This window comes from Pseudopipra pipra, chromosome 4 (genome assembly GCF_036250125.1).
Source record: "Pseudopipra pipra isolate bDixPip1 chromosome 4, bDixPip1.hap1, whole genome shotgun sequence".
NCBI classification, from domain to species: Eukaryota; Metazoa; Chordata; class Aves; order Passeriformes; family Pipridae; genus Pseudopipra; species Pseudopipra pipra.
Genome location: NC_087552.1, coordinates 6,265,220 through 6,337,308, shown reverse-complemented (window position 1 = coordinate 6,337,308; position 72,089 = coordinate 6,265,220). Strand labels below are relative to the sequence as shown.

At 39.3% G+C, this 72,089-nt stretch overlaps 1 protein-coding gene across 1 annotated transcript; it reads right to left on the bottom strand.

Annotated features, from left to right (window-relative positions):
- Positions 1 to 39,743: 39,743 nt before the first annotated feature.
- Positions 39,744 to 42,263, bottom strand: LOC135412705 (uncharacterized). Its single transcript, XM_064651484.1, has 2 exons — positions 40,796 to 42,263; positions 39,744 to 40,346 (listed from the first exon to the last, which is right to left on the bottom strand). Exons 1-2 carry the CDS (start codon positions 41,234 to 41,236, stop codon positions 39,765 to 39,767), a joined length of 1,023 nt encoding a protein of 340 aa, XP_064507554.1. The 5' UTR covers positions 41,237 to 42,263; the 3' UTR covers positions 39,744 to 39,764.
- Between the last annotated feature and the right edge of the window lie 29,826 nt (positions 42,264 to 72,089).

Below are 72,089 nucleotides of genomic sequence, written 5' to 3'. Positions count from 1 at the left end.
TAAAATCCCCTGTGCCTTCTCTCCTCCAGAACTCATCAGTTCCAGCTCTCCCAATCTCTCATGGGGAAAATGCTCCAGTCCCTTCATCAACTCTTTGGCCCTGTGCGGGATTTGTTTCCGTGTGTCCTTTTTCTCCTGGGGAGCCCAGCAGTGGACCCAGCACTCCTGATGTGTCTCACTAGGACTGAACAGAAGGGAAGGCTCAACATCCCAGTGAAGGTGATATAGGTCTGTCAAAATCTGGGGTCCTTTCAGAAACTGTGGTTGCTCCAGCATTGTGGTCTTAAGTTACACCTAAAACTCCAAAACACCCTGCTTGTTGCCTCTCCACTGTTCCCAAGAAACCAGCAGTGGGGGAGAGTCAAGATAAAAAATGCAAGTTCTTTGTATGAACAACTTTGCATCTAAGATTCAGAATTTGACGGTTTCATTGCCACTTACTCATTTAAAGCCACAATACAACATTTAAAGTGACACTGCAAATTTGCAAAACAAGTGTTCCTGCTGATGTAAACGAAAGGGGAGATAAAGCGGGAGATGATTTATGTCTGTGGGAAGGAGAAGTTACTACAGATACCTAGTAGGAAAGTCATGAAGCTTTATTAACTAAGACGTAAAAATATTGCATCGGGGATAAAGCTTCCTGATGTAATAATGGTGAAAAAGGAAAAGTTATTCCAGAGGTGAAACTAGTTTGATATCTGAACAATATTTCCCAACTGTAAAATATTCTCTCAGTAGTGATTCTTTCTCTCATTAGTCTCGTAATTCTTGCTATTACTTCTATAATCAGTGTCCCTATTCAGATGTGAGCATGTACCGATAATAATTCCTGCATCGGTAAGAACAGGATTTATGTGGAAAAGGGAGGAATTAGGAAAATCCTGTGGCAGGAAATGTCTTTTTTCTCTTAAAGAAAAAAAAAGAGAGAGTTGTGGAATTATACTGTCAAACAACAACCCCAAATCAGGGCAAAGATAGAGTATAATTTATTTTGTGACATGCTAATGAGTAATAAGCTAGGAAAAAAGAGATTAAGAATGTCTTTGAGAATATTAAATTATGTTATTATGTCTTGACTTGTCTTCTTTGAATTATTAACAACAGTACATCTTCAGTGTTGCTTAGGTTTTGGGTAAGACTTCCTGGAATATATTTACACCTTGGAAATATCATAGAATGTTCTAGCATAGTCCTATACATGAAATTTTTCTGTGGGTTTATTTCAGTAAGACAGCCATCCCAAACCTTAAAAATTACCTTCACTATAAAACTTTTTACAGTTAACAAGTTATATTGAGAAGAATATTTTTACTGCTATTTTATGAGTCCATAATATAGAGTTTTATAAGACAATTTTGAACTAAATCATCTTTAATAAAGGAGCAAAACTATATAAATAATAACTACTTCTGCAATGCCTGCGAACAGGTTTAACATATCAATATGTACATAGTTGTAATACAGATGAGTCAATAAAACAGGGAGCCTCTACATTTTTCATGCTCAGACAATGTTGTTTCTTCATAGCTTTTGACTCCTGCTTTTGTCCTTTCATTCCTGTTTAAGGGGATAGGAAGCAGAACTATTAATAATTGCTCTTAGAAAAGTAGTCATAAAATATTTTTAGGTTAAAAACAATACCACTTTTCAAGCAGAACATGTTTTACTCAAACCCTTTATGTGATGAGTTTAATACAAAAGATGGTGGAATGGTTTTGAAGATTAGATTGTTTGAAACTTACATATTTTTCTATATTTAATGCAACACTTTTGTTTCATAAAACTGCACCCTGAATAATATCCTTTGCAATTTTTGAAACAGAAACAGAGCACAACAAAAGATGCCTCATCCCTGAAAATGTTCAAGTCCAGGTTGGACAAGGCTTGGAGCAACCTTGTCTAGTGGAAAGTGTCCCAACCCAAACCATTCTGTGGTTCTATACTTCTCCTGTGTTTTAAAGAGAATCCTTTAAAAAGTAGATAAGTTTCACAGTGATGGAATTTATATCAGGCGTTTTAAAACCTGTTTTAAGGAGAAACCTGTTTTAAGTCTTGGCATCAGGGAAGTGATGTTGAAATCTGAAGTCACAGTTGGCTTGTGAATGCAGAAATTCGTATAGCTCTTCTCTTAACATTAATTTAATTAATAGCTAGCAATAGTGCAATTGTGGTATCTAAAACCTTAAAAGCAGAGGACCAGCAGTTCCAAAAGGAATTACAAAAATACCTGAAATGAAGTATGAGTTCAGTTGGAGCTGAAATGATCCATGTACATGAATGATTTGTCTGAAAAATAGTCACTTTCCAGAGTTCATGCAAACAAATTGAATTAGCATGGGTGATTACAAGTATGGCTGTCATAATGACTCACTCAAGGATCTATTGAAACAATAATTTGTGACTAATATATCCAATTATTTGCTCAACTATAGTCATGACAGTTCCAACCTCTCATGATGCTCAAAATTTATGACTTTAATAGTGCTACAGGCTATATTTAAATATCCATTTTAATACCAATTCTGTGTATGCTAGCAAAAAATATCATTATGTCATAGCAGAGGAGAATTAAAAAGAAAATATATATAAGAAAGTCCTACATATTTCTTAAAAGTATTTTAAAAATTTAAAAATAATTGTAAAAAATATTTTAAAAATGAACCATATGAAGAATAAATTACAAATATAGAATATATTACAAATAAATGACGAATAAATTACTTTTTTTCCTCTTCTTTTATTGACCCTCACGTGGAATGTAATAAGCTGCTGAATATCTATAGTAAGAATCTAAAGAATGATTAAAATAACCACAGAAAAATTATTCACCATTACTACTATTTGCACAGTTTATAAGGTTTCTATCTAATTCTACAGACTTTGTTCCCATTACATTCTATAAAAACTTCTTTAATAATGGATATATGCTTTATAAATATATTTATGCATGTATTTATATGTGTTTGTTTATAAATACGTTTATGTGTGTTTGTATGCATTACCTTGAGGATTTGTACTGGAACTTGTTTGTTTTAGGAGATTAGAGAAAATACACAAGCAATAGTCATGAAAGCCTTATTGTGGACTCACCAGCTGTTCATTGCAACTGACTTCTAGAAGAAAACAGAGGTAGTACAGGAAAGGTTTATTGTAAAAAATATTGATTTTCATTTATCGTATGAGCAGTATTCCTTTGTTTAAAGCTTTAAAGTAGCGTACAATGTAAAAGATTAGTTGAGTGTAGAACCTATTACTCTTAGACATAAGCTACAAGATGAAATAGCTGTTCTTCACATATTGTCCTCTGTAGACATTTGCACTTCATATTATTTCCTCAAAAAGGTGCATTTTCTTCTGGCATCCTGACATGTTAGAAACTTTTTTCAAGCTGGGGAATCTTGTTTCTCCATTTTATCTCTCTGTTGCATGAAAAAAAGGGCAATAGTTGGAGAGTTTGTCCTTGGAGAAGGAAGTTTTCTATTGAAACAAGCAATCTCATGATGCAAGAGATCTGTATGATAAACAGTACTTGGAATGAAAAGTTTAATGAGCACAGATATTATCAGAGTTGTTCTTTAGCCCCAAGTGAATATTAGTGGTCTGTGTTTTGTATTTCATTATACACTTTTGGAGAGCTCTTAATTAATGGAAAATACTTATATTCTCAGAAATACACAGTGCTTGCTATTAAGTAAGATTTTGTGTAAAACTAATGTGATTTGAATAATTATTGTTTGGCTGTCACTTTGAAGTTACTTAGATGACCTCAGCTAGATACTTAATACATTCAGTAGTTATTATTTTGAAGCCTTTACTACCTTCAGTCAGCCTTCTGAATCTAAGAACACACTGGTAACCAGAATTTCTTTCATGAACATGAAAGGGTGATGGTATTCCATATCATTCATAAATCGAGCAATAGCTTTCTGTAAATAATTATAATAGTTGCTGCCACGCTAGTGGAAGAAACTGAGATTTAGAGAGCAACAGAGGATTGAAATGCCTTTATTTTCACATTTTCAGAAGGAAAATTTGATGATCTCTAAATCCTCAGATCGAATGAAATTTGTGTTGAAAAACTGATGTTTTCTTGTTGTGGAAGAAGTTATCAGTTTCCTAACAATATTCTTATTAGACATTAAAAACTGAAAAAGGTCTCATTATGTCAACCTCCTCTAATCCGTGTGGCCATGCACTGCCCCTCAGCATGTGTACATCCTGTTGGTTGCTTTCCCTGTGGTACTTCCAGAAGAGCATTGCCTGGTCTCTGCCCCTGGGCTATCTACTGCCTTGGGCTTCACATGAGGGATGAATTGTGGTAAAACAGACTGTCTAGTGGGAGGTAGATCCCACCCGTGGAGCTGTCTTGGCTGTCAGTCACTGCAGTGTGACAGTAGGAGCAGACAAAGCTTGGAAAGCTGTGAACTGCTCCCCTGAGACTCAAAAACACCTTTGAAATAACCCGGGTCTTCTATCACCCTGCCTGCTGCACAGACTAATAGAGGTTGCTCAAACAAACAGAAATATTTTTATAGACTGTGAAGTTAGACTTCTTCTACGAGGAAGAGAAATAGGGAATATTTGAAAAAGAGGAAAGTTTTGTGAAGCTGCAGCTGATTATCTGTTCATTATCACGTTTTCCAGTGGTTTCGCTCAATAAGTGTGAAAAACATCTGAAGTGCTGTGGTTCTTCCAGCTCCTAGTCACTGAAGCTCATGATAAACTGCATAGTAACTCCCTCACTTTCCCAAACTTTCTCTGCACATTTACACTAGCCAGTTTGACAGCCATTCTTTGTTTGTAGCAAAGAGACTGAAGCTCCAGGTTATGTTTATGGAGCACAGCCAGGAATACAGGGGAAGGAAAGAAAACATTCATGCCTGGGTGTTTTTGGCATTAAAAGTTTTACTCATGCACACAAAGTAAAGTACTGATAAATATTTAATTTTTTTTTAAAGATGCTCTAACCATACCAGTGGCATTTTATAATCACAACACAAAGATGCCTAATTCTGCAGAGTGATAGAAAGATACTGACAGATGAAGAAAAAAGTAGAGAAATTCTTTACCATTTGAACTAATCCAAAAGTCATAACTTTTAAGTTTCTTTATGTTAGTACTTACAGTAGTTGAAATTCAATAGATTCGATCAGTCTGTGCTATGTGGCTTCTCTTGTACAATTTTAAAACTGATTATTTGGATATAACAAGGCTTGAAATGTCTGAGCAGTTGGAGTAGATAACACAGAGCATATGTAATCTTTGGTTGTATCACTGCAGCTTTATGCAGTCTGAGATGACAGAGAGAAAACACTCTGTAAAGCAAGTGTTGTTGCAAAGTCTACATTAGCATTACTTGAAACACACAAAAATTGTATTTTCAAAACTGATATGAAGGAGCAGCTAATGCATATTTTTTTCCCCAAGCACAACTCTGGAGGATGTCTTTGCTAATCAAAGTTCCTTCTCTCTCCTCTCACAGACTAAGTTCCACTCCTGTAATCCTTAATTTGGGTCTTTTGCCACAGATTGACATTAGATGAATGAAGAATTATTGCTTGAATTTACTGAGAGACAAAAGTATTTGCTGACAGATTGAATTATCTTTGTGCAGTCTCACACTTCTCCATGTCAGATACTGCTGTAAACTAGGAAATATTTCTCAGGGTATCATTTGTGCAAGATACTGTACTGAAGGAATAGAGGAATTTACACAAACAATGTGTGTTAGAAAGTGGTGTAGTTTGCGTGGTGCACATTTTTCAGACTTTCAGACTTTTCCCTGTAAGCCTCACTCCACATCACTTACATGCTCCTGCTGAGACAGACAGGCTCTGGGATTTTTTCCTCCTCCACCCCCTACCTGTCAAGATATTCTTTGTTGAGCTTTGTGTCATGTGGCATTAGGAAAGCTTTGTTCTCAGAGTTTAATTCTCTTTTTCCAAGTCTGCGGCAGTGTGACATTTACAAACTAATGCACTTGCCCTTTATGTAGCCCCTAACAGAAATCCCATGTCCAATAGGAATTACGGATTATTTTGCTTTGAGAAAGAGTTTCAGCTGTGCTCAAGGAAATTCAGAAATAAACATGTACCACAAGACTTAGTCCCTTTTTCAACAGCAGCTTTCTTCATGTTCACTGTTCACTCCTTCCTATTAATGAGTATATTCAACACTACATCTACACCTTAATTGAGGAGTAAAGGGTCTTTCTTCATGCTCTAATTCAAGATTATGTTAGAATTTTTTAAATAAAATTGATAATATATTTCTGTATGTCAAGACCAATATCAGACTCATCCAACCAACTGCTTGTCCCTTTTTTCAAATATGTTTTAATTCATCTAACAACAGCTACTTGCTTTCCCCATCTAAGTTCTTTTGCACTTCTCTGAACAATATGATTAAAATATGCTACTGCTATTTTCTTTATAGAAGTATTTTTAAATTATTGTTATTTAAAACAAGAGCCCATAACTAGCACTAATTCATTAAAAAATGTCTCACCCAAACTTTCAATTGACTATTCTGGCCATATTACTTACATGTATGACATAATGCTTGGGGTCCATTTGTGTCATTAGAAATTAGGAAATGAGAGGGTGAAGCATGTGCAGTATCACAATCAGAGATAAATTGTTAACACTGTTATCTTCTCCATAATGTCATTCCTATAACTAGGAAAAAGGAAAGAAAAGAAAAGAAAAAAAGTGTTTTATTTAAAAATATACAGAAATAGGATAGAGAAGTGAATCATTGTACAAACAAATGGAAATGCTTCTTTGCAAATGACACACTCTGGCTGTATTTGAAACCTGATTGTTTGAAAGAAGAACCAGACTGTATTTAACAAATGTTTTTCCATAAAACCACAGTAAGTCTCCTCAAACATGATACTAAATAGCAGGATAGTTATTAAAGATTAATAAATTGCTGTAAGTACATTTTTTTTATTTGAGAGTTTGGCTTTATTCCTCCTTGTAAATGTCTCCTAGGAAGATCACCGTAGAATAAGTAGTTTATATCTGATTCTTATAACCTACAATGCAGAATGAAGACTTGTGAGTCAACTTTTAAGTAACCTCTGTATAGAAATCTTCCTTTGATGTTTTCCACTGATTTTTGCTGAAAAAACAATTGGCCATTTTTTTTGTCTTTTCTGCTGTTACAGTAGAAAGCCAACAGAAGGTAACTACCAAGCTTTTTCTCCACTGTGGGAAATGCTTAGCTTCGAAAGAAAATAACAAAGGTCTTGTAAAAATTTTCTGTGTAAATAAACCACTTGAGCAACACCCCCTTCATAGCATTTCTAGGTCGTTTGTGAATAGCAATGTTAATCAAGCAATATTGGGAAAAAAAAAATATTCACCTTAAAGAGGGCTTTGCTAAAGCCATCAGCAAGGGTTGAAAATACTGGCTCAGGATGCTCTCCTGCCACAACTGTACTTCCCCATCCCATCCCATCCCATCCCATGCAGCCATGCTGCCAGCAGAAAATAGCAGCTACTTCCAGGGTTGTTATGACATTAAAATCCCCTTCCGTGATTTGTTGTAGCCACCTATGAGTAGAGTTAATGTGCTGAGGCAAAAAGCTGAACCTTCTCCTGTGACAGCTCATCAGTATAAAGAGGCTCTCTGGCCGCACAGGGATGTCTGGCAGCTCACAGCCAGTCTCAGGTTTCATGGCGCTGAAAGGGACAGCTCGGACAGAAGCAGGGCTACTGTGGGAGGAGAATGGTGTTCAACTGAGAAACTGGGCACAAGGAAGAGTTTAGGCACCTAAAAGTTAGATCAGCAGCTGTTTCAGGTGCCACATCAGCCTGAGTCTCCTCGAGGCTGCAGTTGCTGCAGCCATGCCTGGAAATGCAACTCTGCTTTCCTGAGACCAGGCTCCTGGGAGCAGGCAGAGAGGCAGAGAAGTGGGTATTGAGGCCTGGCTTTCCTGAGCCTCTCCTTGCATCTGTTGTCTAATTGAGTTCCTGCTGCCTGTTGCAGACATTCATCAGTGGGTCTAATGTGTCCCTACACTGTCAAAGACTAATTCAGGCATTGGAATAAGCTGCCCAGGGAAGTGGTAGAATTACCATCCCTTTGGAAGTGTCCAAAGATCCTGTGGATGTGGTACTTCAGGACAGGGATAGAGGTGAACAGAGCCATGCTGGGTAAACAGTTGGAGTCGATGATCTTAGTGGTTTTTCCGACCTTAATAATTCTATGATTCTATATTTGTGTGTGTCTGGTTTTATAGAGGTACATTTTTCAATGAAAGTAAGAACTTTTAATAATGAAGCAGAGAGTACTAAAAGTAGTGCTTGCTGCATTAAAAATCTGCTTAGTGTTTGCCTCCCGGTTCTGCTGTCTTCACTAAACTGATTAACATTTTTCTTTACTGCTGTGTCAAATCCTTTTTCAGCTAAAGTCCTGGTGACTCTAATGGGAAAGGGAACAAGGACAATGTGAGGACATTTCCCCCCCCCCCCCCCCCCAACACAGTCAGCTGATTTATGCTCTATGAAAATGAGTAAGGGACACAGAAGTCTCAAAGGGTGTTATAGTGTGACTCTGGGAGAAAGAGGAGACATCAGCTGTGGTACTGATGGAGGTATTACTTAGTGTTGCAAGTATGGGTTTGTGATCAGTTTCATCCATTTCTATAAAGCCAAAAGCCCGAATAACTTCTTAATAACTAACATTCACTAATTATTACTTCTATATTATATATAAATATGTATTACATAAATATAAATATGTTGTCTCCTTCAGAAAGGCTCTGCTCTCACGCTTCAGATGAAGACTATTTTCTGCTCTGATAACAGTCTCCATTCTCTCATTTATTCATGCACACATGCCATTTGGTATCAGTTTTCCATTTGATGGAACAATAAAAGTCACCTAATTAGGTAACAACAACTTAATGTATTAACTACATCCTTGTAAAACCACAAGAAATTTGTGAGACAGCTTTACTGCTGATGTTTTACTACCGTTTGCTTTCTTTTCCTTTAGTTGTGTTTTGACCCTGAGCAATATTAAAGGTGAAATTCTGATCCACTGTGGAAAGCAGTAGCAAACCTGAAATGACTTTAAGAGCCTTGGGATTTCTCATCTAGATCTCCATACAGCAATAAGAGGAGTTGTTCTCATGAGAAAGCCCGACTAAACCAGCCCTCCATGAGCAGTAATATTTTATACACAGGATGTGTGGATACACTAGTTTTTTAAACAAAGTTAGAAGAACAATAGCAGTCTAAGTCTAGTACTCGGAATATGGGAAATGCCAGAAGGCAGATTCTCCATACAACCTAATTTCAGCCCCTTGTGTGCTTTGGTAATCAGACCTGTTGGTTACTGAGACTTTTTTGTTTTCCCTCAGACCCTAGTGAATCACAGCAACTCTGATAGAATAGCGAGTTGTTCAGTATTTCACTGTGTGGACTTTAACTCCCATCCCTAATGCTATTTAAACACAGTTAAGAGAACTATTTATTTCCTCAGAATTTATATCATGGCACTAGTAATTTTTTAAGTGTATTTATTCTCACAGGACTCATTATTTTCAATTTGCTCTCAGCATTGGACGTTTAGAAGTAGGAACATCACGGGGGATAATTTAGGGTGTAGGCTCTGAAATACCTATTCCAAAATACCAAGACCATAGTTATTAGAGTTCAACACCATATGGCAAAAAAAATAACTCTCAGTTAAAAGGTTCAGTGACTTCAGACGTGAATAGGGTCCCTGATAGTGTACATTATGTGCAATATATCTGAGCTCAGCTGAAATAATTAATATCATACTAGAAGCCAGTTTGTCAGAGTAGGATAGAGTTCAGCAGCTTCTCTGTTATTCTTAATTAATATTACAATCTGTCCTCTGAGTGAAGTGGTAGAAATGTAAGTTTTGTGCAAACTGATCTATAGTATCAGACACCTTGTAAATATGTCGTTATAGAGACAGTAATTCTTTAGGAAGAATGAAGCACTAGTATTACAGAAAGAAACCTCAAGGTTCTCAGTAATTCTTATGACTCATTTTTTCCTCTTGTGGAAATGTTCTGGCTCTTTAGAGTGCCTCTCTAACAATTAAAATGTGTTTCACTTACCCATTCATTTGTCAAGATATTCTGCTTGATAAATACAAAACATGGCATTGGCTGGATATGTGATAGATATCTGAGCATTGGCAGTTCCTCCTCAAGCAAACTGGGATATGGAGATGGCAACAAAAACGTTCCATTTGCCTTGGGAGAGGTCAGAGAGGTCAGCTAGAATGCTAATGGGGAAGGACAGTTCTGTGTAAGCACAGCGTCCTGAGGGTGTTCCAATGTTTAAATACACCATTTGTGAATATGTAGCATCCCAGACACCTGAAAAGGATGTTCTCAGGTTCTAAGGTAGGACCAGAGAGAAAAGATGGATTTGTAAAGGGGTATTGCCCCTATGGTATTTCACATATAATGTGATACATTTAACATTTAAATACAAAGTTGTGGGGTTTTTAAAATTTTCTATAAACATTTCACTGAAGTTTTGGAATGAAAGATCTACAGCAAGATCTGAAAATGAAACAAAATGAACTTTATTAAAGTACTTTACTGAGTACTAAAGCCAAGTGAATTACAGAAAATAAACATGTCATAAGTAGCATGAAGTAAATTAGATTATAATAGGATTACTGATATAGTTTATGAACAAGAAAGAATTTTTTTTATGTTTACCAGAAATACAAGGAAAACTAATGACAAAATGAAGACCAAAACCTGCAGTTGCTATACAAATACAGTTTGACCTGCATTTAGCTCTCACACAGCTGGATGGTCAGTTTGTTTTACATTTGGGCTTAGATCTTCAGGACATCTGAATGTTATTTAGTTGAATGCTGTGTACGGGTGAGAGGGAGGAGGATTTGAAGCCATTTTGGAATGAACGTGATCTTCATGTTAAATGAGTTCACTTAAGGTTAGGTTTAGTGGGAACCTGAGTCCATTCCCACAAAACTGTCAGCATATATCCCTTTGACATTAGTAGGAGCAGACAAGAGACCTGGTAGCCCCAGCATCTTGAAGAATCCAAATATAAAGCTTGGATCCTGTTTCTCATAAACAATTTTTCTCTTTGGTTACCAACTCTCCGTTTTCTCAGACTTGACACTCTCAGTATGAAAGATGGCATCATAAGACCTGAAGAGGCTGAAGATAGAGTAGCCTCCCTAAAATGTAACGTAGCACAGATGCTTGCCACATGTCACTCCTTCAATTCACCCATAAACACCTATTCAGTTTTCCCTGAACCTTGAACATAGTCTAGCCACTCATTTTAGGCATCTGGGTAAAATAAATCTCAAATTGAAAGTTGACCTCATCAGCAAATGTCATTTATTTATATTGGATTTCATCCTTTCGAGTGGCCTCTCTGTACGTATTAGAGGATGAACAATTAAAGCCTTTGGTTCAGAGAAAGGAAGGGCATTGGAGGTCACCAGCACTATGTATCAGATTTTATCCAAGAAAACTTCTTTAAGTATGTTATTAAATCACAAAAATTACAGATTAATGCTCCACTAAGAAGTCAAAAAAATGCTGAGCTTGCTTCTGGACTGTTCTCTCATGCACTGGAAGTAAGGCTGGAGACTGGAGACAATTAATCTTGGAACTGAAATTTAAGGGAAAATATTTATGTGAAGGACCCTTAAGACACATTTCTCTAGGTCTTTTTCTAACTTCTCCAGAAGTTCTTGTAATACTCAGAAAAGTCTTTCAAATCATATTTCTTCTCTCATACAGCTGTAAAATTATTTTGTTCCTCTTGGATGACATAGAGGGAAAGTGTCTTCTGCATCAATAAGAATTTGACTACACAGCTATTATATAAAATAGCCCTTCCCAAACTTTTTTGCACTCAGTAAACTTTCTAATCTTTGGGGAATAAATAATGCTGAAAATCTTACGATGTAGTACTTCTGCTCATTGGATGAGCTGGAGGATTGGGGTGATGAATGACCAATGCACTTTGCAAAAACACTGAACATTTTTTTAAACTGTCATAAGTTCAGTTTCAAAAATTTTAGATAAACCTTGAAGCCATTAGGAACTGGCTCCCAACTAAGCCTACAGGTACTCAAACCACTCAGTAGGAATAAATGTGTGCTTACAGCATTTGGATTTTTATTTACCATTGACCGCCGCTGTACAGACCACCTGTGGAGGCTTTTGGAGAAAACTGAGTGGCGGTCTGAAAAATAAAAGCTAGACACAATCCCAGTATGGGGAAACTGGAATAGTTTATTGAATACGAGAACACTACTTTAAAGGCATCTGGGGCTGTATGTTAATGAAGGGGACAACCTATGTTAATTGGGGAGTTACACAAATTTTTACTGCAATTTCCAAATAGTTAATTTTTCTTCTAGTAGGATTACATGGGGGATAGAGGGATTACAGGGGTTTAGACGTGGTTTGATACAATCATCTCAAAAGTCCTTTCTGATTTCTGTTGGAGCCAGGCTTGATCCATAAGGTAGAACTTTAACAGGTCTTGTGAGAAGGGTCCAGCTCCTTCAGATCACAAGGTTTTTGTCAGCCTTTGTTTTCCTTTGCTGAAAGCTGGGTTTGGGCTCCCACAAAACTGCTGTCGGAAGAATATGTTAACGAACACTGAGCATGATGATGAGCATGGTTTTAGAGTTCACTAACATTCTGGATTACAAAGCTGAAAGAAATTAGCATCACACACTTGGAAATCAAACTTCACAGAGAACAAGTGGTCATGCTGCCTCAGGACACAAGAGACTCTGCCATAAGACATATGTGATGTGTCTTCAGGACTGGAAAATGACCTTTTCATTTCAATGAGTTACACAGTGAAGACTTATCCCAAGGGTAGGCCTTGTTAGCAGAGCAAGGAATTGAACCCAAATCTGATTTGTCTTGCTCTTTGATGACTTGCTACCCTAAGAAGGCCAACAGATAAAATAGGCTGGAACATTTAGCTAAGTTCTTCAGCACTGGTAAATTTGTCCTCATATAAGTGGGTTAAAACAACTAAGTACTCAGCTCTGAGCTCCCATAAGCTGTTTTGTTTCTGAGCCTCTTTCTCCTTTCTCATGTGTGTGTCATAGATAAACTGAGATTGTGAGACTGCAGCAACTGGGGGCATACAGGTAAAATAGACATATTTGGGTAATCCTATCAAATAATGTTTATAACATTTATTTCTGAAGCTAATATCAGAAGGTCCTTCTTGTACTCCAATGCTCTTGAAAACCAGTTTTTAGTTTATTGCCTCTGTTAGCTCTTTTAGCCACTGTAGCTGTCACTACTCTCTGTGTATCACTAACTAGAGCTTTGATGGCTTACTTTCAAACTTGAAAAAGTGCCTTTAACAACCTTACACCAAATGGAAAGAGTCACTAGGAAACAGAGTGCAGAGGCTGTGCCCTCACTTTATATAAGTTACCAGCTACTAAACCTTTATTTCCCCTGTACAAATGTATAAGGTCTTCAATCAAGAATAAAAATTTGCCATTCAATTTTGTTGACAAGCTAAAAAGGTTAGGGAAAAAAATCTTCCAGTTGCTGGCAGAAATTCTGCCAGTTTCTTATACTGAACTCTGCTACAAGAACTAACCTTAAAATGGCAAAAAAAAAAAAAAGAGGAAAAAAAGATTTAAAGTTCACTTTATATCAACTACAAGCAAACAAACAAACAAATCCTCATAACTAACTTCTTGATGGACACATTGTAAAGGACTCGTGTGCACGTCATCATCATCATCATGGCTAGGCTTTGTGAACAAAGATTTGGGAAGGCTCTATCCACATTTGTTACAAGCACGCTGGTGGCTAATAAGGCCAATACGAGATAGACATGTCTGATTGCAAAAGGCACAACAGAAAGACTCCTTAGGTGGTATATTCTGCAAGACATGGTTCTTTCTGTGTTGTCTTTTCTCCTCGAGAGTGATCCTGTGTGTGTTCTCAAAGGAAGCAGCAGCGTTATAGTGTGTGTGTCAAATAGGGCACAAAATTACTGTCAGCACTTGAAAATCTCCTGTACTTCATACACAGTGATATGTACATGAAAGCCTCTTGAAAAACAAAGAGGAGTTCGGGAACAGCACAGTTTGCCCATATAAACATAATTGATGTGCATCTAGAGCTGAGAATGTACTTTTGGGCTAAATCTGTTTTCAGGCTTTCTAAGAAAGCAAAAAAGCAGTGAAGAGCTTCAAAGAATTACTGTAGCTGTTCAAGGGCTTGAAGCCAACTCATCTTTAAACTGGCCTAAAACCCATTCAGCCTCTCATGCGATAGTTTTCAGAACTCTTCTGCAGCTTTCTGGTGACACAAAGTCAATTTTTTCAACAGTTGAAGGAATTACCAGGAAGATATGCACATGAATTCTGCTAATTACATCTCTAATTACATTTCTAATTAGCACACAGCACATGCAGGTACAAGTCAGGATTTCTCTGTCCCAGCACAACCAATTCCACTCACTAAACAAGTCACAGTGTGTACCAAACCCAAAAGGAAGACTCAATTTAGAGGCTGAAGATTGTCTGTCCACAACATTTATGCAAGAACCAGAATTAAGCAGCAAGTTACTATGACATTATGTGCATGAAGCTGCTACAGGCCGATCTTGTTTCAGTTTAAGCACTGTTCACATCTGACACGAGCAGGTCTGAATGTTCTGGAGGCCTGGCCCCAAAGATGCACTGGGAAATTTGCCATTGCTTTAGTGGAGCCTTTGTCTCACCCCAGATCTTGAAAACATTTTCTAGAAACAGCACTTCCCAGTGTGTTCTCTGGGGCCAGATGGTACAGTAAACATTCCCTAGCTTTAGCATGAATAGCTCTTTTGAAGTAACTGCCCCTTTAGACACACTGAAACAGCCTGAAACTCCACCAAAAAGTAGCTAAAAACAGCTGTCACATCAATAACTGGTCTGGTAATGGGCATAAAAATCCATTTTTTTACCAGGTAGAGGATGAGCCATATTTCTCATCTTTTTATTGTTGTGAAGAGAACATTCATAATAATGATGCATCTGCACAGATGCAGCTCAAAAGGAGAATGAGTGAGGGATGTCACAGTTTCTCTTTCATAGAATCATAGAATGGTTTGGGTTGGAAGGGACTTTAAAGATCATCTAGTTCCAACCCCCTGCCATGGGCAGGGACATCTCATACCTCTCTATCAGGATAAAGAAGGGCACTCTTTTAGTTTTCCTTCTTTTACTCTAAAGGTATCAAATCATAATTCACAATTCTTTTCCTTCCCTCTTATAAATAAGATATAAATCACAGAATCATAGAACCAACCAGGTTGGAAAAGACGTCTGAGATCATCAAGTCCAACCCTTAGATATGAACAGATAAGTAAATAAAAAGGAGAACACAACCCTTATTTCCTCCTTGGCACTTTAGATTTTCAAAGTATTTTCAGTTAACTCTGTGGAGTTCCCTACTTTAACACTGACTGGCATACTTCATTCATCAGCTTAGAATTTTAGAGCAAACTGTTCCACAACACAGGTGTCCCTTGATATCTGTGGAAACTTGTGATCTATTTGTTACTTCAGTTCTCCAGCATGAGTGTAAATATATCAAACTACTTGAATGCTCATAGTAGTCAGTCTGGGAGCAGCTCTTAAACAGCACTTAATAAAAAAAAAAAATACTAACTCTACTCACCCCCCAGTTCCCCGTGCCCCTCTGCCTTCTTAGGAAACTTCAGTCAACAGGGCAATCAGACACATGGCAAAACAGCCATGCAAAAGCATCTGCAGAAGAAAATTTAAGTGTACCTAACCTGTCAGTCCTGCACAATCTAATGCTTGATTTATGCACTGATTCTCTGAGTATTATCCAAGCATCCACTAGAAAATCCTATTTTTACAGACACCTAGCCTTGATTTCATTTGATTGACAGAATATAAATTTCCAGGATATTCTTGGACACATAGAGGATGTGACACACAGGCTGCAGCATGTGCAGTGGGAGGGGGATATGTGAGATAATTAGAGACAGGGAAACCCACTCTCTCCTCTCTTGTGCATGTGATGGGATCAGTGAGCACAGCAGTGAGAAGTTTTTTATTTCTCCCAATGGTTTGACTTTCTCCTTTAGTGAGTGGGTGTACTCCAAGATTTATGTGTATCTGTAGGGCTCTGCTCTCCAGAGGAACATGAATTCACTATATTTCTATCTGCTCAGTGTGCACTTTTGGGAAGCTTTATTTTTCTGAGCTGGTAGTTAAGAATGGAAGCATAGACAAAGGAAATAATGTTAGGAATTGAGCGTGGAGTTAAGGAAACACAAACTTGATCTGCAGGGCTCCCAAGTACCCGTAGTGAAAGAGAGAAATGAGAATTATTTGTTGAAAGGAAGAGAGCAATTCTTAACTATAATTTATTCTTTTAATTCATCTAGTTTTCTAAGTCAAGACCCATACCTTGAGGAAAGCAGGCAAGTTCATACCTCTCACAAAGCAACTTTCCAAAGTGCCTCACAGTTCACTTCTGGGGATTTCTGCAAGATAAATGTGGAGAAGTTTGCTAATCCCTACCTGGAGACATTTTGTGTCAGAGCATCTCAAGACAAACTCATCTTTCTTAAGGTGTACACATGCTACTACTGAATCCACTGCTGAAAAAAAAGGTATTAACCCAAATCTCATAATAGGCTCCAAAGGGTTTGTCCAACACTTACTCAAGATAACATATGACTCTTCTGGGAAGGAATACCTATTACAGAACAAAACTCACAGTGTCATAATGCCAGATGTACCGATCAGTCCTTCTACTCAACTAAAGTGGAGAAAGCGTGTGTATAAGTCTGCCTATAGCCAAACTTGGGAAAGGTAAGAGATACCACAGGGTAAGTGCTTAATAATGAGATTCGTTCTCACTGAGATTGTAAATTCAATATATATTTTCCTAATCCATATTTCATTCCAAAAGAGGCAAGTGACTGTTCAGAATTAAAACAACAAGCTGGTAAAAAATATCTCATGATTTTTTGTTCAGCATGGCTTAAGCTTATTGTTTCAGTTAAATATTTCTGATTTGGGCTGGGTTTTCATTTCATAATTTGCAACAGAAAACTGAAAGCAACCTGCCCCCAGCATTATTCCTTTGACTATGGAGCAAACAAGGGATTTGAATTTCTCCATCGTGGTGCTAAAAAATGGGTATAAGCAGCGATGTTACTACAGGTGCCATTTTCAGTACTTGCAAAGTAACTGGGTCAAGATTTTAGTTGAAACTTGGGTCAATCTGACAAAAGACAGGTAATCTTTGTGGCTTTAATACGTAACTTTGGCCTACATTTCAAACAAATCTGAGGCAGCTCAAGCTTTGGGTTTAAGTGGTTTCATATGTCTCTCAAGTGCAGGTCATTTTCCTTAAATTTCAGTTGAGACTCTGAGTTTGCTCAATTCTGAAAGTCAGAGTTAAATTTAGGGGTATGAACCCATCTGGACTAAAACTGAAGGAAATATTGGCACAAACCTCAGCAAAATGAAACTGCCAAAACTTGAAACAGCTCTGATATATACATCTACTCAGAAAGAGAGTTTAATAAAAGTCAGTAGTTTGTCATCATCATAATCAATTTAATCTGTTTTACTCAAAGTTTGAGGGAAAGGAAGTAAATTTTAGGCACCTATGGCTTTATGAGCATTTTGACTAATTTAAAGAAAGCAGAAATTTAAAAATTTAAATCTTTGCTAAGCTCTTATACATACTAATAAACATAAATTAGGTCAACAAAATTAACAAGTATTCGCATCGACAATAGAAAGAGGGGGGAAGAGAGGAGAGGGGACAAAAAGGACAAAAGAGAGAGGAAAGGAGAAAAGAAGCCTAACATTAAACAGACTTTGAAATCCATTAAAATACAAGTCATGAATGTCTGAACTGGAAGAATTTTGATGGGTAATGTTAAGTTTGGAGAAGTTTTATGGCTTGCATAGGTTAATTTGCTCATTATTTGAAGGGTGAGCTCAACCCATGGTAAAACATGAGACTGAATTGGGTTATTAATGTCACAAATTCTTTCAAGGGGTTTTTTAAGGGTTAGAGACCATTACTCATATAATAATAATGCATAAAACAATACTATTTATCAAACATACAGAATTTCCCAAGTGCTCTAAATAACTGTTTAAAATTAAAATGGATTGCAGAAACTGAATAGACTGATAAAGTAGTGTATGTAACAAACAGCTCTAGCTGAGCTTTTATACCAAAAAAAAATCCCTGCTTGCAAAAATGTCTGTGCTATAATGTGACCATTGTTTCTCTGGCTAATTACTGCTGTCTATGCCGGTGGGAAGCCTTGCTGTAAAGCAGCAGGAGCATGCACCTCCCATCTGCATGGACTTTTTGGAGATCATGTAAGACAAAAAAAGAGCTAGGGAAAAAACATGCAAATGAAAACAAAGGTCTAGGTTTATTTTTGTAGGAATGAAATCAGTGGAGTATATAATACACTCTCTATATTTGTTGGAGTATGCACTCACACATGAGTTACTAATCACGGGTAAGAGTGTCAATGTGATAACCAGCCTTATGTGCCTGCTGCCACTCAAAATAGCCCCTCTGAACCTTGGACTATTTCCAAGCTGTTCAAAGAAAAATATGTTTTAACTTAAGCCATTTTCATTTTATATTTTAAAAGTATTGTTCCATTTCATAGTGGAGTTACTCACGTGGCCAAAAGCTGACAGATATCTTATGCTTATTTTGGGAAGTAGAGGAGAAAATGAGCAACACCTGAATGAAGTACAAGGAAAAGATACATATGGAGAAAAATTAAATTCCCATCATCGGAACCAGAAATATTTTAGAGATTAAAATGTGTTTATTAGAACTTGAAAAGATGTACCCATCTAGCAACAGAAAGAATCACACACTTGTTCTTGAAGCAGCAGCAGAGCGTTCCAATTTTACCTGTATATTTGTAGTGTTTGCTCTCTGCTGTTCTACAGTAGCGCTGGCAAAACAGACAAAATAACTCCTTGGAATGAGCATTTCCCTGAATAGTCCTCACTGCAGTTGGAATTTGAGAGAAACTTTCCATGGAAAAATAAAGGGCAAGGCTGAATCCTTTTAAAATGTAAATCACAGTAGTGAAATAAAGAAAAAGCTTTAAAGACTTCAGAATGAAAATTACAGAAAAGATGATCATTGAAATATAAGCCATGTTTTTATGTTACTTGTATTCATTAAATTACATGTGAAATATAATTTTGAGAAGAAAAACAGGAAGCTGGCGATATTACAAGCCCATAGATTTTAAAAGCTGCCAATTAAAGGAGACACAAATCATCAGCTTTGCAAATTTGTTTTGATTACTTCCTGCTGACATCAACAGAAATGTTGACAGAAACTCTCTTGGGAAAAGGAATAGGACATACATGGAAGTACAGAAATTTAGCAAAATTCCCGAAGACCACAGAACATGTTCGTTTTAGAACTTAGCACATTTTTCTTGTACATGCATTAAACTCATATTATATAGTTCATTATTAATTCAATCATCTCACTAATTATTTTTTTCTATGTGAACTCCTGTAGGAATTTTCTTTGTCATAAACCCTACAGTTTTGCTTCTTTTTGATCCATAAACAAAATCTTACATTTCAAATGTATTGCAGGTGAATAGTAAGTGAAAAGTCTCTTCAAAGTTTCAAAATGGTACTTTTAACCTGCTAAAACTTTAAGCAAATCAAGTTTAGCAACCCAGATGATGTGGATAAGAGAAGATAGTCTTCTGAGACAATTACATATTATAAAGTTTCATATGAACTTTGAAAGTCCACTGGAAATAATATTAGAAAAAATTACCCTATATTTTTCACAACAATCCTCTTGCTAAAGGTCTACCATAAATTTCAATGAAATGGTTTGAAAAGAAATTGTCCAATATACTTAGTAATTTGGGTCTTTGTCTATTTTTTTCCCAAATGTTGGCTATCCTTATTTTATCCCAAGCAAAAAGAGGGAACAACCCCCAACCCCCAATTTTCATGGTTATTACAGCTGTGCGGAGTTTTCATGAATATATCCTCTTATAAAAAGTTCACTTACTTCAAGATTAGCAGCATTTTATTGAGTTAAAATGCCCAGTCACCATGCACTAGCAGCCTTTTCCAAGGCTGATGTGTTTATCCTACAGTAAAGGATGGTATAAGCCATACAAGTTCCCTGAATGATAAATTCCCTGATAAAGGGATGAATATGCATATAATTGGCAAATACTACACCAGTGTCCTGAATACCTCTATGAGACTGGATTAACTGAAGAGTTAAATTTTGAAAAAGCAGTGGAAAGAGCTCTAGTACTTAGTGCAGGAAGGAGATTCTAAAGCATAACAGAAGAAATAAGAGAAAAAAGAGGTTGGAGAGGAGACGAAATGTGTACTCACACAAAGTAACAAATGAAAAATGAGATAATTACTAAAGGATAGAAGAATTGAAGAGCCTTGAGAGGCAAGAGCAACAACAGGGAACCTGAAAAATTGTGTGAAAGAAGAAAGTGAAACAATCAGAGACAGTTTTCACTTTTCATAGAAATGTACGGTGAGAATTGCAGTTGTCCATCTAAATAAATGTGGTATTAATTGTGATAACAATGAATAAGTACTACAATCAGAAGTGTAATTGCCATTCATACCACTGCTGCTCTGCTCCATCTAGGTTAAATGTCTCAGAGAACTGTTTAAAACAATGTTAATGTCTATTTGTAGTTAATATATATTGATAGATATGTTTTTTCTTGATATATATGTATTTTTCTTTTAAATTGACCAAAAATGCCCTTTAAAGCATCTTTTTAATCTCATTGCCTGATTGGCAATGGCACTGTTACAGCACATGGTGATGTTTGCTGGTTACTTTCTCTGCAGTGCCAGCAGAAATTACTTGAAGAGAAAGGGCTCTGATAGAGATCATATTGCAGTTTACAGCCCGTGACCACAAAACCCAGCATCTGATCTCCAACTGGGTTTCAGTGGGGTGCCTTGTATCAATCTGTGTGCAGAGAGACACAGCAGAGGCTGTGTGTCTGTGGAAGCAAACTGAAGCACAGCGTATCGTGCACAAAGGTGGCTGTGGAACACATTTACTGCAGTAGGGGTCCCCTGTGCTTTCCTGCCTTGGGATGGAAGGGTGAGAAGGCATCTTGCTGACTTGTCTGCTGAAGGTTGTTGGTCAAATGACATCACCTTGTGGCAATGAGAGACTGAGTGAAGAACTGATTTCTTCGGCTTCTGGCACCACAGGGAATAAACATGCAAAGGACCACGCTGAGGGCCAGCACAACACTTTCTCTTCTGGCATAACCTAGATTATATCTAAAAACTGCAATCCAAACACTCTGACCATGAAGCAAGAGTGGATTTCAGATCACACTCAAAGAATCTATGCATTTACTTCAGCAGGCTTTCAAACACTTTTGAGTATCCACCCAGGAATTTGGTACATAAGCCTTTGACCTAGGTTTTACATGGAGAACACTGGGGAGATTTGCTTTTCACAAAAAAAGGACTCAGGCTTGACTTTATGGGTTCCTGTGTCAGTTGATGCCTACTGAGCACACACAGCACAAGGTATGGAATCTTTAACAAGTCTGATACCCTTAAAAATGATATTTTTCTTCCTCTATGTTTTGTTTTCTACATTTCTTCACTGTGGGTAGAAATTATCTTGTCCCCAAAACTTTTATTTCTGTATGAAAATATTAGATATTTTAGGCCTGTTCCAGTAGTATCTCAGCATATAAAACTGTAAATAAAATCATGTATACTGTTTAAAGTTGATCAAAAGTGTGAACAATGTGCTTGATGATGTGCTGAAAACCTAAATCAACGTATTTTGCCCATCAGAAACATGCCACTCTGAGAACTTAGTCTGCTTGAGATTTGTATTTGGGGGTGAGCTCCCTGTGTGTTCACTGGTACCAAATACGTGGCTGCCCACATGGATTCTTACTTTTTGAGGAGACTTTCTCAACAAAGCATCCATGTCCTCTGTTCATCTGCCTGTGACTGAAATTCACAGAAAGAAAATACCTTGAGGGCACCATCCATCACATTTAACCACATTTGGTTAAAATTAAGCGATAGTGACAAGGCAGACAAACAGGATGCTCCAATGAGCTTCATTTCCCCATGAAACAAGGCTGAAATGAGGAGATCCTCCTACATATGTGTTCATTTTTAGTGGAAGCTAACAAACATTAAGGCTGCAGACTAAACAGAAACAGCAATATGGAATATATCTCATCAGGCTTTGGCATATCTCTTGTCATTATTTTTAACCATTTTGCCCATTTTCCAGACATGATTTTATGTTCTCTGTAGGCCATTAGCTCATATATTATCAATTATGGAATTAATGCAAAATCCACTGATGTGCTTGGCAAAAACACACTGATTTGAATTGATTTTAGAGGGCCTTAACAACTCCATAAGTGTGCAACTAGTATTTGTGTCAATATCTCTGGCTACTGTTAATATAAGTCTTGTCATCTTCATTGGTAGATGATGCTGCTTTGGACACAAAAGTAATGGAAAATAAAAGTTTTTCCCCAAGAAGCACAGGTAAATTCCTCTATTTCTGTGGTTTTTTTTTTCTTTTCAGGTGTTTCTTTAGAATCAAGAACTTCATTTTCTCATATCACAACAAAAAGAGAGGGGAAATACATATATATACATCTAAATAGGCATAACTGATTTCTAGGCAAGGTATCAAGTATTTATGGTTGACAAACATAGATTAAGGTAAAAAAACTCAGAAAACAATCAAAACCAACCCAAACCAGATTAAAATGTATTTCTTGGTATAGTATCTTATTTCATTGTGTTTTGTCTCATGTTTTTTAATGTTCCAATCATTCAGGGAAACTAACATTATGATTTTTAGTCATCATACTGTTGACATAATTAGGTGAAATTATGCTCAAAAAATATTAATGACCTTTCATTTTTGATAAAAAAAAAGATGATTTTAACAGTTGCTCAGAAAGGCTGAATAGCTAACTAATAATTGCTTGGAATGTAAATTGAAGAAATAAGAGGTTTCAGTTCTCCTGCTGAGCTCTCTCTGGGCATCACAGGGCAGCCACTGTAGTCACTCTTTTAACCATACTTTAATGATATGCAGGAATTTTGGCTGATTTAACTGAGGTATCTTATTCCATTTTATTTTTTCTTCTAATGTTGTTTTGGTATACCACATGTAATATGTATTTTTCTTCTCCTCTAGCGTTTGATATTCTAGTTAAATTAAAAAGACATTAATTCCCATTGTGCCTAATTTTCAAAATGAAGATGAAGAAAAGTGCCACTCCTTCCACACTCCCTTTATACTAATGGTGACTTTGGGGAATCACCACAGCAAAAATTGGGAAGTTTTCATGGAAAACAACAAATTCCCTCCCAAGTGTGTGAGATATGCAAAGAACCCTTGCAAGTGAGAAGAGCTTAGCAGAGATACAACCATTTTTCACTGGAGGGATTCTTTCTTCTGCTTCACCAGATGATGATCAGCTCAGGTATGGAAAAGCAGGTAATGGAAAAAAACCTTCATATGAAGCATTCAAAACTAGACACTACTTCTCAGTCTTTTCCGCAAGAGGATTTCCTACTTGATTATGAAAAACAGCTAATATCCAGAAAGTCAGCATCTTAATAGCATTCATTAATGTATAGACATCTATCAAAAAATTTTGAACATCACCTTACCAAAATTAAAACTATTTTGCTTGAAGGGAGAGATCTTTCAGTTAGTATTTGATACCATATCTATCAAAGCTCAGTTTTTCCCCCACAATTTCACTCCAAGTACATATATCCTGATTCCTACTTGCTCAAGCATCACAAAATAAAGGGAATTAAATGGAGCCACAGGCAGCTGACTCGTTCTGCCCTTTCCTCCCTTTTCTATCTGATGTGTGTAGAAATGGAACAAATGATGAAATATAACAGCTATTGGTAGTTGTACTCAAAGGCACAAAACAACTTTCTAGCAGATATCAAAGTCACTGAGATCAAAATAGTCTGAAGCATGAAACTATAAGAATTTTTTTCCCCTTCCTCCAGAGCAGATGAACATAGTTTTGCACAAGGGAGAGAATGTAACTTCTACAGCTCCTTCTCTCCCTCTTGTATTTGCTGATTACAATGGGCATACACTTTTGCCAACTATTTGTGCTGCAATGACCACATATAGAAATTGTATACCTTGGTTAAAATAGTTCTTCAGTTGGATCTGTTTGTCTAGACACTCAGGTAAATGGTATATGGCTTACAGATTTTCTTCCTAATTTGTAGGGTAGTTCCATTTTAAGAAGTTAAAAAGAAAAATTCAGTTCCCATCTACTTTACCAATAAAACAAAAGGGTTTCAGCTACAGCACTACAGAACTTTCTGGTTCCATCCATATCAGGAATTATTTAAGACAGGATATTCCCAAGTAATTTCATTAGTTCCTATATCTAGATACAGTTGAAGAGATATGGACAGATGAAAAGCATTCATTTTTCCCAATTTTAAACTGAATTTTCCAATTTTACTGTTGTGACTCTTACACAGTCACTAATCTGAGAGCTGCTGATAATCAGTCTGTCAATAAAGCACACAAAATTTGGATCCTGGCCTTAATCACAAAATCACAGAATGAGTCAGGTTGAAAGGGGCCACAGTGGGTCATCTGGTCCAACCTCCCTGCTCAGACAGGGTCATCCTAGAGCACATGGCACAGGATTGTGCCCAGATGGCTCTTTAATATTTCCAGTGAGGGAAACTCGACAACTTCTCTGGGCAATCTAGTGTACTGTGTTCTGGTACACAGGTACCTGCACAGTAAAGAAGTTCTTCACATAAGGGTGGAACTTCTTGTGCATCAGTTTCTGCTCATTGCCCCTTATACATACACCTCCCCTTCAGCTACTGACAGACACTGATGAGATCCCCTATCAGTCATCTCTTGTCAAGGCTGGAGAGTCCCAGCTCCCTCAGCCTGTCCTCGTAAGAGAGATGCTCGAGTCCCTTCATCGTCTTTGTCACCCTCCTCTGGAACTGCTCCAGGAGCTCCATGTCTCTCTTGCACTGAGGAGCCCAGAACTGGACACAGCACTCCAGATGTACCCCACTAGTGCTGAGTAGAGGGTCAGCTCCCTCGACCTGCTGGCTGAGCTCTTCCCAATGCACCCCAGGATACCACTAGTCTTTTTGGCCATAAAGGCACACTGCTGGCTCAAATCAGTTTACTTACACCTGCCACATATGTAAAAAAAGGTTGACTGTACAATATGTATTTGGAAAGCAGCAGCCCAATAGGAATGAAGTAATCTAGAGTATATAGTATTTTTTGGCTGGATTTAAGTTTTGAATCCAGATCAAGGAGCAATTCAATCTGAGTTTTGTTTCATTTGAACACAAGTTTCAAGAGCTGGAGACAGGATAAACAGCTTATGGTTTTTGCTCATCCCTACTGAGTAGTGAAAAAAAACCCCAAACAACAAGCCCAAACATAACAAAGCCCCAGATCCCCCCTTTTTTTGAGGCTGCATGTTCTGGAATTCTTGACCCTGTTTGGATTGGTTCAGTTGCTTTTTAAGGCAGCACATTCAAAGGAAAAGAAAGAAATACAAATTGCCTTGGTACAAATATAAAGTCTCAAAGACAGAGGCCATTTGTATCACTGTAATCTACTGAAGTGTATCTCATCAGATTTAAATTCTTCTTTTTTAATCTCTCCAGATCAGCTTCACAAGCTAATCTCTGCTTCTTTAGAATAGAAGAAGAAATAAAGAAAAAAATAGAGAATAGGGGAAAAAAAACCCAGCACTGAAGAATCTTAACAATTCATCAAATATGGCTCTTTGTCAAAGCTTTTGTATGCTGTAAACTTCTGTAAGAGTGGTACACAGCCATCAGTTCATGGTTCAAAAGCATAAAAAAATAAGAAAGCTTGGGAAGCTTTGGAAAACAACATAATTAACTTGGGGAAAAGAAAAAGAAATAACTCATGCTATGTTGAGGGCATTAAAAAACTATTACTTGATATCATAACTAAGTCATGTTATAATTACAATCAGTTAAAGCCTCAAATGACATTTTATTCTCCAAGGAGAAAACTGCTCTTTCATTTTATGCTCTCTTTTTGTTTTATCTCCAAACCATGATCAAAAGCTGCATATCTGTCAACTTCAAACTATATCTATGAATTACAGTAAGAGAATAGAAATCATCACCCCTGGGAGTTTTTCAATGAGAAAGAGCAGATCAGAGAAGTAAGAGGGAAATACATACACATACTTTTCAGGATTTCTGGCTTTAAATCTGCATAATAATTTAAGTTTTTAAATGCACAGAGAGTAGTAAGTCATTGTGGTTTACTTAGAAGTTATTTTAACTTTGAATACATGGGAATACAAGGCCTGCTACCTGTGTTTATCTGCAGATGCTGATAATTCCTGAGATGTGCGAGAAAAATGGAGTAATCATTTTATATCTATTACATAATATGTGACTGTATGGATTAGGTGGTTACTTTGAGCTGGCTATGAGACCCAAGTCAAGTCCTTATTAGTATAAGGATTTCAGAGAGGGTACAGGAAAAATGTTTGAAATATCTCTGAAAATGAAGAGCTAGGCAAGATCCTAGTCAGATGCCATGGATTTTAAATGTGTCTTTAGCAGTTCATTCTAGTAAATCACTTCTATGCAGTGAGAGAGAAAGGACAACACTTTACTTCCCTAAAATTCCATACCAACTTGCTATCACAGAAGAGAGGACATTTCAATGTTGCTTTGCAGATATAAGTTACTCACATTTTTCATATGTACATTTTTTGTGGTTAAAAACTTTCTTTCCTAAGTGCAGTTTCATTCCAGCCATAGGAATGGCTAGAAAACTCCATAAAGGATTTTCACGAGAAGGTAGACATTGCTAATATAGGTCTGTGGCTACAAAGAGGACAGAACTTTTCTCTCCACAAGTTGCCACATGTAGAAGAAAAGGGACAACAGGTACAAGTTTTTAGAGAGGTTTTATCTTAACATAAGACAGATTTTTTTTTTTTGCCATAAGAACAATCATTCAGTGGAAGAACACATCAGGGAACATGACCTGAGTCTCCATCACTGGAGGTTTTCAAGACACCTTTGGGTAGGGTGCTGGATAATCTCATCCAGAAAGGCTCCCTTTCCCACAAAAGATTGGAGCGGATGATCTTTTGAGGTCCTTTCCAACCTTGGCTATTCTATGATTTTATGATAGGTGATGTTTTGTGGAAAGGTGTGATTGATTTTGAATTTTCCTTTAAGACGTAGCATTGAGATTCAACACTCCAGGTTGATTCCATGGGTAAATTAATTTTTCTGGGGTAAAAACTCTCTCTAAAAAGGTTTCCCCCCCTCCTTCTCAAAAACAAGTCCTAATTACACATTAATTTTAGTATATCTCCCTGTTTATTACAAGTTAAATTTACAAGATAAAGGAAATAACAGAGAAGTTACTTTTTTCCTCCCACAATTACGCCGAATAGAAGCTAAGGCCTCCTGAATTTTAGCATCTTCTGAATAAGCTTGAGTCAATTGAGAGATTACTATAAAATTCTAGTAGCAGAAGCAACAGAAGTGATCTTTGAATTATTTTTGGTGGAAAATCTGAGAAGCTTAATCATAGATGCAGTAAAGCTGATGTAGGTTTTTGTCATGAAATGATAAAAAGTGAAATGCATAAATCTGGGAGAGTACTAAAATCCTCCAACAATAGGAAACACAGTAATATCATTTTGAAGAAACATCACACAAAAAGGGTTAATAAGCATGTGGCCAAGATTTGTGGATTTTATAAAACTTTTATAAAGAAATTAGGCTAAAATACTCCAGCATTTTTAAAAATTTAAACCGCTGTATCTTTATAGATGACTGAACCAAGCCATGCCTGCTTACTGTAAAATATAAAATATAGATTCATATTTCAGGAAATACATCTCTAAACTTCCATGTATTATCTGTAGCAGATGTTGCCTGTGTGATTGACCATGCTGTTTACATTTAGTTGGAGTGAACATTCACAAAAGCATCTTTGTATCACGTCAGAGGTGCCACGCACACACAGAGTTGCACATTTTGAGCTACTCAGACAAGTAGAGAGTGTGGGTAGAAAGCAGAACAAGAAACACCAGTAGTGACTGGGAGAGAAATGTAAGGAATTACATACATGGTTATTACTGCAGAGGCCCCTCAATTGAACCTGTCAAATGTGATTAGATGATGACTTAGATCTTGCACTGAGTTCGTGTTTGCCACCTTCAGTGGGCTGGTAGCTCATTCAGATCCCTACATCTCACAGTGAGTGCATAACTCCTCTTTTAATGATGTCTCAGTGACAACAGATGAGCCTGTGAACTTAATAAAAAGACAAGTGCTAACAGGAATCTCCTCAAAACAGTGTTAGGACAGAGCTAAACTCTGGGTGATATCTGAATGCTGGACCCAATATCACTGACTTCAAAAAGTAAAATACCAGACAAGAAACCAAGTGTGTCGTTCTGAAGCAAAGCAATTGCCTTTATAATAGTTACAAGTTTTTCATTATCATGCAGTCATCATCAAAATATGTGCCTTGACTTGGAAAAGCAGCCCACCAGCAAAATAAAAAAAAAAAAAAGAAGGAAAGAGGAGAAAAAAGCCCTTTCCATTCCTCAAATGCAGTGTCTTTGTGGTTGTGTCCCTGGCTGTCAACACTTTCCTTCCCTATTGAAAGATTATTAGAAAAACAGGGTTCTGCCAGTGCCAGTGGCCTCAAAAGCCTCATTATATCATAAGGATAACCCCAGAGTGAACACAAAACCTAAACACTGACCATACAGAGCTCTTTTTAGTCAGGGTACGCACCCGTGCTACAGCCAAGTCTACCAGCAGATGAAGCTCATATAGCAGCAAACAGACAGAATTAAGAAAAGAGTAAGAAGTTTGGCAGCTTTTACTAGTTTTTCTATGAAAATAAATCAAAGGGCAGTCAGGGGAAAGGATTTGGACCCAGACTCACTCCCTGCGTTCCCTTTTCTTTCTGTGCCTGAGCAGTTTTGTCTTCTGGAGGGAGAGAAACTGAGACTCATGGGAGGTGAAGAAAGGGATGAAGATGGACTCATTGGAAGCTTTCCTCATGAGATAATGAAAGGTCTTGTGGTCATATCTTAACCCCATCCCTTTAGAAAAAAGCTTAGAATGCTTTTATGGTTTTTTACTCTTGGACTAAAAGGCTACAGCTGTTTTGAAGCTTGACATAGTTCTAGCATATAATTAATACCATTTCCATTTAACTCACCAGTTAAATCTTAAACAGAATGCACAAGCTGTGACATATTACTGTAAAGAAGCAATGCATATTGGACAATTGACTTGGTGGTGGCCTTTAATGCTGTGCCCTGGTGGTGTGGTGTCTGTGGTTGCCATTTTTCATTGGAGAAATGTCAAACAGTTCATGGCCTGGCAAACATAACTATCACAGGCAGTCCTGCTTCTGCTGGCTTTCATCTTGTGACATGGTTGCATTTCCTTACAGATTATCTAGATTTATAGGCATATATGCAACTTACACTCTGCATAAATACATATCTATTTTTATAGAAATATATGTTCGGATATAGAGCAGGTCTGGTCACTGTCTGGTACAACATAGAATGGTTTGGGTTGGAAGGGACCTTAAACACATCTAGTCCAATCCCCCTGCCATGGGCAGGAACACTTTCCGCTAGACTAGGTGGAAGGTTGCTCAAAGCCCCATCCAGCCTGTTGCTGAACACTTCCAGGGATGTGTAGTTTACTAGATAGCCAAGAAACAGGTAAATCAGTGTGCTCCAAAACTAGCTAGTTGTAATCTATCTTGGCTATCTGCATTACTGGAAGTCAGTCCTGCCACTGCAGTGTGGGTATACTCTTCAAACGACAGATTCACAAATGTGCAACTTATGTCTTATATGAATTCAACAGTATTTGGCAAAATTGTTTCTGTGATCATTTCTGTCTCTAAATTCTTCCTTTAGCGTATTAATGGAAAACAGACATGTAAAGGAAAACAAGCATAAGTAAAATGTTAAATAAATATTACATTTTTTGTTCAGTATTTCCACAATTCTAGTCAACTAACCTATCTGTAAATTGCCCTATGTATTTGAATCACAATTAAGGTTTTTCCAGTGAAAGCTGTTCCCAGCAGAAGTCCTGGTTGGTACAGAATAGAAATACCACTTAATGTTGTTAAAGCAGTCAGTTCTCACTAACAGCAACCAAACAGCTGGCACAGGCTGTATCACTGGTAGGCAAATTTGTATCTTCTTAGCTAAAAGCAGCAACAAATCAGAACATCCCACTCAAAGCAAGAGGGATAAAATACACGTCAGCAGTAGCCACCACACAGGGAAATTTTAAGAAACATACTGAGGAAAGTTTGTTGAATCCTACTGTTTCTATTGGCTTTTTTATTGTGAATGTACTGTTTCAGAGAATTTTTCCTCTTTCCAAATCTTTGATGGAGGTATGAGAGTGATTGGGCCTTGCCCACAATGCAGTCAGTTTGTACAAGTACTGCTCCGAGCTGTTGTAACCACATCATGCTCCCCTTATGTTCTTTCCATCAACTGGCTATAATGCAGCTGGTTGGCTTTGAGTTGGGATTATTAGTTTTGAAAGCCTTGAAGGTGTTGGGCCTGGCTGAATTTTAGACATGTAGTCACACAGTACCTGCTCTTTCACGACTCTGCTATCACTTCTGAAATTGGCAGGTGACAGTATTTTTAACTGTGGGGGGCACTACAATCCCCCTAAAAACTGATTTTACTTATTCCCTCCTAACTTTTAAAGCCTACCTTTATATCTTTAATTTCCAAAGGTGTTTTCAGATTGACTACTGTTGCCTCTACATTATTACTTCCCTTTCCAGTAATTTTTATTATTTTTCTTACTGGTTTCCTTACACTGTTGTTCATGTTTATATCTTGAGAACCTGGCATTACATTTTCCTTTTACTGTTTATAAACTTATACAATGTTTGTTCTGTTGTACATTATCATGAAGACAGAGCAAATGTGGTATGCTGAAAATAATATTGGGATTAGGTAATTGGGGATTTTTCAATATTGCCTTCTCTCCTGGGTTCCAATATAAATCTGTGTTATTTCAAACATGAATTATTGAAAGTCTTCAAACATGAATATTTGTGTGAGGCTTGAGAAGAGAGCTCCTTTGCCTCTTTGCTGCCACAGTCAGGAAATGCCTTACTGAACAACACAGCCAACATAATTGTATTATTTTAAAGTATATTGGTCTTCAGTATGAGGCCGATACTGAAAGAATGACAAATGTCCTTCAAACTGTTTATGGATGCCTGTTGCACACAATGGCATTCCTGACTCCTGAGCTCCAAATGGATATTTTTGGTTGGTAGTGAGTGCAAGCTGGAGTAGAATTTGAAAGAAATGGTTTTCCACAAAGAAATGAGCTGTAAAGACAGTGTTTGTGATGGCAGTCCCAACATCTGGGAAAGAGCACACTGGTTAGCTAGTTTTACATGAAACAGAGAATATGTAGATTTTTTGGGTTTTGTTTTCTTTTTTTCTTCTGCGGCAGAAGGTCTGATTGAAATTTTTGTATTGAGAAGCTGTTTATTACTTGATACAAATTTACGAAACTTAGCACTATATTAATGAATGATAGGAATATTGATTGGAAGGGACTGCTGAGCATCCTCTACTCCAACCTCCTGTCCTAAACAGGACTAAAACCAACCCTAAACTGAGTCAGATGTGTCTTTGTCCAAGTAAGCCTTGTAAACCTCAGATGAAGGTGAGTCCGAACAGCCACCGGTGGGGACAGCAGCTATCATCCACAAGAGTTTAAAAAACCAGAGCAAATTTAAAACAAAACAAACTCATCCAACAACTTACAGAGCATTTTCAGGAAATGAGATGTTTGCTACAACATTGTTCTCTCCACCTCCTTAACCTCTGGGAAATGCTTTTTTTACTGGAGACCACAGCTTTTTTCTGGTGTGCCACCATTTTGTCACCAAGAAAAGAATGCAGCAGCAGCACAAGGCGGTTACTACTGTTTTATTAAATAGAGATCTTCATAAATTCCAGCTGCTGACCATGTGTTCCATTTTTTTATGTCCAAACTCATTCCCATTTTAAGAAATGCTGAGCACACATGTGAGTACATGCCCTTGCAAGTCCCCAGACTTTGCATTGTGAATAAACCCTTAATGCTGAAAGATCTGTTGAACGTGCCCCCCCTTTCACCTCATAATTGCTGTATCTTTTTTTTCTAAAAATGAATCTGACTTTAGAAAAAGATGATCATTAGAGTATTTTACTTACGCATTCTGTAGCGTAGATAATCTGTGGAGATAAATGAGGAGCTAGAGATTTCAGTCTGTAATCGTAGTAATTTGAAGGGGAAAGGATTTTGCCCTGGCATCTGTATGAATGCAGGATTGGAATTCAAAGGGAATGGTGAAGGGCAAGTAGGGCTTTGCTGAGAAAAGCAGCCAAGATTTTCACAGGGCATTTAGAGTAATGGTTAAAATCCAGCAGGCATGACATTAAATCTAATGTCTAGTTAGCATTGCTTCTGAATGCTGACAACTGCTATCCCCCAGGAGTCACATGGTAATTTTTTATCCTAGTTGACTTCAGTGGAATTTGGAGGAGACATTTTATAAGGGGATTTGATCCACTTCCTAGTTTAACTTTTCTAAATCCACCTAAAGTCACAAACCCCCTTATTTAGGTTGCCTCCCCAATGGGAATAGGGAGAACACTTTGGAAGTTATGTTGTTTTGACTTTTGTATTAATATTATGCTGTAGATAACTGATACATCTTAAAGGCAACCTCAAGGAAGTGGCAACAAACCACTGAGGTATGAGAACCTCCATCTGAGGACCTGAATTGCAATTCAACACACTGTCAGTCATAATCACAGAAATTGTTCATTTAATTCCTTAACCTATTGCTTAAATAGGAGAGCCTACTTAAATCTTATCCTTACATATACTCCATGAAGTCATGTATATTAAAGCACATCAAAGAAAGAAGTGAGACACTAAGATAGGGAGTCGTCTGCAGGCCTTGATGACTGGAGCAAACACAGTCCCAGGCAACTTCAATGCCAAAATAAATTGTTGCTTTTAGTACCCCAAAGAATACATAAGAAATATAAATACATACGTATAAATAAGGAAAGGAAAACATACAGTGCAACGCTTGTGTAATCCATTAAATTGTTGCTTGCCAGCTTTCCAATACAGTAACAAGCAACTAGTATGATCAGAGTATGACTAAACCAGGCACTCAGTACTAGCAGGGTTTCCAAAATAAGGGAGGTAAACGTCAATTTCTCTGGGGAATACACAAGAAATTGAGGAAGAAGGCTGCATTCATAAAAGTGACAACCGCACAAAAAGAATTTGCCATTTGTCTTATGAAAATTATTTAAAAGTAAGGACAATATTCTTCTTGCAAGTTGCAATACTAGCCTTGAGAAGGGTTGGTTAATAAAAAATTCTTCAGAAAGCTATTTAAATATCTGCTTCCATATTACTGATATCTTATTTATGTAACAAAGACTGAGGCATTATGGTTAAATTGACTACTTCAAAAGATATATTGAAATACCTCATACTGCATTATTTTCAACAGGATTTATTTAGGATAAAGTTGAGTGTTGGTTCTTACAAGGAAAATTTATTTTAAGAAGAAAAGAGAGGGAGAGACACCCCTTTGATTAACACTAGTAAGACTAAAACTAGGCCAAAATTCTGTCATTCTGTCTTAGTAGCAGGGTTGGAAAGGATTGCAATACAATATTTTCTGAGGAGAAAACCAAACATTCATACAAATGGCTGGGTTTGGTTTTCAGTCTTAGAGTGAGGTTTCAAGCAAGGGCACTGGGTTTTTGTTGCAGCATGATCCTGTTGCTGGAGCCTCTGGGGACAGCGGCAATGCTGTAGGACCCAGGATGTTTCTCAGCTCCTGAGTATCCACCAGACATTTTTCTGACTCCTAACTGTGGTGGGACAAGGTTGCAAGCACAGAACAACAAGGGATGACAGCCTGGAGGGAGTAAGGGCATGTAGGGACCAGCTGCACTGGGGACTCACCAATTCCTCTCAACATGGACTACAAGTCTAAGCAAACTTGGGTGTTAACACCTCTAGAGTATAAATTAATAATTGCAGGAATAGCTAAGATCCCTCAAACAAATGAGCCTTGGTGAGGTCAGCTTTGGATAAGGCGTAATGAAGACCAGCCACTTAAAACAGCTCCTTCAACTCCATGCTGAATTATTGCTATATGCTGGAAAGGGAAGTTATCTTCTTCTCTGTGTACTTCTGACCTCGTCACGCTGAGGAGCCAGAAGTAATATCTAAATTCAGTGTAAACTTTTGGCATATTAACCAGAACTGAAATAATTTAATGCGGATGCAATGTGAGGACTTTTTGTCTTCTCATTATTTGCCAGAGAGATTTGTATAGTACATGACCGTTTGTCTGCCAAAACCATATGCATCTCTGACAGAAATCACATTACATTTTGTGTCTTTTTTCACATGGACTGACAAATACATGATTCCTCTGTAGCAGAAAAAAAATTTAGTTGGTAAGTATTTTTTAGAAACCTGAGACTGCTCCATATCTGTTTTCATATTTAAAAATACTTTTTTTCAGCAACTTTCACATCTCTACTGACTTGCAAGCCTGGCTATTTCTGTACTTGAATTTAACTTACAAGCTGAGGTAAATATTTTTGTTTAAAAAGGTGGGAATCCTAGACAGTTCCTAACATTTAAAGTGCCGATTTCCTAGAGAAATCTACCTCTGAAAAATGTGTAGTTCAACCAAATTTAATACAAAACGGTAGTTTGGGGGGGAGGGGGCAGGGATTCCATTATCTTCTCCTTTCAAAAATGGTTGGACAAAAAAGCATCTCTGTCTTACTTGGCTCATGTTAAACCAAATCAGATTTCCGTCTTGTTATCTTTTTGCTTTTATTTCTCTTGAAGACTTAAAAGATTTTCACAACTTGCTTTTGGGACTGATATTTCTTCTGCATTAATCTTTCAGTCTTGAAGCATTGTGAGCATGTGTACCACTGGCATTTGTTCATCACACTGGACTCCCTTTGTACGTTTGTGCAAATTTGTTTGGTCTTATGATGGGACTGAGGAGTTCTGTTTTCCTGATGTGCTGTGAAGAAGGGCCTGATCAATGAGCAACTCTTTAAGTCTCTAGAAGGGAAATCCCTCTAAAACAAATCATATCAGAAAACACAGGGCTGCTGTTAACCCCCAGAAAGTTCTCAGAGATTTGGCTGACATCCTCACATTCCAAAAATCTTTAAGACATTTGTTCTCTCTTCCCCTGCAGAGTAATTGCATGTTTAGGAGACCCCTCACATGAACCAGATTAATGGACCAGAGCAATGGACAGATCTTTATTTATTTATTGGAGAAACTGAAAAACAGAGGAAAAGAGATACCAATAAAGGAAGTTTAGAAAATATGAAAAAATTAATTGAAAGAAATGTGTGTTCTGTTAACCCTCATTCTAGAATAACATCATTTCCCCCTGTAGGAATTTTGCTGAGAAAGAAATGGTCAATACAACACAGCTGGGCACTGCACAGGGATGTGAGGGCTTGGGACACAGCATTTTTCTAGCTGAACATAGCACAGGTAATTTCTAAACGGTGATTAACAAAAACATAACATGCATGTGTTTGTTGCTACCAGAACAGCTCATAAAATTTTGGGTAGTCGTAGAACAACAAACTTGTCTTTTTCTAGTATTCAGGGAACATATTCTGGTTACAAAAGCAAACCCATAGATCTTTTTGTAAAAAATGACATCTTCCTTGTACAGGGGTAGTTTTTCATCAAAGCTGCATTTGCATATTGCCATCAGTGGCCTCAGAATTTCAGGAAACTCTAAATTGAGGATTCCTATCTTGCTTCAGAATGCAGATCTCACTCCAATTACTATTGGTTTTGGGAAGAACTGCTGGACATCCAAAAGATGCAACAAAACGAGGCTTGACAAGAAAGAGGGAGGGTGCATAAACACATGCATATGTAATTTATATTGAGAGGAAACATTCCACATCAGACATCTGTTTGCATCTCTCAAATTTACTAGACCATCTTAATTTTCAAGCTCCTAGCTTGAAAAGAATGGGAGAGATATCATAATCTTTTTTATTTTTTACTTCTGTAATTGGGAACCACTTTTCTGTTCCTTTTGTAAGTGATTTAGTGCTCAAATGACAGCAAAGACTAAGTACAGTCTTGAAGAGAAAAGCACTGACAATCGGTTGTTGTTGGCATCATTCTTCCTGCTATACAGGAGTTTAACTAATGAATACAGTTCTCCTTCTCTTGGAATAACAAATTTAACATGAGAAAATTGCTTGGGGAACTTGCAAGCCAGAGTTACAATGTACAAGGCAAAAGACTAAGAGGAATCTAAATGAACATGGTAATCATTAAATGATCCCTTCTTTGAGGGTTTACATTGGAAAGCCTTAGCTGGCTTAGATATTTGAGCCAAGCGCCTTTAGCATAAAACTCTGGTGAGTGTGAGGAAGCTGCTGGTTTACTGTGGAGTCAGTCCCTTGAGAAAAGGTAGGATGTAAAGGAAAGTGTTTTTTTCAAATATTCCTGAAGTAAGTTTCATAACAGACCTGAAGATGTAGCAAAGTTATTGTTCCCACTTGGTAGATTTGGAACCTAAACCACTAAGCAATGAGATCATTTCTATGAGATCAGCCCTTGCCATCTTACCTTGGAGCCCTAGCAGACAACTTCATCCCCACAATTATTCTTCAAGGGAAGATGATATCATCCCCCCACTTTATAGCTGGAGAACCGATGCCCAAAAGATTTAGCAGCTTGTTGGATATAATACAAATATTCCTTGACAGTTTTAGAAACTGGAACCAGATCTACCCAGCCTCAGACTGATACTTTAAACACATGCCCATCCTGGTTCCTGTCCTTTTGTCTGTTACTTAAGCTAATTTTACTTGATTTGGCTTTAAAACATTTACATACGGAACATAATCTTGCATTAGTTTTGAGGTAAGGAGCAGTAACAAATATGGCTGGTTGGATAGCACCAGCAATGGCTGTGACAGTCCAGAGCACAAAGAAGCAGAATTTCAGCAGAATTTTGGAAGAGGCATGTCCTATACCATGTGATTCCATCAGAGCTGCACACCAAAGATACTATATACCAGTTGTCTGATTGCTGTTAGAAAGAAGAAAAGGACGTATGATGCCTAAGAGAATCTCTGTAACACACCTTATAGACAATCCAACAAACAAACAAAACACTCAAAAGGACAGAACCCAAAATCAAAAAACTTATCACAACAAAACCAGCATGCTGGAGGAAACGATCTCTGTCTCTCCCTCCTCATGAACTCAAAGGCTCTAGGGGAAGTTGCTTTCGTATCCCAGTCAACAAATGTAGAAAATCATAAAGATGTCTTAATTGAAAAAATAAATTACAGCAAGTCTGGGCTATCCCAATCCAAACAACAAAGCAGTTCAGTTTATTTAGGGAAGATGGATTAGTGGAGAAAATTGTTATCAAACCACAAAATGACTAACCAGGGACATCCCTACTAAGAGATTTACTTTCCCAACACAATGGCCCAGATTGTTTGTTCTGGTTTTTATGCTCCCAGACCAGTGCAAGGGAGGGTGTGCAAAGCTAGGATAGGGCACTTAAATTCCTCTCTCATTCTAGTGCCATCATATAGTCCTTTGTATATTGCCAGGGAACTCTCTATGTATTCATGGCCATTGCAGCCCCCAGGGTGACCAAAGAGTAGGAATTTTCTGGCCACACTACTTTCTTTCCTGGTCACATACTGTAGCAGTGATGAAAAACATCTGCTGAGGTTGTTTGCCTAAGACCAGAAAAGACCCACTGAAACGTGGTTGAGCTGGATGAATAAACACTGTTTGTGCAATTGTTTTATAAACTTTCAAAAGCACAGAAGGAATTTTTTGTCATCTTACGTAAAAACTGGGAAAAAAAAAAAAAACAACAAAAAGAATGAGAAGCTGGAGAAGCTGGTACAAGGGGATATTCATAAGTCTTTCAGACTTTTTGAAGTATACCTTCTCAAGTTTTCCAAGAGGAGTGAATAGCTATTCCTCTGGAAAAAAAAAAATACAGTTCCTGGAGGGATGATTTTGGAACTCTCTTTATTCTTATAAAGTTTGACAACTGGAATTTGGAGGCTAGCATCTCTTACCAATAAATGAAATGCCACTAATTTTATGAAATGCTGTGGAATTATCATTCCTATTTACTGATTAGTTTCAGTTAAATGCTGTGAACAACAAAATAAAATCTGGGAGAAATTATATAATGCTGCATCCAGTTGGTGGCCGGTCACTAGTGGTGTCCCCCAGGGATCAGTTGTTTGGCCCAGTTCTGTTAATACCTTTAGCAATGATTTAGATGAGGGCATTGAGTCCACCATCAGCAAATTTGCAGATGACACTAGATTGTAGGTGGGGAGTGTTGATATACTGGAAGGCAGGAGAGCTCTGCAGAGGGACGTGGACAGACTGGAGAGTTGGGCTGATTCCAGCGGGGTGAGGTTCAACAAGGCCAAGTGCCGAGTTCTGCACTTTGGCCACAACAACCCCCTGCAGCGCTACCGGCTGGGCACAGAGTGGCTGGAGAGCAGCCAGGCAGAAAGGGACTTGGGAGTTTAGATTGACAGCAAGCTGAACAGGAGCCTGCAGTGTGCCCAGGTGGCCAATGGTATCCTGGCCTGGATCAGGAACAGTGTGGCCAACAGGTGCAGGGAAGTGACTCTTGCCTTGGACTCGGCGCTGGTGAGGCCCCAGCTGGAGTAGTGTGTCCAGTTCTGGGCCCCTCAGTTCAGGAAGGATGTGGAGGTGCTGGAGCACGTCCAGAGAAGAGCAATGAGGCTGGTGAAGGGACTGGAGCACAAGTGCTATGAGGAGAGGCTGAGGGAGCTGGGGTTGTTTAGCCTGGAGAAGAGGAGGCTCAGGGGAGACCTCCTCACTCTTTACAACTGCCTGAAAGGAGGTTGTAGCCAGGTGGGGGTTGGTCTCTTCTCCCAGGCAGCTCTCAGTAAGACAAGAGGGCATGGTCTTAAGCTCTGCCAGGGGAGGTTTAGGTTAGATATTCGGAAGAAATTCTTTACAGAGAGAGTAATGAGGCATTGGAATGGGCTGGCCAGGTAAGTGGTGGATTCTCCGCCCCTGGAGGTTTTTCAGATGAGACTGGAGGTGGCACTCAATGCCATGGTCTAGTAACCAGGGCAGGAGTGGATCAAGGGTTGGACTTGATGATCTCAGAGGTCCCTTCAAACCCAAATGATTCTAAGATATTATGATTCTATGAAAAGGCCCTCTGGAATTTAAAACTGGACCTCATCTCAGCGCTTTGTATTTGAATCCCCTTGTTCGTATGCACGCAACTCAGGAATTTGCGGTGAAACCGAAGGTTTTATTGAAGAAAAGTTGTAATCTATTTCTATCTATCAATATAATCGAACCATCTATCTATCTTATTTCTCTATCAATCTATCCATCTATCTATCTATCTAATCTATCTATCAATCTATCTCTATCTATCAATCTAACTCTATCTTATATCTATCATCTACCTATCTTATAACCTATCTAATCTATCTATAGCCTACTGACTGTGGGCAAACTGTGCTCAAGCTGTGAAGCAGCGGAAGCCCTAAGGTGTCTTTCGGGGCCTCATAGGCTGGTCCCAGGAATGAGCGGGTGAGCCCAGTTGGGCAGGGTGCACCTGGGGCAGCCCAATGGCTGAGGCGCCGTCCCCGCAGCCACGGCCGGGGTGCCTCCCTGTGCCGCGCTCTCGGCCGCCGCTGAGGCTCAGCAGGGTCACCTCCAGGCACCTGCCTGGCACTGTGAGCCCGGTGCTGCTGCTCCCGCTCTGGTGGGACACGGCTGCCAAGGAACAGCCTGCGTGCAGCCCCGAGCAGCCTGGCCAACAGGGAGCGTGGCTGGCGTCGCGCCGGGCCGTGAGCAGCCGTGGCAGGAGGAGACGTGTGGCCAAGGGGCTGTTCGGGCAAGAGGCAAGCTCCTGCCTGCAGCGCCGGCGCCCAGGGCTCTTGCCAGGGCAGAGCAGGCAGTGCGTAGGTAGTGCTGGCGTCGAAATAGGCTTCGAGCCACTCCAGCACCTTCTGCTGGCTGGAGATGGCCTCCAGTCCCTCCAGGCCTGTCAGCTCTGGGTTTGCCTGGCAGATGAGAAAGGAGAGAGGGACATTTGTGGAGGAGATCTCCCTCAAGGTGAGGAGGAAGAACTTCTTGACACTGACACTGGCAGAGCACTGGCACAGGCTTCCCAGGAAGGTGCTGGAATCTCTGTCTCCGGAGGCATTGCAAAGCTCCCAGGATGCATTGCCGTGTGAGCTGCCTCAGGTGAGCCTGGCTTGGCAGGGAGGTTGGAGCGGATGATCTCCAGAGGGCCCTTGCAAGCCTAAGGATTCTGGGATTGGGTGCTTTGTCAAGGTCTCCCGCTTCCCCCCAGCAAATGCGTGCCGGGCAGCTGGCAGCAGGAGCCGCTGGGACAGGGCCGTGGGAGGTGATGGGGCTGCAGCGGTGCAGTGCAGCGGCTGGCCCCAGGAGAGGGAGGCTCATGCCCCTGTCCCGTCTGATGCCATCCCCTCCCATCCTTGGCATTTACCTGCCCGGCTCTGCCATCAAGCCATGGCAGGGAGGCCAGATGGTCGTGGCCCGTCTGCTCTGGGAGCTCCTCCTCCTCCAGGCAGTGCTGCTGCCTTGGCAGGGTGGCTTTGCTCCAGGAAGCCCTGAGCTTGGGGCGGGCCTGGCGGCTGGTCCCCAGCCCCTGCGCAGGCTCCGTCTTGCTTGGCACAATGGCTGGGTGGCTGCCGGTGCCCTTCAAGCTCTGTTGGCCGGGGAGCGCTGGCAGGCTGTCGCCGTGGAGGCCCGAGGCCCGGCCCAGGCTCTCCAGGGGCGCCGCATGGGGCTGGGTGTTGCCCGCCTGCGGGAAGGAAACGCAGGAGGTGGTATGGCATGGAGGCAGCTGCCTTGGCACGGTGTCCCCCAATGCCAGCAAGCCCTGTGCCAGCCCTGTCCCACCGGCAGCCTCTCCCTCCTGCCCCATCCCTCACTTGGCACCCTGCCTCCGAGTTCTCCTCGCGGAGCTGAGAATTTGCATTCTCGGCAAGGTTCTCCATCTCTGTCTTTGGCATTCTCTGGCAGAGATGTGCCAAAGCACCCAGGGGAGATGCTGCCTCCTGCGGGAGCTGCTCTCCTGGCACTGGGCACCCCAGGGCTCCCACCATCCCCCCACGGCCAGGGGGGCTGGCCGCCGTGTCACAGTGGTCTCCGGGCACAAGGCAGCCCTGAGTCACAAAGCCCCCACAGCTCACCCCACACCCTGCTGCCGGTGCAGGCCTTCCACGGCAGAGACGAGAAACTTTAGAAAAACCTTAGAGGCCTTCATCCTTAGAGCTTCACCAGATAGAAGAACTCAAAGAAAGAGAGGTCTTAGACCTGCAGTAGCTTTTGTCTGCTCAGAGGAAAGAAAAGCTATCCTCTGAAATTTCAAACTGGACTATGTCTCCCCTTTTTGTCTTTGAATCCCTTTCTTGTATGCACGCAAGCGTCCTGCTTCCTGCCGTGAAAGGCTTAGTTTTTTTTCCATTAGCCCTGCAGTGGTGCGGCTGGGGAGACATGGCCATAGCCTAACGTAATTTGGTACCCCCTGGCATCGTTGCCAGTGGTGGTGGCAAGCGACTCGCTGACTTCCGAGAAGAAGGACATGGCTTCTGGTCGAAAAGGCGGGGGAAGACATCCAGTAGTGTTCAGTGAACCCCTGGGTCGGCAGCGAGCATTTTTGCACGGGAATCACTCTCCCCTTTGTATGCTTTTGTCTAAATATTGTCACTCTCAGGGTTTGTTTTCTTCTCCCATTGCTGTTTCCAGGAAATTCTTCTTCTCCCAAACTGTGATCTTCACATTTTGTGCCCCAACTTTGAAATCGATCCCACGGCAGGGGGAAGGGGGAGGAGAAAAGAGAGCGCGAGAGCAGCGCTGTGCTTAAGGAGAGTCTCGATGAGGGCACTAAATTGGGGAGGACCATTTCTAAACCGCAGAAAACCAGTTAATGGGGCTAAACGGAAGCTTTGATTGAAATAGTCTGACAGCTGGATGCTCTTGGAGCCCTGGAAGCTGATCCCAGACCCTGCCCCCAGGGTAGGGTGTCCCCCGGCAGATGGAAGACACTGCAGAAAACCATTCTATTTGATGATTCTTATATCTTAAACAGATATAAGGACCAGAGGAAAGAGAGCTCTTATACCTGCAGTAGCTGTCACCTGCATTGAGGTAATAAAAATTATATGGGATTGCGTCCACCCTCAGCTAATTTCTAGATTACACTAAATTGGTTGGGACTTTCACTGTGTGGAAGGCAGGAGGACTCTGCAGAGCGACCTGGATAGTCAGGAGAATTGGTCTGATTCCAACGGGATCAAGGCCTAGTACTGGGTTCTGCACTTTGGCCACAACAATCCCCTGCAGCGCTACCGGCTGGGCACAGAGTGGCTGGAGAGCAGCCAGGCAGAAAGGGACTTGGGAGTTTAGATTGACAGCAAGCTGAACAGGAGCCTGCAGTGTGCCCAGGTGGCCAATGGTATCCTGGCCTGGATCAGGAACAGTGTGGCCAACAGGTGCAGGGAAGTGACTCTTGCCTTGGACTCGGCGCTGGTGAGGCCCCAGCTGGAGTAGTGTGTCCAGTTCTGGGCCCCTCAGTTCAGGAAGGATGTGGAGGTGCTGGAGCACGTCCAGAGAAGAGCAATGAGGCTGGTGAAGGGACTGGAGCACAAGTGATATGAGGAGAGGCTGAGGGAGCTGGGGTTGTTTAGCCTGGAGAAGAGGAGGCTCAGGGGAGACCTCACTCTTTACAACTCTCTGAAAGGAAATTGTAGCCAGGTGGGGGATGGTCTCTTCTCTCAGTAAGACAAGAGGGCATGGTCTTAAGCTCTGCCAGGGGAGGTTTAGGTTAGATATTCGGAAGAAATTCTTTACAGAGAGAGTAATGAGGCATTGGAATGGGCTGGCGAGGCAAGTGGTGGATTCTCCGCCCCTGGAGGTTTTTCAGATGAGATTGGAGGTGGCACTTATTGCAATCGTCTGGTTACCACAGCATTGTCGGATCAAAGGTTGAACTTGTTGATCTCAGAGGTCCTTTCCAACCTGACTGATTCTATGATTCTATGATAAATTCAATAGAGCCTACATTGCAATGTGGTAAATTCACATCAAGTCTTAATCTAACTTTGCATTACCACTTTATCATGTAAACAAAGAACTATACAAAAATATGCTGTCCTTTTACTGCACTTCACAAAATATGTGGTGAAAAGCCCAGGGTGAAAATATGTTTATGATACGACTCCACATAATCCACATGAGCGACTAATACAAGTATCCATAAAAATGAAGATCAGAAGAGAGTTGTTTCCCAGAGTAATTTGTCTGGCATTAACTGACCCAGTACAACAGATGACTATTCAGTGTGCTGCCTCATGTAAAACCCAACTATTTCCCAAAACCTAGGAGGAAAAAAATAAATAAAAACAATATGAGGAAGCAATTGATATTATCATTCCCCCATTGTTCTCTACCCTGTAAACCAAAATAACTCGAAGGACAGTACTAAATCCCCTGATAAAATATCAAGAAGTCATAAGCCTCTTGAAAGCTTTTTGTTAAAAGAGATAAAAAACTAGAAAATATCAAGAATACCACACAGTTTATTTTCCCAGAAACAATTTTGTCACTTAAGAAATTGTCTTTGGTGGCTTCATACACAGGCCATGTCAAAAACATACTGGCTGGAAGCAGTTCCACTAAGCCCAGCTGGGCTCTGAATCTAGATCAGGATGAGTTATGTGCACAAATATTTCTTCTTTGCCTATGCCTTTCTTTTCCCATGAAGAAAACCAAGGCACATAGGAGGGATCTGCAGAGCTGAGGCTGGACCTCCAGCAGCTGGCAGGACCTCAGGACAGCAAGGGACATGTACCACCATGTGCTCTGAGACAGACACCAGCCTCTCAAAGAGATTCACAGTTGGCAAAACCAGAGAAACAGAGGATTAGACCATCTTGCCATGGTATCTCCTTTAGCCCCCACTTTGCCCCTGGAAAAATTTAGCAGGGCACACTTTTTGGTCTCTAAAGATTAAACTAAACAGGTTCCAAGGCAGGTGGGAGAGAGCCAAACTCGAATCTGAAATGGGCATCTGCGGTGCCTGTAGTGTAGCGAAGTGCACAGATGTGCTATAGTCCAAACCACAGAACCTGCATCCTGCCAGGGCAAACAGGGTTTGTGACAAGACTTATCATTTCTCTGCTGTGATCTAGTCCTGCAGTCATTTCAGTTTAATACAAAGTAAGCACTTGTGATGATTAAAGGAAATGTTCAGTTGGATCACTTTGCTGTTCAGTGGCCAGTCATAACACAAAATCTGCTGGTTAGTGCAAAAACACAGCATTTCAGCCTATGTGTGGTTACTATCTGCTCCAGCATCTGGGTTGACGCAGTGAGCTCTTTGACATGGACCAAGAGCGCTGTTCTACACCTTCATTAGTGCTATTCTCACTGCTGCCAGCAGCATTGCATGTTTATCTCCATAGAAAGAGCTTATGTGCTTAAAGGAAACACAAGAGTTTATCAACAAAGTTTGCATAGGCCACTATGGTCTGTTATCATCCAGGCCCTGAGCACATCCCTGCCCCTGGGGATGGCCCTGACAAAACCCATGTAGGGATAGGGGGCAACCTCTTTGGGGCATAAGCCCCTTCAGCTGCTGCAGTGGGATTTCACATCCAGGCCCTCCCCAAAAATCCTTGCTCTGGCTGTCTCCCACTTCCTTTCCAATTCCAGCCCTTCCAAAGCTGATAGTGTACATTCACCCTGTGCTGTTTGTTTATTCCTCCCCCCGTAGAAGCAAGCTGTAGGACCTACAGTACAGACATCTGATTTAAATAAGATTCCAGAAAGGAGGCTGGAAAACTGGCATCAACATCCACACAAGAGCAAGCTCCTAGGCAGAAAACAGGCAGTGTCGCTGGGTTTCAGCCTGTGCTGCCTAATCAAAACCAGGAAACAGGGAATCTCAGCAAACACTGCTCTGCATACTGTCCTCTGCTCATTTCTGAGCCAATTCTAATGGCATGCCCAAACCCACTTACCCAGTAATGCTGCCCTAAGCAGTGCCATCACAGTGACTTTTTTAAAGAACAAGGCACTTGGCAGACTTATTTCACAACCTCATGGTGATACCTAAATGGTTACTCTGGCTGTTTCCACTTGTGATACAGCTGTCAAGAAAAGCCCGTGCAGCACTTGCGTGGAGAAACGGATGATGAAAGGAAACATTTCCCCTTAGCAAAGTAATTACTACTTAATTGTATTCAGAGTTATAATTTCTGTTTGTATATACATGCAAATAAATATGTATTTAGCAAATACTTCGGAGCATATAGGTAGAGAGTGGGGAAAGGAGAAATCTGAGATGTACTTAAAAAGTAACTTTTAACACTTTTGAGAATTCAAGCTGAAAAAACAATAGATAGGATATCTGCAGCTCACAGTTGACAAATAGATTTTTTAGACTGAATTAATGCTCTGCTTACCTATTCACTGTCTGTACAGCCTCCAGGAAAAACACAGAAGGGACAGAACTCCAGATTTAGCTATGATAATCCCAGTGTGATTCTTCTGCTTTCCTCCTGCTCTTCCTTTTACATTTTTTTAAGTGCTTTTTCATTACTATCACTCTGATGTTCTTGTTCTTGGTTTGGGCCCCACTCTGCAGTTCTTCCTCTTATTTCCCCTCCTGGTACCTTCAATGGAAACACACTCTTTTCTCTGCTGCCACTTTCAATTTGAAATCAGGAGAGCTGGATTTGGTGACCCTGAAATACAGGTGCTCCTGTAAGTACATAATGAATTCCACCTGAGATGTTTCAGTCCTCAGTTATGCTCCTGCCTCCTGTTATCTACTAGCAGGTATTTCTGGGTATTGCAAAAGACTCCTTCAATGCTTGGTAATAGTATAATACAAAAAAGACAACTTGTTGAGTCATGTATGCAGAATTCATTGAACCATAGAATCACAGAATGGTTTGGGTTTGAAGGGACCTTAAAGATCATCTGGTTCCAAGCCCCCTGCTGTGGACAGGGACACCTTCCACTAGACCAGGTTGCTCCAAGCCCCATCCAGTTGACCTTGAATACTTTCAGGGATGGGGCATCCACAGTTTCTCTGGGCAATACTTGTAATATATGGATAGGAACTGTACCCTGGAGCTTCAGCTCTGTGTCTCCCTGTCTGTGTTCCTGGGAATCATAGAATAACCTGATTTGGAAGGGATCCACAAGGATCATTCCTTGGCTGCTCTGTGGCTGTGCTACCCATGTGCAATAAATGAGAAGTAGTTTGGATAGATCACAAATACACCTATTGATTTTCCTCTTTGTGGCTGATGAAATGATTTAAGCCTCATGTAACACCTTGTTTCACTGAAACAGGAGCTAACACTTTGAGATGGTGATAGATGATAACCTTTTACAAGTAAATGTATACTTAACTCCCCCTTCCCCCAAATCGGTGTGTTTTTATACCACTTTCCCCATGGGAAGAGTTTTCTCTCAGTAAAAGCTTTTCTTATTGGGAAAAAGAAAAAAAAAAGATATTTGGAAAATATTGGGTAACTATTGGGCCAGTGTAGGTGTTGATGGTGCCCGGGAGTTGAGGCATGCATGTGTTAATATCACTGAAGTTGCTGCAAGTTATTTTTGCGAGTAGAAGAGGAATTCAGACTTAGGAAGGCAGAGAGACCCAGTGTGAATGTGTGGGCAGCACAATACTTTGCTGAGATTCATGACAACACGGCACTACCAAGGAACTTTCTTTTTTCTTTCTAAGTTGTGTTCAAATAAACAGTAGGGCTTCAGTTCTTCTCTGACACTGTTAGGAATAGATTTATCCTTCTTTCTCTTTCTTGGAAGCCAAGTTAACACAGACAGGCTGAATAGATTTCCAGGTTCACTAATGACCTCACAGGAATAGAATAATGAAATCATATCTGCATCTTTACTGAAGAGAGACAGCCCAAGCTTACACAGATCTAATTATTGCATTTCTTGAAGATAAATTGCAGCCTTTAAGGCGTCTCACAATCACTTATCAGGCAGAGCTCCATGGGCACCAACTTTCATTTTTCTTCAGTACAGTGATGTACTGCCAATATTTAACAAGGGGCTCTCACTAAAATTTCCCTATTAATCTGTTCTATACCCCTGTGTCCCTCAGGCACATATTCTTGCAGAGAAGGAAAATAGTAATGAAGAAAATCTATTCATTTATTTTTACATTACTCTTTAAAAATTTTCTGAGGGTCACAGCCAAAGAGGAAAATGAAACCACTTGGCAAGCTAACCTCTATTATATGTACTTTTTCAGGAAATGTTTATACTTCAATTCATTCCTATTAAAAAAAAGAGGGGGGAGGGGCAAAAAAAACCAGCTGAAGCACTTATAAAGTGGTGTTCGACTTGTGATACTGGCGTTAGTAACAGCAAGGATATGGAGTTACCTTTCTGTGAAAAAATGGAAAACTCGGGAAAGGCATCCTTTTAAAAAGTTTGAAAAGGAACAAAACTGGTATTCTCAAGTATGGCAAGAACAACAATTAGCTGAGGGGGAAGAGATTCTTCATGAAATGCAGTGATCACCACCTTACTGTACTGAGCAATTCCGTTCATTCCAGTGGAGTGTAGTAACATACAACTAAGAAACAATAAAATATACTGGACCACTCTGTATTTTTAAATAGAAATAATTCCACTTTTGACTGTGTACAAGGACTGGTCACTAGATAATATAGTTACAAGAGGATGAAAGGAAATCACTCGATTTAACAAGTACCTAGGGGATGCCACAGTTCCAGTAGTGTTAGGAAATCATCCCAATACTCCTTTCAATTTGGCTGCAAAACCTTAACGAGGCTCTCAAGGAACACCAGGGATTTGCTCCAATGATGTTCACTTTTCCTCTTTTTTTTTTTTTTTTTTAACTAAATCTGACAGTGTTTTCAAATTGGCTAAATCTTTTACTTGTATTTACCTTAAGAAGTGACCAGAGAAATTTTTTTAGGGGTCTATACATTGATTCCAAATGTAAAACAATTGCTACTTTTTTGTTGTTGTTGGTATAGCTGGTAGAAGTGTTAATGTCCTTCTATGATTTAAAAGGAAACAGAATTTTAGTTCTTTTAAAAAAAATTAAAAACTGTTCTTACTCTGAAGTGAAAAAAATCCTTATTACACTTGAAAGTTCAGAGCTTACATGAACTTTTCTGTTATTACTCATGTACTCATGTCTTACTTGACTTTTTCAAAGAACTGATGTGAAAAATATTGGGATGACGTGACTACTCATCCCAATAATGAGCCCTGCTTCCCCACCCCAATAATTAACAAGTAGCCACCCGTTATTAAGCAGACCAAATATTTCAATAAGAGGTCCTGCTGAGTTGTCTCTGTTCTGAAACAGATTTTACTTCAAAATTGAAATAATGAGGTTCCCCTAAACTGATAAGCAGCTCAATCAAGCCCACTGCACTGGATTCATAAATCTTAAGCAGGGTTTAATTACGAGCAGAGTTTTCCTGACAGAGCCAATAATGGGGCCTTTTCCTCTCGCCTGCTGACTAGTTGTGGTTCCCATGATTCCAGTAAATCTCTGTAGACCTGCCTGCAAGGAAAACAGTTTGAAGTTTAGACATCACTTAAAAGGGAATCTGAGGGAGTTGCAAAAACAATGCCCCGATGAAGGCAGCTGTTAAACACTGGGGACAGACAGCTGAAAACAAAACACCCAAGCAAGTAATTAGCAAGACCAAATCACTTCCAATTAGGCATCTCAACAGCAATCCTATGTGGTCTCAGAAGGCCATTCCCTTTGAAAGAAGAAGGTCACCTCTAAAAATATACCCTTCCCCTACCTAGAGGAAGCATTTGAGCAAGGGAAGAGTGTAGAAAGCAGACTATGACATGTAGGATCAAGTGCAGCCTTCTGCAGTGGCCCATGTACCTCTTCTAGTGCTATGGGAGCATTCACAAACACTGTAAACACATATATTGTTCAAAAAACATGTAGATGTGGCACTTGAGGATGGAGTTTAGCGGTGTTGTGTTATCAATTGGACTTGATGATCTCAGAGGTCTTTTCCAGCCTTAAACTTTCTGTGTTTCTGTGAAATCCTGATCCTGTCTGGGGATACTAATAGCAAGATTTAGTATGTGAGAGAGAAAAAGTCATGCTGAAATAAATGGGATTAGCCAGTATTTCTTCTTAGCAAAATCATAACTCTGACTGAGCTGGCACTTCCGTATGACTATTCAAACATAGCAGTAAACTGGCTTTAAAATTTTTTGGACTAGAGAGACTGGTAACTGCAGCACTTCTTGAATCAGAGAAAAGTTAGAACTAGAAATTCAAGTCAGTCAAACACTCAGTGCAGAGGTCTTTGTCTTCTCTGTTAAGTAGGAAATAATGTTGAACTGCTGAAATAACAATATTTAATTGAAAAATCCTACTATCACAGACAAGCCATCCAGTTATCCCATGCTCTTCAAAAGGAAAAGTAGCAAAAGGACAGGTTCTTCTAAAAGAACTCAGATTTAACAAACCCTTCAAATACAGCTTACAGCAAAATGATACAGCAGGGGTTTCCTTCTCTTCTATACCATCATCACTGCTTTAGAGCTACCAGAGTCTGGAAAACAAAGCTCAATGAAAGCAATAGAAATACAGCTTAAGATATCTGAAGACTTTTGTGAGTTTTACTCTATATTCAATTTAAGTCTCAAGACTAATATGGCACATTCCTTCTTTGCAGAGAGTGCATTAGATTTTAACTGATTTATTGTTGTGCTGTGTGGACTTGAGGGAAATCACTGTGCTGTGGTGTTTCACAGATTACACAGGGTACAAGCCAAAATATTTGTTATAAAAGCAACCATTTGTTATATTTGCAAACCTTTATAGGCCATGCTGGGGAAAAGCAAATTCAATACTACTGGAAACATTCCTGTCATACACTGAGGAGCTGGAACACAAAGATATACACAGAGTGATGAGTCTTGTATCACATACCTTCAGCACTCAAAACTGTTGCATGTCTAACACATACCAAACCCATTTAGGGAACTTTTTTTTTTTTTTGCTGGGTGGTATTCCAATGAGTTCAAATTAGCTGTGAAAAAAACCCCAAACATTATGGAATGGCTTCCAGTTTCACTAAGAATGTGAATTGTTTACATCTTCCCTTTCGGATCTCCCAACTAACCTATTTGTTTAATAACCAACCCCTGAATTTCAGCCTCTGTTTGTAGTCTCAAAATATTTTAGGCTCTTCTTGAAATTATTAGGACTCTTGTCAGTAATTTGCGTATGATTTAGAACAGAGTAAACCCTTATGTATAGTGAGGATGCTGGAAAGAGCTTCTTCATATCATGTGTGGGCTTGGTCCCTGCTTTATGAATTCACAATTCATTTTAGATTTCACGAACCATTTCTAGAAATTTGCTGTAGGTGAGGAAAATGTTTTTGTGTATTTTGTATGTCCATTTCAGACTCTCAAAATGTCCCTCAAGTGCTTACCCAGGTGTGGTATGTTCTTGTATAATCTTCCCACCTTTCATTTTCATTTTGAGAGAAGGTCTATACAGATTCCTAGACCCCCCCATAGAGTCTCTTTAGGATTTTCTTATGGAATAAACATGAAATAGAGAAGTCAGGGTTTTTCTTTAGTAGTTTTTCACAGTTGGGTACAGGGGAGATATATATGTCTTTGGCTCATCTCCAATGACCCAAACAGAAAATTTCCGAGCAACACTGTACTTTATTAAGATTTCTCCTAACCTTTTATTGATGACATAATTTAAAAGGTACATTAAAGTTTATTGACTCTCCTCACCAGTGGAAAAGTCCTGCTGTCTGTGAATTTTCTGCTAGGCTGTGAAACTGCAGGAATATCTTTCTGCTTCCCAGAGACTAAATGTAGCTTTGATTTGAGGACTGTGCTCAAACCTGAAACTATCTGACTTTTGGTGAAAGATGAACATGTAAAGAAATTGAACAGAGCATAGAGGACCTTGATTTTGCATAGAGGGGAAAAGGAAGTTGTGTTGGGTATGTGGAAAGAACATCTGCAGTCAAGCTCTCCCAACTTCATATTTAAATCCTGCCCTATGCATATGAATGGAAGCATTAACCCATCCACTTTGTGTAATGTTTCACAAGAAAATTAGGCACAAAAAAGGACCCAAACTTATTGGTGATTGCCATTTTATATCACAAGCAGCAGGATCATATTCCAGCACTCTGGAATGATACCTCTGACTTTGCCCTCTGCAAAAATAGATCATCACAGCTCCCCTCAGTTACACACCCTGACATTGCCAGCGTTTGCACACACATGCACTGCTGCCCCTCTGAGCATAATGGCAAAAGGCAGACTTGGCTGGTCAATGCCATAAGATAATTTAGCTGCATTCATTTTGATGTAGTGCTCCAAGCTGTGAAAAGCTCATGACCACTAACTACACCGGAAAGAAATTTATGAAGTCAAATGAACTTCAGCATTTGAGCCAAGAAATCAAAATATGAAAAATCTACAAAAAAAAAGCAAACCAGCTTTCCCCCCCCCCAAACAAAAGTATTTTCTAGTGTAGCTGTGGGTATTGCAAAAATAACTGAAAAGGACATGAAATAAAGCTGGTGTGTCAGTTTACAAAGTTTCATCTAGTTTTAACTTCACAGTTTAAAAATCTACTCTGTCACTTGCCACATGGCATTTGCATATCAGAGTCACCTTAAATAATACCTGAGTTAACACTTGAACTTCCCAGAAAGCATAACACTTGAGTATATGCATAAGATTTCCTCATCTTTACTTAATTCTGGCCAGGTAGTGATGTTTTGAATATGTTTAATGTGTCACAGAGTCATCCAGTTGCATTATAAATGTTTTCTTAAATGGCAGTTCTGTCTTTTTCTTTCTACTCTGCAGACCACAAATATTTGTAATGTGTTTCAGAAGCTTTATTTTTTAGTCAGGCTCTGCTACAGTCTTTAACCTTGCCTTTTGCTTTTCAAATGTTATGCCTTTAGCAGCAGATATTGGCATGTAAGGTCTCACTGCCATCCTGGTATTCATTCCAGATAAAGAATTGACAGTCTGATTAATCCAGTCTAAATCCTATGCAGGTGGCAGAAAACAGTGGTGCTGTACCTGGCACAAGTGGACATCAGTTTCAGAAGAGAATCTCCTCAGGAAGAAGTGCATCACATTACACAAGGGAATCTGGGACATAAATGGCAGGGAAAAGCTTATAGCAACCCTGTCTTAACACTCAAGCAAATTAAAAAAACCTTGAGACGTTCACAGCATTGCTTTAGTTCACCTTATAAAGCAAACTCCTTTGCAGCATCCAGGGACCGCAGGAATTGAGCCTGGAAATCGACACCAGCTTTCACAGGAGCTTTCCCAGAGCACAGAAATATGGTAATAAATTAAAGATGTAACATTGTTTTAATAGAGAGAGAGTTTGAGCTGACAAAGTGCAGCAATTTGACCATACACTTTGCCTACAGTTACTTGGCACATACCTTGAGTAGGGCAGCACAGCGTTTAATTTAAAGTAAATGATACAGTTGTTCAACACAGAGCTCACATTAAAAAAAAAAAAAAAAAAATGCAAGCAAGGAAGAGACCCACCACTGCAGTTCTCCATGCCTGGATGATGAAAATTATTTATATATTCTTTTGTAGAACCTGACATCCTCAGCATACAAACAGAACACTTAACTGGCTTGATTTGGTGAAACAGTATAGTGCTAGCAGAGCGTTACATAAATGTGAAGTCAGCAGCTCTCCTAAACTTAGAATACCTTGAAAGAGAGTATTAAACTGAGGATTGCCAATTCCCAGCTGAACTGCAAACCATTTCTCACTTCAGCTGATGAAGTTCAGTTCCATTCCTTGCTGTTTCAACCCAGCAGGAAAGAAATGTAATTTCAGACAAGAGCAACAAATTCACAGTAGAGGAAAATAAGTATGCAGCATCATGGACACTCTGCCTTTCTATATATTTGCTAAGATTTGTAGTTCCCAATACAGCACAACAAATAAAGAACTCTTGCTTTCTGCCTCCTGAACACTGGAAGATTTGGCTTCCACATGTTTCTGTATCGCAGTCAACTGGGAAAAGTTGTAGGTTGTTTTGTTTGTGTTTTTCTTTTGTGGGACAACAATTACATTCCAGAAAGAGTGTTTTAGGAACAGAGAAATAGTAAACTCTGTTACAGTCTCTTTCTGTTACAAAACGGTCCGAAAGATGAATTAGAACTTCCGTGAGGTGCCTAGGAGGTAAGAACAATGTTCTTTCTTGTTCTTGGCAAATTGTCTCTTCCAATCTGACTTTCTGTTTCAAGCATGAGAACTGCAGACCCCTCCTGAGCTGTGAGCTCTCACAGCATGTTCTCTGCAGCTCTCTGGTAAGGTGGAGTCCACATAATTGAAAGGAAAATACTGTGCATGCTCAGACAGGCATTTCACACAGGACCATAGAGGGAACTCTCCTCCCATTGTGTAGGTCTAATCTTTCTCATTTTTCTTCCTCCTTTGAGTATACCTTTACTGCTCTGTATTCTTTCTCCAACCTCCAAGCCCCTCTTCATTACTAAAGCCACTTCTCTGATCCTCAGCAAGCCCAGTCATTACCAAATCAATCTTCCTAATCCAAAACAGTTTTTCCAAGCTCATTTTGTATATCCACAGAATACTTCCTGATCTCTGTAAAGAGCTGATTTAAAGAGCACAGAAAAGAGTCATTTTTAGTGAGCAAATTTAGTCCTTAATTCAAAACCTAATAAATTTGTTGCCTGATCTTAACCAGTAGCTCTTCCATGACTCACACACATATAGGTGAGTTTAAATATCCCCAATAATCACCATGACTTTCTCAGTGAAAATTATTCAATTTTGTCGTACCTGATCATAAAGAGGCATTTGGTATTTGGTATCATAGTCTTTTGACCTTTTCTTAGTGTTATTAGGAATTCTGAAGAAATCTTACATTCCGTATATTTTTTAGACAGCAGTTTTCCTTTCAGTACCTCTTGATTTGCCTTATTTGCACCTGAGGTAGCTTTATTTCAAGTTCTGGACAATGACTCGTGCCACTATAACTAATTGAGGATTAAAAACTCATCCCTAAATAAAATAAAAATAAAAACATTCCAATAAACTATTACTGTACATGCTGTCTTCTCAAAGAAATAAAAGGTGTTACAAGAAATATTCATTCTTACGGGACCTCAGAAGTCTTAAGAGCATGCAAGTGCAGTGTTCTTGATTACAGGAAGAATAACTTCAGTTTTAATTTCAGTTTTATCTCTCCATCCTCTCTAAAGTAAATTACATTACTGTTTCATTTTAAAGCTTGGGGTGTTGCCAAGCATTGGTGCCCATTCATTTTGCTCAGTTTCCTTTTATGCAGTGTATTCTTTCAGTGGTGACTATATCAACAGATTTCTGTTGTTCTTATTTTATTCAACAGAACAGGAAACATTTTTTTTCTCTTTTGTATTATGTTTTGGAGGTTTCAGTGTTGCAACTACAGCTTCAACATTCGATGCCCTAAACAAATAACAAAGGGTAGATGTTAACATTTTAAATACTGCAAGTACAGTACAGGAAGATAAAAAGGCTATCAGCGTTTGCAGTGCCTGGTGGACTAAGAGTAACGACTACAACAATAAAAGATAGATTGGGTTATTTCATAAATGGCCTTGAAATCTGAGGCCATATAAACTGGTCAGAAGTAACTTCAGGGGGTTAGTGGTTTAAATGCATTAGCAGAATACTCACTGCTCTTATTTTCTTTATAATATTTACTGTTCAGTACAGCTAATGCAAAACACTGCTAGAGTCACAGTGAGGGATTTGGCAGCTAGAGAAACTTGGAAAGTCTAGCAACTACAGTTTAGGAATGTGCCATGCACACAAAAATAAAAATGCTATCCTGCATACACAAATAGTAGCATGAACCCAATCAAGAATTACTATTCCATCACCCCCATTTACTCTAAGTCAGTGTATTAGTTTTCTTAAGACAGTAGCACTTAATAGTCAGATATTCCAATAGTATTTCCAGTTGATAACAGATATGAAACCGAACTCTATTCCCTTCATTTCCCAGACAAATTTATTTTCCATACGTCCACCTTTGCCATTCACATGGACTTTATTTTCCACATCAGTTGAAGACCATCCACATGCAGAATTTGCTTGAGTATCAGTACAGACAACATTGCAGCACTGTTTTAGGAATCTCCTAGCTAAGTCATGCTGTGCTAGTAAGGCTCGAGAGCACAAAGTACTTCTGGTATTTAGCATCCTTTAAAAAAGTGTACAAAAGAAGAAGGTGAAAAATGAGAAAAGACCACCTATTTTACCTAATTTATTATTTAATGGCTATGAAATTTGAATCTCCATCACATTTTCTTCAGCCCACATTTCCTTTCAGGAACAGACACTTCACAAGATCAATGACAACATGAATGAAATTCAAAAAGTCATTTTCCCAGCAGGGAGCAGAAGAACATAATCCAAGAAAGATATTGTGTGTTAAGTGATGACAATGACAGTGAGAGTTAAAGCCCTGAATACAGGTGCCAGCCCAGAAAATCATGTGGTACTCATAGCACATTTTGAAAAAAAATAAAGAAAAAGAAATCCAGACTTTAGTTCTGTGAAGACATGACCTTTTTAAGGATACCTGTTTGCTATCAACCTCACAAACTCAGTGCTTCACAGATATATTATGCACTGCAGGATTGAACTCAGGAAAGGGACTTGGCTCTGCTGCTCCAACCCACATCTGTGCCTTTTAAGTGATCTTTTAAGAGAAACCTGCTCATTAGCGATGCTATGGTAACACCAAAAAAACCCCATGAGCAATTCAGGATGACCAAGGACAGTGATAGCAGTTGTGTTGGTGAGACTTGGAGAGATCATGACTCCCAAAGGTTCTGAGCTTTAACCTATAATTTTTTAGAGTTTTTTTTTTAGGGGACTACATCTTCAAGATAATTCGTCTGTGAAAATGCACTAAGAAAAAAATTAAATTAAGATGCAGAATCTCAACTGGGTTGAATTAGATAACAGGATCATTTCCCATGTGCCAGTTGGTAACTGGGTGTATGATTTGCAGGTTGGTTTCTTATTTGAGACGTCAGGGCTGCAGAGAATCTTACAATGAGTCCATGCATTTATTTAATGCAAAGCCCTTCCTTTTACCTGAACTGCAAATGTGAGACTGCTCAAAGCCTTTCCAAAAATACATCTTCCTTGAGGTGAACCTTCCTTGAACTGAGGACCCAGTTTCTTTTGGATATCATATACCATTCATGTTTCCCTGAGCTTTACACTTGGAAATGCTCTAATACAGAAATCACTCACCCTTGAGTGACTGTACAGTCTTGGGGGTGGGGAGGTTGCTGTTAACCCCATTCTGTGACACAGACAAAACCCACACAGATAAGGGAAAAGGTGTTAATATGTGGAACGCTTTGTCTAAGTAGTCTCAAAAGTTCCTTTTCCCTCTTCTCATGCAGAGCTTTGTCCCGAGTGTATAAGTATTGATGATTCAATGGATTCTGTGTAGTAACTGCCACACTCAGAGGTCCAAGGCGTGGTAAGAAGTACAAGACCAATTTTAATTATTACTGGAAATACATTCTTCACACATTCAGGGTAGTCACTGATTAAAGGATACAAAGTGTTTTAAGGAAAAAGAATATAAAAACCAGACTTTTGCTGTTGGTTTGTTGTTTGGTTTGTTTGTTTGTTTCTAATTGTGTTTAGAAAACTATCCTTTATTTTAAGTTTCAGCTGTATCCTGAGTTTTTTGGCCAAGTTTTGTACCCACAAAATGGAGTGTGGAACACCCCTATAACTGCAGGAGGGAAGGTCTGTTATATAACTGAGTAAATAAGTTGTCCCTTCTCCTGAGGGAAGATGATGGATGAGCCTATTCTTGGTGTTCTTAAAGTAAGCACAACACACTGATCTATCTGTGAATAATAGCTGACTTGGCTGAGAAGGACAGAGAGGATCAAGTAATGTTTCAGATCAAGCTTTCAGACACTTTGAAAAGGTAACAGAAGGATTTATTCATTCAGAGAAATCCGTAGTTTTTCAAGTAATTGAAGGCATTTAAGGCAGGAATGGCACACAAAAGAGAAATATTAATTGTGCCGATCATAGCACTGTTGATCTATTTTTACAAACCACAGACACATTTATACATAGCTGTTCCTTTGAAGCATTTGAAGGCACCATTTCTTTCTTCCTTATCTGTGTAACTGACGTCTTCATTCAACTCCAGCCAGCTGTTGTGTGAATTTTTAATCATTTGATTTCTTTCAGGGGAAGGCTTAGTCTTTTGAACTCCAGGAATAATTATTATTGCAAAGCAGTTTTCTCTTTCCAAAGGGACTGCTTTGGGGTCACCACTGCTTCCAGCCTCTCTGGGCAGGAGAACAATGAAGCTTTGTTGGTGCTGGAACGCTGTCCCTTCCAAGGGGGCTGGTGCTTTTTCTTTCTACGTACGCCTCTGCTTGTTGAAGTGAATTGTGCCAAATCAAAAGGCTTGAAATTAGCACTTCACTGCCTGCAAGTGTCTGGAAGTTAATGCTAAATCATATGGGGCTAAGAACCTTTTCTACATCCTTATGCCCAGGTATACCCTTCAGAGTGCAAGGTGGCTTATGAACATAAATAACATATTTATGGTCATTTTCTCTCCTCATTAAACACAATCTTAAAAAAGCATATTTTTAATTTTCAGCTAATCATCAAACAGAATACGTACTATGCATTTTATGAGAGGAGCAGCTATAATTCTATCTGAGAAAAGGCTACTTTTCAGTGACAGGAGCATGGATTATTAGGGAAAAGGGATGGAAGCTGCAGAAAACACAGCAAGTGCTGCTGCCAGTAGTAACCTTGCCAGTAAATGATCCTACTGACTATCAGACATGCAAATGGACTTAGCATATCCAAATGATTCTATAAGCCTGACAATTAGCACGAAAAGTAGATTTTTAACTTTGCATCTTCATTGCATGTTCAAAAGCTTGACATGCAATCTTGAGCCATACAGAATCTCTCTTTATCCAATCCCTTGAAAGAAAACACAAATTACACTAAGTTTAAAATATTCTTCTTGACTCAGTAAATAAGGAACAATTTTTTGAAAGTTAGAGGAATCACATCTTCATGATTTAACTTCACAAGAATATTGTCTTTATACAATACTTTTATACAGAGGGGGAGAATCTGCTTGCAAGAGACCAGAATTTGCACCTGCTTTGTTGTGCTCCTTGTTGGTGTACATTGCAGATCAAATACAGATTAGAACTTTGAGGTTCACCCTTAATTTCTACTGTAGCTGTGGTTACTAGAACGACCTCATCCAGTGACTGCAGTAGCACATTTTAGAAGCAGAGCATACAGGATGTGTGAATATCCTCTGGTCTACCAATGCCCAAGTCAAAAGCTGCCTGGTAAGGGTCTGTGGGAGGAATGAATGCTGCTCACATCTCTGAAGATCAGTAGGAGTTTCCCTGCCATGGACAACTCCATCTATATCCCAGTCAGCAACACTGGAAAGTAGTTTTATTATTTTCATATGGGAGCAGAAGATACAGAAGATCTTGAAAAACATATAAATAATGTTTGCATCCCAAGCTGTGTCTTTAAGGAATGTGAATAATGCTTGTGATAACATGATGGGGTGAGAGGAATGGCTGAAAAGCAGCATCAGAGAAAACACTGCAAGGAGCAACAAAAGGTCACAGAAACCGCACAATTCCTTGTGTTCCACAGCTGTATACAGGATACATAAATAGTTTCCTAAAAACTAATTAAAGTCAGGAGTGTAATTTGAAGAACTTCGTGTCAAGACAGAGACAGAGACACTGCTCTCATTCATTAGCACCCAGCACAGCCCAGTAAATGTGGCTTCCAGTGGGTTTATGGGCCAGGGGAACTCTGCTATTTCTAGGCACAGATGTCTCTACTTTGCCCTTGCTCTGTTTACCTGACAATCACAGCTGGTGAAAGGAAACCTAGTCAGATGCTCATTCCAGTCAGACCAAAGGGAATATGAAGTTGGTGAAGTTGCTTCACTGCTGGGTTCTCTGCTTTCTTTTCTGTGTAGAGGACAGTTACTATTTTTGGGATTCCTCTTCCAGCTTGTAGAATTTTTTTTGTTATTTGTTTTTCTATAAAGGTTGATCCAGTCTTGTCATCAAAAGGTTCTTAAGGACTGTTATAAAACCCCAGTTACACATCTCCTCTGTCTAGGAATGATAACTACCATTAAATTTTGCTACCCCACTGTACAAAACATACCAGCCCTGATGAACTACAGACTTAAAACTAATCCTCACAATCTCAGAACCATACATAAGCAAAAGGAGAAAATGGGATTTTAAAGTGTGCAAAAATTTTTTTGCCTCAGGTTGTGAAAGGTGGAAGCCCAGGCCATGCTGAGCAGCAAGAGATGCTCTAAGGTGCCCAGCATGCTGTCAGACCTGCTACAGCTGTGGGAACAAAGCATGTTTCTTGCCTGGGTGCCTGATCTTGCTTTCCTTGCAGTCAATGGCAAAACTCCCCACCCATTTTAACAGCACAAGATCGAGCTTTCTGTGGCCATATTGCTAATTCATTTGATAGTCCTAATTAGAGCTACATATAAACTGCCAAATGCAAATTTGACTCCAGATACACATTTTCCAATGTCTGGTTTACCAAGACAAGAGGGTTAGTCCTGAAATACAGAGTCAATTTAGATAAAAATGTTTTGTAATTTTAAGACTATTTAAGACCAAAGATTCAAGTTAGAATTAATATCTTTTTTTAATCTTTTCTAGCAAGAATAATGGGGAAAAAATGCGGCAAACACCTTCCACTAGACCAAAAACCTGGTCTAGCAGAAGGTGTGCCTGCACATGGCAGAGGGGATGGAAAGAGATGAGCTTTAAGGTTCCTTCCAACCCAAACAATTCCATGATTCTATGATAAAAAAGTGTAGAGTATGATTGAGATCTACTACAAAGACCCATTCCTTTCATGGAAAAACAGTAACTTACGGAGGAATGCAAGTTTCTCTGCACACAGGTAAAAGAGAAAAATTTATATTAAAAATTACAGTTAAGTCCAATAAGATCCAGGGTTGAGAGACACAAACCTAGCACAACACTAGTTTATTTCACAGGCAAATCTCTGTGACTGCTTTCCCTGTTCTGACAAGTCTTTCTGGCACTCAGCGGATTTCTAAGTATCTTCACAGTAGGAGGTTTGAATGGAAGCATCCAGTTTTTCTTAACAATTCACCAGTAACTGGTGCTCAAAGTAAGCTGTAGGTGCATGGCACAGTATCGTGGTATTTAATTGGTCTTGGAGCGATTTGAATCCCAGTACAGGAGCCATTTGCCTCATAACAAGGTGCTTGGTCTCTATCCTTGAAAGCAGGAACAGCCTACAAAATCCAGATCCTTGTCAAAAGCCCTAATTTCAAGTAGGTAGGTGAAAAGTGGAAAGGAAATGCTAAATATAAATTAAATCTAATACCCCAGTGATGTATATGTGACATGTTCTGAGGAAAAAATAATTAAAGAAGAGCAAAGAGGGTCATGCACTGAGGTTCATTTTTATAACCATTGTATAAGATTTCTGTTTGAGACTGAAAGTACATTAAACAGTCATGGTCTGTCAGTGACCTTATATTTAAGAGCAGAGAGGTAATATGGGATTATTGGTAACACATTATTTTACAGGGCATCAATAACCATGTGTAAGAAATTACCATAGAATTACAATGTTATTACATGGTTATTTGTGGCTTTGCCAAATGCAATGTTACTTGATCATCCTTGGATTAATGGGGTGTTGATCAGGTTTGGCCATTTACCTCCATCCTGGGTCATAAACCTGATGTTAGCTGAACTAAGTTCCCAGCCTAGCAGTCATAGCATTTAACATTTCTTTCCCTCTGCAAAAATAAGTTGATGTTGGGAGGTCAAATCACAAAAGACTCTGGTTCTTAAATGCAGAGGCTTTCAAGAAGACTTCATCAAGACCTTTTCAATAAATGCATGTTATTTTATATTCCCCATAGTCTGTAAACAGATTCTCAAAGTCTGGAAATTCGTATTTTCCCAAACTGTTTTAATTTTTCCATCAAGAAAACATTGCTTGCCACCACCCTTCTCTGCCTTGTAAATGGAAATAAAATTAACTAGCTAAATTTCATTTAACACTCAACTTTTATGAAGGCAACATTCTTGTAAAGCCAACAGACCCTAAGTTTGGTCTTGGAAGGCTGTAGAAAATCCTTATACACGTCTGTGTGCATACACATATTTCACAAAATCACAGAATCACAGAATTAATTAGTTGGAAAAGACCTCTGAGATCATTGAGTACAACCTATGACAAAACACCACCATGTCAACTAGACTGTGGTACTAAGTGCCATGTCCAGTGTTTCCTTAAACACCTCCAGGGATGGTGACTACACCACCTCCCTGGGCAGTCCATTCCAATGTCTAATCACCCTTTCCGTGAAGAATTTCCTGCTAATATCCAACCTAAACCCTGCCTGGCACAGCTTGAGACTATTTCCTCTCTTCCTGTCACTTGTTACCAGGGAAAAGAGACCGATCCTCACCTGGCTACAGCCTCCTTTCAGGGAGTTGTAGAGAGTGACAATATCTTGCCTGAGCCTTAACTTCCTCAGGTAAACACCTCCAGCTCCTATACACACACATATATATACACATACATATATATCTGCACTTAAATATACACACACACACACATATACACATATCCATGTGGTAATTAACGTTTGTTCATAGGCTCATAGAACAGAATTGGAGAGGTTTGAAAAGACCCCGAAGAGCAGAGTCCAACCACTAGCCCAGCACTGCCCAGCCCACCACTAAACCATGTCCCTAGCATGGTGAACACTTCCAGGGATGGCCACTCCACCACTTCCCTGTTCCAATGCCTGACTGCACCTCCAGTGAAGAAATTCTTCCTAATACCCAATCTAAACCTCCCCGGTACAACCTGAGGCCATTTCTTCTTGTCCTGCCACTTCTTACCCGGGAGAAGAGACCAATCCCCACCTGGCTACAACCTCCTTTCAGGTAGATGCAGAGAGTGATGAGGTCTCCCCTGAGCCTTCTTTTCTCCAGGCAGAGTACCCCCAGCTCCTTCAGTCAATCCTCACCAGACTTGTGCTTCAGACCCTCTGCTCACTGATGGATGCCATAAGAAACTATAGGTGAGCAAGATATTTAGACCAATGCACTGCCCTTGTGTGTTTAGAAATTTTTAAAAGAAATGTCAAGCTGTGGACATGAGGCTTTGGCACAGGGGATGGCCATCACCTCTGCAGCTTAAACGCTGACAGCAACGGGCTGTTCCCACCCTGGATTTCTGTTTTCCTAGTCTTTCTCCCAAAACTAAGGCAGGTTGAATCCAGCCCTGGCACCAGCTATTTTCTTTACTTTACACACATCAGTCACAGAGCATTCAGGTGACCAGGTCCGAGAGAAACCTAATAGTATCCTGCAACATTCTAGAAAGTTCACCACAGTGTAGGCTTTCTGTTCCTTATGAGTGAGACTTTAAATGTAAAGATTTTAATGTAGATACAGAATTGAAATTCCTATGTGCTTAGGTTGGCTTTATTGGTGTACCTCACAGCAGCAATAAAAATAAAACAATTTCTAAAAACCAACTGCAATTCTAAAAGAGATTGACCTTGTCTTCCACCTCACTTGAGTAATAAGACAAAATACTGTGGTCACGGTGCCTTGTGCTCATTTTGTACTCACTTTACAAAGTTGTAAATTGAATATATTGCACAGTCCGGGTCATACATAGCACTCATTTTCTGGTCAGCAAGGGTCACCCCATACCTCACATGACCCTTATTGCAGTCTGATGTGTGAGAAACTATTTATTTTTAATCAAAGACATGCTGTGAAAGACTAGGAAAGAATAAGCAGCAGGGGTTCAACAGCACACGCACAGTCCTCGTGGCTTTATTTTGCCCTGCCAGTGATTCCCCCTGCCATCTTGAACAAACTAACTCCTTGGTATCTCAAACTCCCCCAAATCCCAAATGCAATAATAATGCTTCCTGTCTCTATAAGTGAAGGAAGGAATTTGCTAATATCTTCAAGCCACTTCAGCTTCTCAGCTGAAAAGTGCTATTCATACTCAGATTATTATATTTGGAGCTGAGGATAATGTTGATAATTCAGCTATATGGCCTGTCTATAACTCAGGTGTCTTTTTTTTGCTTGAAATGTAAAGCTCTGAGCTAACTGAATGCCTACCGTCAAAGCAACTGTCATTTTTCATGTTGATGCAGCTGTAATTCATAATTTCTTTTCCCTAATCCTATGAAGATCCAGAAGGGAGAGAGGAGTAGCCACAGCTTCTTTTTGTGGAAGTTGCTGTTTCCTCAGCCAGGAGGCTGCTCGGGAGGGTGGGCAGGGGCTCTGGTAGGACTGGCAGTGAAAGCTCTCATCACCAGGTTTTAATCAAACCCACCAGCCCTCCTGTAAGGGGGCTGTCTGTCAGCAGCCCTGGCAATTCACTGCTGAAAATCCTCCTTGCTCCATAGTCTAATTCAGGAAACAACTCTTCTTTAAGAGTGTTAATATTGGCATCCACTGCCTCATTCCAGCTTATATTTTAGCAAATAATTTCTCTTTCCTTTCACCAAATTCATCCTCAGTGGAAATTAGAAATATATATTGCCATACTCTTGAAAATTCCTGAATAAATCAAGAGCTCGGTGATTTGAATTTATAACAGCACCATCCCTCACTCCTTGAACCCCTTGAACACTTAATCCTCTGTCTCTCTTCCATTTGAAAGTAATCTACTATGTATAAAATCACCTCAATTTTCTTACCAAAAATATTAGTAACATGGCAATTTCACCTACACAAATTTGTCATTCTAGATACAGAATATTTCTACCTATTATTTGTGTTGTAAAAATTTTGAGACTGTAACACCAAAGAACATATGCAATTTCCACAACCTCTCTCTCCACCCAAAATTCCCTGTTTAATGATTTCGGTTTTGAAATTGCAAACCTCGAAATGTTAAGGCCCTTCTTACTGAGTCACCTGAGTAGAAACTGCAGGGATTTGAATGGGGTCTAGCAGATTTTAACCCCAAATGCAGAAAATGTTTGATTTTGTATTCCAATTAAAAAAAAAGAATGATCTCATAGTGGAATTCTAGCTTGATAATTAACTGTCAAATACAGGAATTTAAAGCAATAAAGGTGCAAAAGAAGAAGAAAAAAAAAGACTAATCAGACAAAAAGGTTTTGGCTTTTTTTGACATCGGGTTAAATAAAAATTTTTGAAAGTTAAACTGTAAGTTGTTAGAGCTTCACAAAGCTCCTTAAAAACAAATGCGTCTGTAAACAGTAACTAATATGGGGCAGAAAAAAACCTGTTGGTGTTACAGAAGGGGACTATTCTATAAGGGGAGGACCATCTGCTTATGGTTTTTGCCATGGTGTAAACTCTAAAATGGCCTCAAAATGGCTTAGTGGACTCTAATTTATATTCAATGTTATCAAGATAGCCATGCATTGAGTGTAATATTCATCGATATTAATGTAATATCAGTAATATTAATAACTACAGCCAGAATTATGTGCAGAATTAGGACTCCAACCTGGATGAAATCTGTTGTAGTCTCTGCTCATGTTATTTTCCTTTCTGGGAGAAACTATTCATCTGGAAAAGGAATTAAAAGCTACATGTCTTGTAAAAATGGAATAAACATCAGAAGATGTGATGAAATTAAAAAAAGAAATATGGACAGAACTTTGAGTACAGTTTTTCATGGAATTCCCCATAACTTCATATAACAATAATTATACTTCATAATTTTGTATAGTGATAAATAAGTATTTTCTCTGCGAAAAGTAAATATTATTATTTCTTGAATGCTATGCAAAAGAAAGAGGGAAGTATCTAAAATGAAAGCCAGGCATATTTTATGTTGATTACAGTAATAAAATCTCAACCTCTGCAACCATCAGAATCAATGTTACTGTAGGGGTCTGACCTAGAATTCACTGGAGTCTAGGGAGAGATTTGTCCTGACTTCAATGGGCTTTGGATTAGGTTCTGCAAGAACAGCCAAACCCTGCAAAAATTTGTTCTGCCAAGTTCAAAACCAGATCTTTGAATACAAATAAACCTGAACCTCAATATCATCTCTTCTTGCAATAAATTCTCCTAAGTTCATTGGGTAGAAGAAGCTGAGATTTCACAATACCTAAAAGCTCCATTTCCCACATTCCAACAGAAATAAAGAAACCTCATGGGGCTTTACTAGTTCCATCTTTTCTAGTCTCCATGGAATACAGAAGAAAAGGCTCCTCACTCTTTGGTGGAACTCGTCTCTGTTCCCACGTGAAAGTGGGTAGGAACCTCTACCACAATTACAGCTCTCAGGGCGGGAGCAGGATGAAAAACGCATCCTTCTCTTATTTGGTTTCCTCAGAGATTATGGATATAAATCCCATGCCCAGATGGAAGAGATGTTTGCTTTTTTTTTTTTTTTTTTACCCCCTTCACAACTTCTTGGCTCCCATCTCTTACTTGGAAGTCAGTTTTATTTATTTGGGGGAAGGTGTAGGCTGGACAGTTGTGGTCGTATTTCATGAACATACAGTCCTATGACTTTAATTGCTCTGGGTTTTTTTCTGCTCATCATTTCCCTACTGCATTCACTCCTCACTGCAAAACCAATAAATCCCAGGATTAATCCCTTGGCTCTGTAGCATACTGAATGCACTCAGTGTCCTCCAGAGAGCCGGGGCAGCCATCACACCTCCCTGACTGCTCCCTGTCTGCTACATTCCCGTCTGGCACTTGCAATCCCGGTGCTGGACTGATACTACCATAGAGATGGTCTCAGTGTAGCTGGCAGGTATTCAAATGCAGGTTTATTTAGATATTATGGCCCTGATTAATAACATGGGCCAAGGGATTCTGTGGGGATGGCTGGCCTCTCTATTGCCACTGGCGTAGGGTTTAAGGCTGGGTTGGAAAAATAGTGATCTTCAGCTTTTACTAGCTTTTTCATTAGTTGAAAAATAACATCTATCATTACATGGCACAGATTTTTTCTAACCAGCTCTTCCAGTAGTAGTCCTCTGCCAATAATGAGAACTCAGTCAACTGGCTCATCGTGCTACACAAACAGTTTTGTTTATGGAAGACAAAGGGACGGTACTTCTGCTTTCATGAGTCACAGTTAAGTCCGAGTATCATATGTCCTCTGTTTACAAGCGAAAACCACTGCAAAGTAGCAAACTGCAAGGAAATCTGTAACAAATCTTTATGTTTCCAGGAGAAACTGATACTGACTTTACCTGTATCTGACAAGACAATGTTGTGATTTTCTGTAAAAATTTAAATATGTGAAGAAATCATGGAAAAGGAACTTGGTTTCTTCCCCCGCCATTCATTAGCCATAACTAAAACTCAAAGCTTACATTAATTCTGAATAAATTACTTTTTTTGGAAAAAAAATTTAGATGTGAGCAGGACATACTCTACACAAGGTTCATGTGTCATTCGGTAACAAAAGCATGTAAGGGGTATGACAAGTCATGTTTTCTGAGAAAACCCACTAAAAAATAGTTATGACTATTATTTTAGTGCACTTCAGAAATATGCATAAAAATAATTCCCACACAGGCTCTCTTAAATGTATGCGATACTGTAGCTCCATAAGCCACTGTAATACCTGAATTTAGCAGTCATAATCCCCTACATTTTTTCTGCATAATATATACATATAAATACATACATACACATAGTTTTTCTGTTTTAAATACAGGCCACATTTAAGCTTCCTTTCTGTGGGTCAGGACAGATGGATTTAAGTTAGAGTAACAATAAACATAATGTATCTGTCTGGTCAACAAGAACAAATGTCTCCGCGCGCATCTTTCAAGAATCGGCTTCAATACACTCAGCAGAACAGCTCGACAATTTTACCAGCTCTGATATAACACAAATTTAAAATATATGGTCGCTAGCTACAGAACATATGATTCTTTCCAACTAATATATTCACTGTCAGCTTCCTCCAGTTTTAGCTGCCAGAGAGTTTCTCCTATCCATCAAGGATGCTTTCATTAAAACTGATTAGCTGCTGAAAATAATAGAGTGAAATGGGACACCAATGATTTTTGTTCTTAAATTAGCTGCTTTTATTTTTTTACAAAAATATCATTAATTTCACCCACACATCTTTATTTCCATTTCAAAAGCAGAACCCAACCATTATGTATAAGTGTAAAAAGGTGGAAATAATGGGAGAATTCTGATTATGAGCATATCCCCTTACTTTCCCAGTATATCTGTAGTCAATTTGTGTTACTTCCAAACACTGATGAAAAACTTTTTATCCCAAGACCTACATATCTGTGTTAACAACAATTAAAAAGAATTGGAGATGCCTTTTTTTTCCCCTTGGACAAATCTTGCTCAGGAGAGCATACAACCATGGGTTTGAAGGCAGCTTTCAGACAGCCACAACAGAACACTGCAATACCCAGGGCTGCTCCCTGCTAATGCTTCCAGTGTTGACTGTCTAATAGACCACCTTGCTTTCCCTGCACTTACTTGCAGACTACTCACGCCACAGAAAGGTTATTTCTATAAGAAAAGACACTTATTTGGTTAAATTTTACTATTTTGGGGCAGGTGAGAGGGAGGGAAGCATTTTTTGCACAAACAGTCAGGGAAGACTATCCTTTTGACATTAGCTTGCTTCTTCCCTGGTTGTATCAGCTTGTGTATCCTGACTACAGCTGCTGCTCAACACTGGCTCTAACACATGGAAGTAGCTCCGTGCAGCAATTTGCTCAGAATTAGAAAGAGGAAACTCAAAAAGACACAACAGACAGAGACGATGTCCAAATGTTTGGAGAAAGAGAATTTCTTATGAGAATTGAACTTTCTGTAACCAAAACTACTTACTTTGCTGTGAAGACTGTTAATTCACTGACTTTTATTATTTTAATATGTCTCTCTTAAACTAACAATGTATCAGGAGCCAAATCCTCAGCTGAGATAAATTGATTTATCAGCCTACCTTCACAGTACCCTTTTTGCTCCAGCCTGCAGTGTTAAATCCCACTTCAGCTTCACCAGTAAAAGCCTTTCCCAAGTTAATGTGTGGGAAGTACAGAGGAAAAGCTTTTTCCTGTTGTTGCTGATACTGCTCAGAGGCTTAGCATGGATTTTTCAGGCTAAGGATTTAATTGCAATGTCTAATCTGAGTTGTCTTTAAATCTTGGATGATGTTTATTAGACAGATATTTTCTGCTTCTTTTTCCAAAACTTAAGCATCACATAAACAAGACTGTAAAGCTGGAGCCTCAAAAACCCGCTCTAGGCAGATCAGGGAGACAATGGTGTTCCTAGAGGAGATTGTTAAAACCTGAAAATAGTGTTTCTAGGAATCTTTGCCAAAGCCCTTTGGAACCTCTTTCTACAAATGTGACAAACAATAGGCTGTGACTGAAAGAGCTTGAGAAACAAAAGGTTCAGGACGTGAAACGCTTTTTACCCCAAATAGCCTTACCGAGTAACAAGTATTAGATATTTATGTTCTATAATGCCCACACTGCTGTAGGTGGCGAGACAGGAACATGCAGCTCCTGCCCAGAGACCTGCCTGGGCAGAAAGGCTTTCACCACCCTCTGCATGGAGAGGGATGGTAAAGTTTACCTCTAACACGTACCTCTGCAGAGCAGTCTGGTCAAAACTGTTTAGTCATTATTTCATTCCTTTTTATACTTCAAACACTCATGAAAAGTGGCACCAAATCATATGTACAGGAAGAAATGTTGCCTGACACTGAGCATCAGTGGACAATTACATTTTTCTGTAATAGGATGTGTTCAAAATCTCCTCCAGTTATTTTATTCATGATTTTATATAACAAAATGCAATAAACCCCCCATTTATTCTCAATTCTATTTTTAATAAAACAAGCAAAAATAAACTTGATAAGCTCATTTTGCTAATTGGATTGTGAAATGCTGCACATATTCGAGAATTATTTGTCAGTCAGTTAAATCACTAGCAGAAAATCCTTGATTTTTCTAATTTGCTGCAAAGCCTGAAATCAGGTTCTTCCATATTTGCTTTATGTAGTGAAACATATCACTAATTCCAAATGAGTCTCACAGGTATTAGGGTTATACTGAGTGTACTTCTTTTGATAAATGGGTATAAACTGAGGCACTTGATATTTCAGATCATCCAATACACGGGCTTTATTTCTAAACTTTTTTCTTCTATATAAAGCCCTTTATATCTATTTTTGGTGTGCTGTCCCTGACAGCTTTTTCCCTCACAGTTTCATATTTTTTTTGGTGTGTCTCTCTGCATTTGATAGAAAATATGAGTATAATTTCTGGGGATTTACAGTGATATAAATGACAGGAATATTGAGCTTAGAATATCACCAGCTCTTCTCAAGCTACTGCCTTTCATCCTTCCCTAATACTTTTTCTGTGGTTAAATCTTACTCATGTTCCCATTTGATTCAAAACCAAACAAAACCCAGTTATCTCCAGTGAAGTCCTTCAAATTACAACCTTCTAGCCTAAAATGATAACTTAATCTTCCAGGAAACAGCACAGACAGACAGTATTTGAGTTTTGGGGAATAGTAGCTCACTGTGGCACGTGAAGCCAAAGCTTCATCCCTTCACATGTCCTGGACCAAAGGACATGTGAAGGGATGCAAGGGCCAAATAATTAATTTTGCTTCTGATTTTCACATTGATTCACACAGAAGGGTGTTAATGCATTTGACCTCAGGTGTTCACTCTGGAAGAGCTCTCTGTCATAAAGGTGGGCTTAGTTTTCCACTTTTAGTGAAATAAGAAAGTTGGATTTTAACACGAGTGAAGCAAGTGTTGGTACCAGCCCTCTGTGACCCCAGGCTTGGGGATGCTCCTCTGGGGATCCACTGTCCCCATCGCTCTGCAGTTGTTCCTGTGCTACAGACGAGCAACTTTCTATTCCTGTTACTGCGGCTGTTTAAAAATACTGCATCCCAGAACTGAAGGAGGGAAATTGCAGGCGCTCGGCCGGCCCTTCCTGGTGCACAATGGCAGGAAGGCTCTGCTATGGTTTCTGTGGGACCTGGGAGGCCTGATATCATTCTGTGATAGAAATACAGTGAGTGTGCGGGGCCAATCCATGTACGATACGTGAGCTCCGTGTAAAGGACAAATAACACGGGGTATGTTAGCAGCTGCGTTATGAGAATGTCTTGTCTGCCGGTAGTAAATGCTATTTAATCCTTGGTATCTTCACACATAAAACGCATTTACCTTTAGCAAATAACCATTATACTTATGCATCATACCTTTTTTCTTCCCTCACAGGTTGTCATACTGAACCACTATGCCTTACTACTGAGAGAAAACATACCATGGCTGAGAGAGTTGGGGTTATCCAGCCTGGAGAAGGTTCCAGGGAGACTTTAGAGCACCTTCCAGTACCTGAAGGGGCTACAGGAGAGTTGTAGATGGACTTTTTGCAAGGGCATGTAGTGACAGGACAGGAGTAATGGCTCTAAAATGAAACAGAGCAGGTTTAGATAGATATTAGGAAGAAATTCTTTACTGTGAGGGTGGTGAAACACTGGCAGTTTGCCCAGAGAAGCTGTGGATGCCCCATCCCTGGAAGTGTTTAAGGACAGGTTGGACTTTGCCAGCTTGGTCTATTGGCAGATATCTCCGCCTATGGCAGAGGGGTTGAAACTAAATGATCTTTTAGGTCCTTTGCAACCCAAAAAATTTCATGATTCTTGCTGCCCATTTGAGAGCTTGTAACACTTCAGATCACAGATATAAGTGACTGTTTTGGGGGTCAAAAACCATCACCAAGACACCCACAAAAAGGAAAGTGATTCCAAACCCTTCAGAGTCTCAGCCCCCTATTCTTTCCGACATACACAGTGACATATAGTATGTGGGCCTGTAATTAAAATTACTACAGAGACAAAGCAAACAAACCCCAAAGCATACTAGAAACATCTAATCATGGCAGAAAAATTGCACTACAAAAGTATGCTAAACAAAACACTTATTATGAGTACCTTAAAAACAATGACAAATGCAAGATTGTAAAGATCAACGATAAAAATTAAACGTAAAAAAACCTCAAAACAAACGTCTTCTAAATTAATGACAATATTTATAGAACAGATCTAAGCACAGACCTAATATTTAGCTTTATTTAAATTTTGGCTCCCAAGAGAATTAAAAAAACAGCTGGTATTGTTGATCTAATAGCGCCATGTCGTCCCAAGCAGACGATGTAAGGACTGTGTGAGGTTCAATGTCAACAAGCTACGGACTTGGAAATATTGAGTTTACTATTTTATTTTATTTTATGTTGTGCTGCAATGAGAGTGGAATTAGATGAAATTCTAGAGCAAATATACAATTTAAACCCTAATTCATTTAGTCAGTTGAAGCAAAGGGAGAAATAAATATCACCCCACTCAGTACAACCAACTGAACTGTATAGTACAACATCCACAGGGAGCATCAGCTGGCTTGGGAACTTTGTCCTTTGGAGTTCACTTTGGTTTTCAGGAGAGATCTTTAAAACTAAGCTACAAGCAACATCGCAATCCCGATTCAGTTCCTCATAAGTCACCTATGGAGAGGAAGCACTTTATTGTCTGAGTTTTGAAAACTTT

What these genes read in the sequence shown, in the direction of transcription:
- LOC135412705 (XM_064651484.1), bottom strand. Translation starts at nt 41,236, where the DNA reads ATGGGGCAGGAGGGAGAGGCTGCCGGTGGGACAGGGCTGGCACAGGGC. An exon ending in TTGATGGCAGAGCCGGGCAG is followed by an intron (nt 40,347 to 40,795) that starts GTAAATGCCAAG and finishes CTCATCTGCCAG; the next exon opens with GCAAACCCAGAGCTGACAGG.